This window comes from Apium graveolens, chromosome 3 (genome assembly GCF_009905375.1).
Source record: "Apium graveolens cultivar Ventura chromosome 3, ASM990537v1, whole genome shotgun sequence".
In the NCBI taxonomy this organism is placed as follows: domain Eukaryota; kingdom Viridiplantae; phylum Streptophyta; class Magnoliopsida; order Apiales; family Apiaceae; genus Apium; species Apium graveolens.
The window spans coordinates 286,639,067-286,711,155 of record NC_133649.1 but is presented as its reverse complement, the minus strand read 5'-3'; the positions used below and the strand labels follow the sequence as shown (position 1 = coordinate 286,711,155).

General features: G+C 33.7%; 1 protein-coding gene across 1 annotated transcript; it reads right to left on the bottom strand.

Annotated features, from left to right (window-relative positions):
• Positions 1 to 45,158: 45,158 nt before the first annotated feature.
• Positions 45,159 to 46,215, bottom strand: LOC141711105 (phylloplanin-like). Its single transcript, XM_074513543.1, has 2 exons — positions 45,892 to 46,215; positions 45,159 to 45,692 (listed from the first exon to the last, which is right to left on the bottom strand). Exons 1-2 carry the CDS (start codon positions 46,097 to 46,099, stop codon positions 45,421 to 45,423), a joined length of 480 nt encoding a protein of 159 aa, XP_074369644.1. The 5' UTR covers positions 46,100 to 46,215; the 3' UTR covers positions 45,159 to 45,420.
• Between the last annotated feature and the right edge of the window lie 25,874 nt (positions 46,216 to 72,089).

The window sequence follows — 72,089 nt, the reverse complement described above, 5'->3', positions numbered from 1 at the left end:
TGGTTTATCATCTAAGAGGTAACTTAGATTGTGCACGTCGTGATAATGAACTGTTAAGTTTACAGATCACAGACCTTGAGAAAGAGGTCAATGAATTAAGACTTGTGCACATTAATCAAGACAAATTAAAAGAACAGGTATCTTTTCTAGAGAATAGAGTTGACTGTTATAGAAAACTCGAAACTATTCTCAAAGATAAGATCACCGGTCTTGAGACTAAGGTTAGAGCCTACTTCAATTCTTGTTCGAAGGCTAAAGAGTTCTACAGTAAGCAAGCTGTTAATCAAACATCTGGAATAGGTTATGATTACAATGCTGCTATTGGAGAATTAGGCATAAACTCCCCTCCTCATGTATGTGCTAAAGGGAGGGAAGTACCACATGTGCTTAAGGGTGTTGATGAACCCCTCTATAAAGCATCAATTGCTGAACCATTTGATGCGACCTCTTCTGTTATTCAAGAAGAAATACGTGCTGAGGATCATGCTTATGAGAAGATTGTTTCCAAGTCAAGTGAGTCGAAAGTTCCAGTCAAAGTTGTGAAAGCAACTGAGACTAACTCAGACACACATGAGTTGGATAACAATAATGCCATGTCTACCATGCATAAATTACCTGCTGTTAATCACTCTCATAAAGCATGTAGTGTTGCTAATTGTATGTCTTGTGCTTTTAATATGATGTATGCTTATTTTAATGGTAAGCATGTGTCTAATGATAAGACTACTCCTCGTCAGCATGTGAATAACAAGAAGCATGATAGGTCTAAGACTGCCAGTCCTTCTAAGGCTAGAAAGGAGACATTTGTGCCTAAGCTTAAACAGAAATTTGTTAAGGCTGTTTACAAGGTCAAATGTTCAGTCATTGAGAAAGTTGAGACAATTAAAATTAAAAATGTTGTTTTGCCTGACAAAGGACAGTTCTACAAGTATGCCGGGCCCAACCAAGTTTGGGTTCCGAAGAAGGTCTAATCCATTTGTAGTGCAGGGCATTAAACAGGTGTAACCGGTAGTGTGGATTCTTGACAGTGGATCATCAAGACATATGACCGGAGATAGAGCCCTGCTATCAAATGAGGATTGAGAAAGCTGGCCCCCTGGTTACCTTTGGAGATAACATCAAAGGTTTATCTGAGGGATATGGCTGTTTGCAAGCTGGGAATGTTATCATTGTAATTTTGTATATTGTGCTAGGTTATTATCAGGAAGCAGTATCTAACATATAGCACCAGTGACGAGACTTGAGAATATTACGACATATCAGACACCTGCTGCACATTACACTTGGAATTGTACTCTAGTAAGATGTGTACAAGTGTACTCCTGGTTGGTAAGTCAAAAGAGGAAGTCAATGCACCACAGTTCATGGACTTTGCAGCTGCAGATCTATTGGACTATGCAATTTCTTCTTCACAATCTCACTTCAGGTTGGTATGAACTAGTATACTGCTCAAGCAATCGTCAAGGACATGGTATGGCATTCTAACAGAATTTATAATTTTATATGAATAAGTAGAGTCGTCATATTAATAACTATCTTATCACTAGGCACAATCATATTGTTTTATATGTGCAGTGGTATATTGCTTATGCAACATAACAATTAGTATCTAAAGTACTTGACAAGTATCAGTCAATGATATCTTGTTAACATTATGTTGCAGATATTTGTAAGCTTTTGATATGAATGAGAATTACTTAGACTTTACCCTAAGTGATCAATGTTTTATCAAAAACTCATTCATATTGAAAAACAAAATTAAACTTCTTTCTACATTAGTGATTTCTTATTTCATGTAAAATCTTTTGAAATCACTATTGTAAATCATTTTCTCTCTATTACCATATGTTCTGTGTTACAGGTTCAGTCTCCAATGACTTTCTTTCATTGACAGTCATGAGGTTGAAAACCCACAAAATCTATCCCAGACTGTAAAGACAAACACAGAAACAGAATCAACCAACACTCTCTTACCACTAAATATAGTATGAATGAGCGTGAGGGAGATAGTGCCTTAGTGCACCACATAAGGAAGGTTCTGTAGTCAACCCAGTAGCTCTGTCTCCTACATAGATGAGTAGTATTTAAACTGAGACAACTGCTAGCCCCCATACATCTTCTCAAAAAGATGTAATGGCTGAAAAGGCACAAAAACAGTTACTAGATTCATTCTCTCAACAGGGTGCGTCTATTGAATTTTGCCTGTCGGCCAAGGCATCCGATGTAGTGTCACCACTTCAAATATAAACAATTATTGATGCACTAGGAGAGGTTACACACACAAAGGATGAGTTGACGGAAATAAGAGTTTCGACCATTTTAAGGTCAGATTCGATTGTTCAAGGTTCGTTAGTGGACCAATTGCCTTTACAGGTGTTAGGAGAGGATACTGATCCAAAAGCCATATGTCAGTGTTCAGTGTCTACCTCCCCAGGCTTAAATCCCCTGGATGCATCTGCGGATAGTGGATCTGACATAGGCGCAGATCGGCAACTTGTTGACAATGATTCAGATATTACCTGATGAGTCACAAGGAAATGTCTTCACAGGCATTAGAAGGGAACTGTGATCTTTATGCTAAATTCTTTGGATCATTGTTTACCTTCCCAGAATTCAAATCTGGAACCCTAAAAGGGAAACTAGCAACTTGTAAATTATGACTCAGATTCATCTGACGAGTTTAACAAGGATGGGGATTTGTGAACTCCCATTGCACCACCTGTGACCTCCTTAAGGATGGCTAAGGTGATTTTCCTTGCAGGTACAGCTGATTTTTGGAGCTATGAGTGGAGTGATACACTTGTGAGAATGAGTGTAAACACGAGTGGAGAGAAGAGTGAAACACATGTGAGGTACACTAAAACACAATCACACACTCACAGTGAGGAAGAAAGAGAAACTACTTGTTATTTCTTTTCCAACCAAGTGAAATATGAGAACTCCTTCAGACGACGGCATACATTCCTTCTTTAAGGGGGAGATAAAAGCTTAAGTAATAGTTTGGAGGATTCCTCAACTAAGGGGGAGAAATAGCAGGGAGGAAGAAAAAGATCATATGTACACTACACCACACCATTGTTGTTTGTAACTACGGATCCTATTGTACGGGAGAGGTGGTAAACACAAGGTGATTTCCTAGTAAGGGAAGAAGCTGTTAGGGGAGTACCATTGGTTTTTATCTGCGGATCCTATTGTACGGGAGAGGTGGTAAAACGAAGGTGATCTTCTTTAATCAGTTGATTCTCATAGGGGGAGAAGCAAGAGAAATATGGGCTTCTCAATAGGAAATGTGGTTGTACAAATGAAGATGGAACTACTTGAAGATATGTTCAGTCTAGAGGAACATCTACTTGGAATCTGGAAAATGTTAAATCTCATCCAGAACTTTTCTGCTATTTACTTTGCATGTATGTTTATATCTTTTTCTTATTTGTTAGTTGAGTTATCCTCTAGGTATTTGTGTGTTATTGTCTAACAAACAAATAGGGGGAGATTGTAAGTCATATGTCATAGCCTATTTGTATATTCGAGGATTCAACTCAACTCAAATAAGAATGTAATAAGTAAATAGTGGATCTACCGTCATAGAGATCTCGCAAAGTAATATTTGTCAAAGGATTCAGAAACAAGGTTCATCTACAGACTTGAGGAGTTAATTCACTGGAAGAAGTTCAAGAAGTTGATCATGCCTCAGTGATATAAATCAAGATCGTGGATTTAATCAAGTGACAGAGATCTCGTCAGGTATCATTAATTACAAGGATTTAATCTGAAGAAAATCAAAGCGTCAAAGTCAAGACATGAAGAAACGTCACGGAAGTTAGTCACTCATGAACCAGACAGTACATCGAGTGTCAACGTTGAAGTGGTGGAATTGATTCATAATTCTCAGTGATTTTCAGAAGATATTCAGAAGAATGGATGTTGCTCAGGGTTAGTATTAATTCTCTATTAATTAATTAAGTCATATAATTTAATTAAGTAAATAAATTATATCTGCAAAGATTAATTTATTGATTAATTAAATTAATTGATTAATTAATTCAGAATTAATTTTAGGAATTTTCAGAAGTTTAATTGGATTAAATTCAATCTTAAATCAGCAAGACAATTGAAAATGAACTAGCATGACAATCTGGATTGGCATACCGATTGTCATGCCACTTCAAAAGATTGTCCTACCGATAGTCATGCCAGTTCAAAAGATTGTCCTACCGATAGTCATGCTGGTTCAAACGATTGTCTTGCTAGCTCAAAAGGATAGTCTCACCGATTGTCATACAAGCTTAAAGGATTGTCATTCCAATTCAATTAATTTGGCTGTTGATAAATAGAAGCAGAAGTCATTCAACAAAACATCTCAATCATACATAACACATTCAAGAACACAGCAGCCGCCTAAGAAATATTTCATTGTTCTCTGCTGAAATTCAAAGATCAATTTCTAGATTGCAAAGTTAAATCCAATCAACTAGAAATCATTCTCTTGTTCTTGTGTAACAATCTAGCGGATTAAAATCCCTAGAACTTAATCTCAAATCGCATTTAGCATTTGATCTTTTAATTACAAAAATAGAAAAAGTTCATGTCGAATTTATTCTAGATTTTTAATAATTGATTTGAGATTAATCCCTTGTAACCGATACCGTAGTTGTAACACCTTTCAAGTTTAATAAAAGTTTTATTTAACTTGAATTTTGTTTCACAATTTTATTCCGTATTTTATTCGATTAAACGGTATTGTTTGCATTCAACCCCCCTTCTACAAACAAATTGGGACCTAACAGTTCTCTCTATACTTTTGTTGTATTTTAATTTTGTCTTTTATCATTTATAAATATTGATCATATGAAATAACAAAGTGACAGTTTACTTAGAATTTGAGAAATTCCAAGTTAATGAAAATAAAACGAAAAATAAATATGCAGAGATATCTGAAATATTTAAAGTTCATATTTTAATTAATTTCCAATTAATCAAATGATTTTTGATTTATTAGAACTTAATCTGCTGCAAAACATTAGCTGAGTTATTGCCTTCAAGATGAAGAATTAAGCATTCCAATTTCACCTACAAGTCTAGTGAAAGTAGCTTCATTCAAAGGTTTAGTAAAAATGTCAGCTAATTTTTTTTCTGTTGGAACAAAAATGAGCTCAATGGTACCATTAGCAGCATGTTCTCTAATAAAATGATACCTTACATCAATCTGCTTTGTTCTAGAATGATTTAACTGGATTATCCATAATAGATATAGCATTATTATTGTCACACATAATTGGGATTTTGTGTAACACTAGGCCATAATCCATTAGTTGATTTCTAATCCAAAGCACTTGAGCACAGCAACTTCCAGCAGCTATGTATTCAGCCTCAGCTGCGGAAGTTGACACAGATTGTTGTTTCTTGCTATACAAGGATACAAGTCTATGTCCAAGAAACTCACAACTTCCACTTGTGCTCTTTCTTTCAACCCTGCATCCAACAAAATCTGCAGATGTGTATCCAACAGCTTCAAAATCAGTTCCCTTAGGATACCATAATCCCAAGTCTGGAGTCCCCTTCAAATATCTGAAAATTCTCTTTACAGCCATCAAATGTGATTCTTTTGAATTTCTTGAAATCTTACACACATACATGTTACAAACATGATGTCTGATCTACTTGTAGTTAAGTATAGAAAAGATCCAATCATTCCTCTATAGCTTAAAATATCTACACTTTTGCCCTTTTTATCTTCATCTAACTTTGTAGCTGTAGATGCAGATGAGCAATCAACCATACCAAACTTCTTTAACAAAACCTTGACATATTTAGTTTGATTGATGAAGATTCCATCACTTCTTTGACTAACTTAAAGTCCAAGAAAGTAACTCAATTCCCCCATCATACTCATTTCATATTCACTCTGCATAAGCTTGGAGAATCTTTGACACAAATTTTCATTAGTAGATCCAAAGATAATATCATCCACATAGATCTGAACTAGGATCATATCATCACCATGCTTCTTGTAGAAGAGATTCTTGTCAATAGTACCTCTAGTAAAATCATGTTTAATCAAAAATTCTGACAGTGTGTCATACCAAGATCTAGGTTCTTGTTTTAGTCCATAGAGAGCCTTGAGTAACTTGTATAAAAAATTTAGAAATTCTGGATCTTCAAAGCCAGGTGGTTGTTGCACATAAACTTCTTCTTCCAACCCACCATTAAGGAATGCACTCTTCACATCCATTTGATATACCTTGAAATTGGAGTGTGCAGCAAATGCAAGAAAAATCCTTATTACTTCAAGTCTTGCAACTGGAGCAAAGGTCTCATCATAATCAATTCCTTCCTCCTGTGAGTAGCCTTTTGCAACCAACCTTGCTTTGTTTCTGGTGACAATTCCATTTTCATCCATTTTGTTCCTGAACACCCACTTTGTTCCAATTATACTCATGTTCTTTGGTGCAGAAACCAATTCCAAACTTTATTTCTTTCAAACTGATTTAGCTCTTCTTGTATAGCAGATATCCAATCAGGATCATGTAGGGCTTCCTCAGTTTTCTTAGGCTCAACTTGAGACAGAAAACATACACGAAGACATTCATTTGCAGTTGCACTTCTAGTCCTCACTCCAACATTGGGATCACCAATAATTTCATCTGTATTGTGACTCCTATCCCATTTCCTTGTGTGAGTTTGCTGACTTGTGTTTTCTGCTTCTTCTTCATCATTGGTATGACTTCAAGAATTTTCTCCTCTTTCTCCCCCTGAGTTTGTGCTATCAAATTCAGGTGTTTGAGATCAGCTTCCATTCTCATAATTCACTTGATCAGTAGGCTCTTCATCAATTCTGTAAATTATGTTGACTTCAGCTTCATCCTCAGAATCACTGTCAATTTTAATATTTTTAAATTATAGGGCTTGACTTCATTTTCACTAAGGCATTCCACGCCTGGACATTTGTCATCATCAAAAGTAACATCTGTGCTTTCCATAATTTTCTTCTTTTCAATTACATAGACTTTGTATGCAGTTCTCTCCAATGTATATCCCAGAAAAATTGCTTCAAAAACTTTAGAGTCAAATTTTCCCACATATTCAGAGTTGTCCTTCAAAATATAACACTTGCTTCCAAACATGTGAAGATGCTTCATAGTAGGATTTCTTTTAGACAAGATTGAGTAGGGTGACTTTCCAAGATTCTTGTTAATGACAAATCTATTTTGAGTGTAGCATGCAGTGTTCACAGCTTCTTCCCAAAAACTTGTTGGCAACTTTGCATCTTGCAACATTGTTCTAGAAGCCTTTACTAGTGTTCTATTCTTTCTCTCAACTACCCCATTTTGCTGAGGTATTCTAGCAGATGAGAGTTCTTGAACAATGCCCTTGTCTTTGCAGAATTCAGTTAAGGTTTCATTCCTGAATTATGTTCCATTATCACTCCTCAATCTTTTCACACAATTCTGATCTTCAGCCTGTTTCTTAATCTTCTTGATGTGTTCAATTATGATGTGTGGAGTCTCATCTTTGGAATGCATAAATTCTACCCATATATATCTTGAGTAGTCATCCACCATCACAAGTGCATATCTCTTTCTTGAAATTCACAGGACATTAACTAGTCCAAATAAGTCCATGTGAATAAGTTGCAAAGGTGCACTTATAGAATTCACAGTTTTACTCTTGTGACTTGATTTTTTCATTTTTCCCTTTTGACAAGCATCACAGACTTCAGCTTGAGCAAATTCCATATTAGGCATGTCTCTCACTAACTCCTTTTTGACTAGAGTATTGATTGCCTTGAAATTCAAGTGAGATAGCTTTTTATGCCATAGCTTGATTTGCTCTATAGATGCCTTGGTTTAAAAGCAACAAATTTCATTCTCATTTGTTGAGTCTAAGTTTACAACAAATAAGTTTCCTTTCCTTGCTCCTTTTAGAGCAACTTCACCAGTCATTTTGCTGATAAAAATGCATTCTCCTTTATCAAATGGAACCTTGAATCCTTTGTCTGCAAATTGACAAACACTAAGGAGATTCACTTCAAGACCAGCTACTAGTGCTACATCTTCAATGACAACATTCCAGAAATTAATTTGCCATATCCCATTGCGAAACCTTTGTTATTGTCTCCAAATGTCACTAAGGGGCCAGCCTTCTCCTCAAACTATGATAGTTGGGCCATATCACCTGTCATATGTCTTGAGCATCCACTGTCTATGATCTATATGACTCTTTTCCCTTTTCCCTACACACAATGAGGAATAAGTGTGTTTAGCAGCCCAAGCAGTGTTGGGCACTCGTGATATTTGTTCATCACTGAGAGTAAACAGTTCCATTGTAACAGAGTTTATTATATTGAATATATTTGTTTACTGTTACTACATACAGTAAAGATCCAAACAATCATGTCTGAAGAAGCAGAAAATCCAACCAAGCCCACCAAAACTGAAGAAACTAAAAACACTCAAATCCACAGTCGATATAAGACTATTAGGGTTCCCATACTGAGACCTTCTGAGTATCCCATATGGAAAGTGAAGATGGCTATGTTTCTGGAAGCTACAGATCCAGAATACCTTGACAGAATTAATGAAGGACCGCATAAGCCAACCAAGCTCTCTGTTGTAGTTGCACATCAGCCAGCAAACACCATACCAAAGGAGAAAAATGAGTATACAGCTGAAGATATCTCATCCATTGCCAAGGATGCAAAGGTAAGGCAATTGCTGCATAGTGCCATTGATAATGTCATGTCAAACAGGGTAATTCATTGCAAGACTGCAAAGGAGATATGGGATGCTTTGGAGACAAGATGCCAGGGAACTGATGCAATCAAGAAGAACATGAGGACTATACTCACTCAAGAGTATGAGCACTTTGACTCAAAAGCTGATGAGTCATTAACTGACTTATACGACAGGTTTGTCAAACTCTTGAATGATCTGTCACTGGTGGACAAGGAATATGATCTTGAAGATTCAAATCTAGAATTCCTCTTAGATCTTCCTGAAAGTTGGGATTTGAAGTCTACTACTATAAGAGACAACTATGCTCTTGATGAAAGTACTCTTGATGAAATTTATGGTATACTCAAGACTTATGAACTTGAGATGGATCAAAGGAGCAAGAGGCATGGGAGAAAGTCAAGGACAGTTGCTCTTAAGGCTGAGGAGGAATCCCCCAAAGTAGATGTCTCAATGAAAGGCAAAGGAAAGGCTCTCATCATAAAGTCTGATTCAGAATCATCAAGTTCTGATGATGATAATTCAGAAACTGAAAGTTTACCTGAAATAGATGCTGATGAAGAGATGATGAAATTGTGTGCTCTTATGGTGAAGGGTATCACAAAGATAGCCTATAGGAAATTCAGAAGGGGAAAGAAGTTTTCCATGAAAGGTGATAGTACTGATAGGAAAGGGTTCAGAAAGTATGAAGGCAAAAGTGCAAAGTCTGACAGAGAAGACAACTCAATTGTCAAATGCTACAATTGTGGTGAAAGAGGCCACATATCTCCTGACTGCAAGAAATGAAAGAGTGAAAAAGGCAAGGCACTTGTCACAAAGAAGAAAAGCTGGACAGACTCTTCAGATTCTGAAGATGAGGTGAATTATGCTTTAATGGCAAATGCTGATGGCAACTTTGAAACTGTTGAATTAAAGGTACCTCAAACAACTAATGCATTTCATACTGATGATATTACTGAGTTGAGACTATATCTTAAAACCATGTTTATTAGCTACAGAGATCAAACTTTTACATGTGAAAGATTAACTTCTGAAAATCTTGCTTTTAAGAAAAGGAATGATTATTTAGAAAAATAGTTAGTTATGTTCCATCAAACTCAGAAAGAAAGAGATGATGCTTTTTATGTTAGAGATGAATTGCTAAAATTGAATAAATCTTTAAAAACTGAGTTAGAAAAAGAAAAAGAGATTATCAGGACTTGGACTAACTCTGGCAGAACAACTCAGAATTTATTAAGTAGTAGAAAATGAAAAGAGGGCTTAGGTTATGGAGATGATAAAAGTGAAAAAGAAACTGAATAAATTGAGCCAATTGTTGTTAAACAAACTGCTAAGCCAAAGGTAAATCCTGTTAAGTTTGTAGCTAAAACTGTAAAGTCTGATTCTGAAAAGATGAAAGAGTCTGTGACAGAAGTTAAGGAGAAGTCAACTTCTGACAAATTAGAACAGGATAAACAAGCTGAAGTCAACATAGGCTTAATGACAAAGAAGCAGCTTAAGCATAAGCTGAAAGAAATAAGGAAAGTCAACAAGGTAAAGGAAGCTAGGAAAAATAGGAATGGAAAGGAAGGTATGAATAAAAGAAATAATTATATGTCTGTTCCTAATGCTCCTAGAAAGAAATGTTATAACTGTGGACACTCTAACCATCTTGCTTCTTTTTACAGGAAGAATAAGAATATAAACTCTTTACCTCCTAAGTCAGGAGTTAAGAGTCAGTCTGTTAGGTTTAAACCACAAAATCCTTGTTTTCATTGTGGTAGTTTATGGCATTCCATTTATATTTGTAAGGAATATCATCCATTTATACTTATAAGGAATATCATAGTTTGCACTATGATTATTTTTAAATAAAACGTTCTTCGAAGAAAGTTACTTTAATTCCTTCTAGTGTAAAGTCTGATGCAAAGTCTGATATAAGTTTTGATAAACAGCATGTTAGCATAAACTCTGATATTAAATCCGCTGCAAATGCTAACAAACTTAAAAAGACCAAAGGATCCAAGCAAGTATGGGTCCTTAAAACTAACCATTAGTGGTCTTTATGATTGCAGGACAACAGGAGAAATATCCTAGTACTGGATAGTGGATGTTTAGGACATATGACTGAAAATAAAGCCCTGCTCTCAAACTTTATGGAGAAAGCTGGCCCAGGAGTTTCTTATGGAGATGGCAACATGGGAAAAACTCTGGGATATGGCAATATTAATCTTGGGAATGTCATCATTGAAACAGTAGCTCTTGTTTCGGGATTTAAACACAATCTGCTGAGTGTGAGTCAAATCTGTGACAGAGGTTATCATGTGGATTTCTTTGAAGAACACTGTAAAGTTGTAAGAAATTCTACAGGCAAAGTGGTTCTAAAAGGTTACAGGCATGGTAACATTTATGAAGCCAGACTTTCAACAAGTTCTAATGGTTCTGCAATCTGTCTGTTGAGTAGAGGATCAATTGAAGAAAGCTAGAATTGGCACAAAAGACTCTCTTATTTAAACTTCAACAACATAAATGAGCTTGTAAAGAAAGATCTTGTGAGAGGACTTCAAAAATCAGTATTTGCTCCTGATAGCCTTTGTGATTCATGTCAAAAGGCAAAACAAAGAAAATCTTCTTTTAAGAGCAAAACTGAGATATCAATTATTGAGCCTTATCACCTACTGCATGTTGATCTATTTGGTCCAGTCAATGTCATGTCTATTGTAAAGAAGAAATATGCTATGGTTATAGTGGATGAGTTCACAAGGTACACTTGGGTGTACTTCTTGCACAAGAAGAATAAACTGCATCTACTTTAACTGATCATGTCAGACAGCTGGATAAGATGGTCAAAGATTCTGTTAAAATTATAAGAAGTGATCTAAGTTCAAGAATTCAATCATGGAAGAGTTCTGCAAAGAGTATGGAATCAAACAGGTATTTTCTGCACCTGGAACTCCACAGCAAAATGGAGTTGTAGAAAGAAAGAACATGACTCTCATTGAAGATGTACGAACTATGCTTGATGATGCAAAGCTGCCAACCTACTTTTGGACTGAAGCTGTGCAGACTGCTTATTTTACACAGAATGCAACACTCATAAACAAGCATGGAAAAACACCATATGAGATGGTGAAGAAAAAGAAGCCAAATCTGAAATACTTTCATGTATTTGGATGTAAGTGTTTTGTTCTTAAGACTCATCCTGAACAACTGTCAAAATTTAATCTAAAAGCTGATGAAGGAATTTTTGTTGGATATACACTTTCCACAAAAGCCTTCAGAGTCTACAATTTAAGAATAAGAGTTGTCATGGAATCTATCAATGTATCTTTTGATGATAATAAGATTACTGGACTTGAAGATGTCAATGATCACGATCAGCTGAGATTTGAAAATGAAGACTTAAATTCTGATTCTATAAATTCTGTTGACTTATACTCTGATCCTGTAAGTACTGATATCATTGAATATGAGGTAATAACTCCAAAGGAAAATGCACCTGTCCAGGGGGAGCAAGTTGAAGATCCTACCACATCTCAAGACTCTCAAGAAACATCAGAACCTGTCAATGGCTCTTCAAGTTCTGATTTATTTAGTTCTGATGAGCCAAATTCTGATAATTCTGGAAACTTTGATACTTCAAATCCTGAAGGATCCAAGTCAAATTCTGAAGTCTCAGAGAGCATAACTTTAGGGGAAGCATCAGAAAATGCTGATGGAGACAGCATGGATCATGGGGGAGGATCCATCTCTATAAGTTAACACCAATCTGCAAGGAAGTGGACCAAATCACATACACCTGACTTAATTATTGGAGATCCTGAAGCAGGTGTCAGAACTAGAACTGCAACATCAAATGAATGTCCCTATCATTCTTTTTTATCTCAGATTGAACCAAAGAAAGTGGAAGAAGCTCTTCAAGATGCTGATTGGGTGCAAGCAATACAGGAAGAGTTAAATGAATTTGAAAGAAATAAAAGTCTGGACCCTAGTGCCAAGACCAAAGAACAGATCAGTTGTTGGCACAAAATGGGTGTTCAGAAATAAAACTGATAGTGATGGCATAATTACAAGAAACAAAGCAAGGCTGGTTGCTAAGGGTTACTCTCAATAGGAGGGTATTGATTATGATGAAACATTTGCACCAGTTGCTAGATTAGAAGCCTAAGAATCTTTTTGGCTTATGCTGCTCACAAAAAGTTTAAAGTCTTTCAAATGGATGTGAAAAGTGCTTTTCTTAATGGAGAATTGGAAGAAGATGTCTATGTTGAACAACCTCCAGGCTTTGTAGATTCAAAATTTCCAAATCATGTTTACAGGCTTGACAAAGCACTTTATGGCCTTAAGCAAACTCCTAGAGCATGGTATGAGACTTTAGCTCAATTACTACTGGAAAGTGGATTTCACAGAGGTACAATTGATAAAATGTTGTTCTACCTCAACCATGGAAAGGACTTACTTTTGGTACAGATATATGTTGATGATATCATATTTGGTTCTACAAATGCCAAACTCTGTGAGAGGTTTGCAAAGCTAATGCAGTCAAGATATCAAATGAGTATGATGGGAGAACTTAGTTATTTTCTGGGCCATCAAGTCAAGCAAAATGAAGAAGGTACTTTCATTTGTCAATCCAAATACACCAGAAATTTACTGAAGAAATTTGGAATGCAAGACAGCTCAACAACATCCACTCCCATGGCCACTGCAACCAAGTTAGACAAAGTTACTGGTTCATCAGTAGATATACTAACTACAGAGGTTTAATTGGCTCTTTACTCTATTTAACTGCAAGTAGACCTGATATCATGTATGCTACCTATCTTTGTGCAAGATTTCAGGCTGATCCCAGAGAACCTCACTTAATAGCTGTGAAAAGAATTTTCAAGTACCTCTAGGGTACAGCTGATCTAGGATTGTGGTATACTAGAGAATCAGATTTTAAGCTAATAGGTTACTCAGATGCAAATTTTGCAGGATGCAAAATAGACAGAAAAAGCACTAGTGGAAGCTGCCAATTTTTTGGAGGCAGATTGGTTTCTTGATTTAGCAAGAAACAGAAGTCAATCTCCACATCAACTGCAGAAGCAGAATATATTGATGTAGGAAGCTGTTGTGCACAGATTCTTTGGATGAAGAATCAGTTACTGGATTATGGGTTAGAATTTTCTAAAATCCCTATTTACTGTGATAATCAAAGTGTTATTGCTATGATAGGTAATCCAGTTCAACACTCAATGACAAAGCACATCAACATTAGGTACCATTTCATAAGGGAACATGTGATGGAAGGTACAGTGGAATTGCATTTTGTTCCAACAGATCAACAACTAACAGATATCTTCACAAAATCACTATGTGAAGCTATTTTTACAAGACTGGTAAATGAAAAATCATGTAATCTGTGCTTAAATTAAAAATTCATTAAATACTGATTGTTATCTGATGTGGATCTTTAAACTCTGAAAGTGTTTTGAATGTTCTGTGACTATTCAATCCAATGAGGATAACTGTGCTAGATGTTCACCTAGTAGTCTTTAACTTACTAGAAATCCCATGTTTGAATTAGTTGTTTATATGGAAACTCATTAAAACAAGCAAATTCTGATTTTGAGCTTAGTCAAGTTTACTTTGTGTATCTTATTACTAAGTCACAAACTAGATTATTGCTTCTTATCTGTCAAATTCTGATGTCAGTAAATCTTAAGGATGAACCTAAATGCTGATAAGCCTCACTTATCAAAAGAAAAGAAAATAAAATAAAAGTCAGGTACTCCTTTGAGATCTAGAATAAATAATGTGGAAGGGAAGACCCAAGTGCATTGCTGGTATTAAGTAATATGCATTAGAAAAGCAAATAATTTTTCTTGGTGACTTTTCACATTCTCTGATTACTGGAGAAATACTCTAATAATAGCAAAAATTCTGATAAGCAGTTGTGACTCACTTACACTGAGAAGCCACTCTAAGAGGAATTTCAAAAGATGCATAAAATGAGCACAAACAGTTGAGGTGGACTCTTGTATAAATTTGTTCTATAGTAGACTTCATGACTGATGATAGATTTTAAGTACTTTTCTTATTTAGGCCTTATTTCTAAGATGTACTAAAATTTAACAGACTTTAATCTTTATCTGATATTCTGCTGAATGTATGAAGAATCACAGAAAAAGATATTCACTTTTTGAGTACAAAAGCCATATTCTGATGACTGTTAAAATCTTATATAAGTTAAAGTTCTGATATTCAATCCTGATGGAATCTCTGATGCTTACGTGGCATTATTCCTTACTTGACTTATTTGTGGTAAAAACTGAAACAGTCATATTTAATCAAAATATTTAGGTGAGATAAAAATAGTCATAATCATTTAGGGTTAGTGGTAAACGTGTAAGTCCTGAAAAACTGCATATGCACGGTAATTATTGCTTATTTCCCGTGCCCATTAACTCCTGCTTTAACTTTTTGCTGACTGTTCACACGTTGCCAGGTGTAAATTGTCTGCATGCTTCAAAAATATAACTGTTGAGTGGAGAGAGTATATATATGGGAGTTAAAAGATTTTCTAATCTTTTACTTACTTTTCTATTTTTAATCTCTTTTATTCTCTCTTTCTCTCTCTAATATCCTCTGAAGCGTTTTCTTACAGGACTTTTATCAAACACCTTGCAAACCCTATCTTTCTCACTTAATTTCTTACAGAGATGGCACCAAAAGACTTGATTTTTAATGGAGCTAAGTTTGTTCCTAACAACTACTCGTCTAATCTTAGCAAGGCTGAAGCTCCATCGAAACTTCACTTTATTCAGGATTTTCTTGCTAATTCTGATATTGGGTATGCTTTGACCCAACCTGAAGTAATATCTGAAACCCAAGTGCTGGAGTTTTGGAGAAGTGGGATCTATGATGATGGTGGTGCTCAAGAGTCCGCAAGTATTATCTTTATAACAGGGGAGGATGAGCATGTCGTGACTTTGGCTATAGTTCGCCAATCATTGCAGTTGCCTGAGAACTGCGCTTATACAACTGTTACGGAGCCAGTTCTTCAACATATGATAGCCATTCTGGGGTATGAAAATACATTTGAAAAGCTGGGTCAATTGAAGAGACCTTACATAAGGAGGGAATGGAGTTTCTTCTTTGATTGCATTACAAAGGCCTTCGCCAACAAATGTTCTAATTTCGATGCAATCCCCATACTCAAACAACAAATCGGATATGCTCTCATTAATCAAACTGATTTTGATTATGCAAATGTTGTTTTAGGCTTTGTTGGGGATTGGATGACAGAAGATAGGAATACTGTCTATTTTGCTAGATTATGTCAGCTTATTTATAGTTTTTGTTGTGTTGATAAGCCCCAATTAGCTAGTGAATCAATTTCACCATTTAGACTAGCTAAAAGAGCTTTTAATGACTTATTATCTACTGATAATAAGAAGGTTTTGTTAAGACCCCTCCAAATTCCTTTATATGTCAAACAAGCCTTAATAAACTATGATCCAGTTACATACACTGCACTATATCCTGATGTCCAACCATCTGAACCTGAACCATCAGCACCTCAAACTTCTCAACCACAACCACAACCAACTATTAGAACATATTTCAAACCATCAACTCAATCATCTCAACCTGAATCATCAGCACATACCATCAGATCTTCATCTTCCAGGCCAAAGAGGACAAAGTCTGTTCCTCAACCTCCATAAAAGAGAAGGAAGATGATTCTTAGAGATGAATCTGATAGTGATGAGGACACAATTGAAGCACCGGTTCATGCATCAGAACCTGTGATAGTTGAAGCTGAGAATGTTACTTCTCAGAAAGAAACAACAGCTCAAAGTTCTGATACATTGAAAAGAAAGAAATCTGTAAGTTCTGTTGCTGATGAAGCAACTCCTTCATTGGCATGAAGATTGAAGAAAATGAAGGCTAGGAGGTATTTGGCTAAGGCTCCATCAGAGGATATTGAGAAGCTGAGGAAGGGGATCAGGAATCTCTGATCTCACAAGAACCAATTATCGTTAAAACTCAAGCCAAAGACACTGCTAATGATACAGTGGTTACCCCTCTTGTCTCTCCTATTAAAGCTACAGATGATGCTAAAGAACAAACTGAAAACTCTGAGATAGATATTCACAATTTGAATATACCAAAAGTTCTTTATTTGGAAGCTCCATCCACAGAAGCTCAGCCATCTACAGTCAACTCTCCAATTTTAAATGCTGAGATACTATCTACACCAGCTCCGGAGATAAATTCTGATGCTCATAATTTAAATGAAGTTGTTCCTGAATCTCTAGTTGCTTCACACACTGTTGTGTTGTCAGAACATAATGAGTCTTCCTCAAGTTCTGAAGACAGTGTTTCTGTTGAGACTCCAGTTCCCATACTAGGCAAGGAAGCATTGATGAAGAAATTTGTTGAAAAGGAAGCACCTATTCCTTGGAAGGATACTCACGGAGGTGTGGAGTGGACCAAGAATTGGAATGAATCAGATTTTATTCCAAGCCCTAAAATTCTGACAGGGCATATCCCTAAAGCTGATGAGTTGCTCACAAATGCTGATTTCAAGACACAACTCAAGATCCCAGCTCTATCTACCAAACATCTTCAAGGTCTACATTCTTCTACTTATGAAAAGGTTGATACACTAAAGAAACAAGCTGATAAGCTAGATCTACATATCAAGCTTGACAAGAATAGATATATCAGACCTACTCTTGAGAAAATTGAAGCCATTGAGAAGATTCAAGAGAAGCAACATGCCCAAATTGATGAGGTCCTGGCTAACCAAGCTTCTCAGAAAGCTCAATTGGATGAAATTCAATCTTCAGTTGAACTTCTTCTCTCTCTCTCTCTTACTTCCTAATGATGCCAAAAAGGGGGAGAAGGTATTTAAGTCCAAATGCTCACCTACTAAAATACTGAAGAAGAAGGATGACAAAGGTGATGACCAGGGAAACTCTGATAAGAGCAAAAGTCAAGGAAAAGTTCAAGGAAAATCTTCACAGAAAGTAATTTCTGATGTTAGCAAATCTTCTACACATAACAAGTCAAGTTATGATAAACAAAGTCTGATGTAAAGTTCTGATATTCTGATTCAGTCAGGATCTAAAGACTCTCAGAAGTTTTTACAAACTCTGAAGCTAAAAGGGAAGCAGACTACTGTTTATTACAAAGATCCTAAAATCTAGACACTTGATGAGGAGATAGCTAGAAGATTATTTCTGAAACAAAATCCAGGAATGGATTTGAAAACTCTCAAGGAGGATGAAGCTAGATTTGCAGCTGAGAAGACAAATCTTAAGTCAAAAGCTTCTGATGCAAAGAAACCTCCAAGGCCTAAGGAAAAAGTTGTGATCATGAAAAAGTCAAATTATGAGACTTCAAAGTCCAAGACTAGATCACAAACTGAGATTGATCCTAAGTCAAAAGGAAAAGAAAAGTTGGTGAACCTTGAAAGATTGAAAAAAAGATAAGTTCTTCTGTTCCAGTCTATCAAACTATATTGCATGATGATGATTTGATAGAAGATGAAACTGTTCAAATTCTGAAGAGAAGAAAGATAATTGAAGAATCTAAAACAACCTCTGACACTGCTCAAGTTGTTCAGAATGAAGAACAGCAAGTTACAGAAGAAATATCAAATTCTGATCAAGTTGATTTGAAAAAGATGACAATTGCTGATAAGAAGAAGCTGTTATGGAAGAAAGCTACTCCAGTTGAACCAAAATCAAATCTTATGATTAATCAACTCGCAACATTTGGGTTGAGAGCTAAGTAACCTAGAGATAAAGCTGGATTAGGTTCTGATGAAGAGAAGATACAAACAGGAGTAGAAGTTACTCTAAGATATCCTTTCATGTTGACAGACAAACCATATGAACAAATCAAACAAAAGCACCTTGATAAAGTGTTGTCTGCTCAAATTGTGATAGATGTTCATGATAAGGATAATCTAAAAGAGAAATTGATCTTCTTTCTCAATGATGGACTAACTTACAGACTAGCTGATACTGATGTACTAAAGAAGTCTGTCAGAGAACTTCAACATATTCACTATCTTCTGAAAGTAAAATCTGATATTACAAGAAGATGGTTAGAATACATTTTGAAGGCTATAAGAGATCATCACACAATCTCTGGTACAAAAGCTTCTCAGTATATACCAATGATTACTGAAGATGATGGAAGAGAAATTCCTATGCTGAAGAATTATGCTAAAGTGGAAGTTATTCTGAAAGGAAGATGCTTATGTTATAATGAAAACTCTTCACATTCTAAAGTTATCAGACTTGGTGATGGACTTGAAAGAACATCAATTCAAGCTCTCAGAACAGCCATTTATCAAATTGGTGATAGTAAAGATGAAGAACTGATGCAGGTCAAAGCACAGTTAGTTGAAGTTCTGACAAAAGCTGAAGATAAGCTGGTAAAAGATTTTGTTAAGAATCATTATGGATTCAGATTGATCCAGTGATGTTGGTAAAGCTACAAGGACTGTAAGTTGTAGTTAATAGTCTTATTAAACTCTTAGTGCATTTGAACTTAAATGTTTTTGACATCATCAAATCTATTAACTTGTATATTTTTGCATAATTTACAAGTTGGGGGAGATTGTTAGATATATTTAAGATGTCATGTCTAATATGTTTCATGTTTAGTTTTCAGATCTTAACAAACAGGAAATATCAGTACTTACTGGAATCAGTACTTACTGGAATCAGTACTTACTGGAAGTCAGAACTTAAGGATATCAGAACTTAGGTTATCAGAAGATAAATATCAGAAGATAGATATCAGAACTTAAGTACGGGAGGACTTACAGTTAAGGAAGGAAGCTGATTTACAGGAAAGAAGATCGAGACTAATACAAAAGAGGATATGCATGGAAAGAGTTAGAAGATAAGAAGACTTGTATAAGATATATGATTGATATATTTTAGGAGACAGAATTATATTCCATATCAATTAGAAGTTATCTTGTAACTGTGTACTATATAAACACATATATAGGTTTACACTATATGTGTTATCATTATCGAGAAGATCATACATTATAACCTAGCAGCTCTCGTGATATTTGTTCATCACTGAGAGAGAACAGTTCCATTGTAACAGAATTTATTATATTGAATATATTTATTTACTGTTACTTATGTTCGAAATCGATTTGATTGTATTAAATACTGTATTCAACCCCCTTCTACAGTGTTGTGTGACCTAACACTTCCTGTTAACAGAATGAGTAGAACTAGAATGAGTTGTTTCAGAAAGAATGGTGTTTATGGACTGTTGTGCATTCTCCTCTTTTGATGCAGACCCAACATTTACTTCTTTGAGGTCTACTCTCAGCTTATGACAACTTTTCATCACTTTCAAGTTGTAAGGGATGCAATCAAACTTATCACAGAATGAATAGGGATCATTTACATTTGCTTCATTGTACTTGCATGCTCCTTCTACTAGCTTGCTAACAACCTTTTTACAAAGGTGAGTTAGATAATTCACAGAGTCACATCTTTGATATTGTTTCCTTGGAGCATCTGCAACAAATGCAAAGTTGTTGCTTTTGTTTATCCCAATCTTCTCATTTATATTCTTCTTCTTCTTTCTTGCATCTTCAGTTTTTAGTTCCTTGACAGGTGTCTTGGAATCTTGGTTGACCATGGGTTTTTTTCTACTTTGAAAGATGGAGTTATTTCTACATTTTTCTTTTCATTGTCTTTATCAGCAATTTCTTGCTTTATGATCAACTCTTCTACTTCACTGAAGTCTACTTCACATGCCTTGAACATAGGTGAACCAACCTATCTCAGCATAGCCGGGATATCTTCATTTTCAGTTGTTTTTCCTTTACCACCTATAGCTTTCTTGTTGCTATTCAAAACATCATAATCAAGACCAATAGCTATGTTAGCACATGGCTTGTTCTTCTTATGGTACTAACCAACCAACTCAGATGCATTTCTGAAAGACTTCAACTTTACTTAATTCTTTTCCAGCTTCTCCCTCAACACAGCTTCAATTTCAGCAGCACACTTCAGCTTGTTTTTCAGATATTCATTTTCTTGCTTGACTGACTCAAGCTCCATAAGCAGTAGATCCAACTTTTTCTTCTCACTCTCAAGCTTCTCATTGGCTTGTGTTAGCCTACGAACTTCTTTAGTAGCTGCTACCAAGCTAGTGTGTATATGAAACATGTTCACTCTCATATTTTCCACAGTCTCCTTATACTGACTAGCATTTAAATCAATAATGGTTAGAGTTGGTACCTTTGATTTTGAAGTGGATGCTTCTCCATGCTCAAAGGCCATTAGTGCATAATTTTCAACTTCTTCATCCTCATCATCATTATCAGTGTCATCCCAACTCTTTCCTTCTGCAATATAGGCTTTTCCAGACTGTTTTTTCAAGAGAGCTTCATACTTTGCTTCCAATTCCAAATAAGCTTTATCCTTCTTCACCTTTTTGGGCTTTCTACATTCAGTAGCAAAGTGACCCAACTCATCACAGTTGAAGCACCTTCTCTTTGATCTGTCCACAGATCCTATTTTGTAGCCACCTTTGCTAGCTGAATTGTACTGAGCTTTTGGTTTTCAATTATTGCTGTATGAAGATTGTCCCTTGCCTTTGAAAAACCTTAGCTTCTTGACTCTTATGTTGGAAAAATTCCTAGCCATGTAAGCCATGGATTGGTCCATTTCATCTAGCTTATCAAAGGTGTAATATTCATCTTCCCCCATCTCCAATACAACTACTTCTGAGGTCCTTTGTTCTTTTGTTTCATAGGGTGAATAACTGGAACTTGATCATCTTTCTCATCTTCACTTTGTTCTTTATCATGAATAATCAAAGCACTTGAACCATCAACAACCTCTCCATGGTGTGCTTTCAATGATTTTCTTTGTAGCATTTCAAGTTCATAAGTTTTCAAGATTCCATATAGAACTTCCAAAGTCATTCTGCTTAGATCTCTTCCTTCTCTAATAGCTGATAATTTCTGTTCAAGATGGTTAGGAAGAGCTAGAAGGAACTTTAGGTTAACCTCCTCAGCTTCATAATATTCATTATGTAACTGCAAGTCATTTATCAATTTGTTGAATCTTTCAATAACTTCATTAATTCCTTATTTTGGTTTAGCCATAAACCCTTCATACTGAGAAACCATAATCCTCCTTTGGTTTGACCTAACTTCCTCTGTTCCTTCACACAGGATCTTATCTTCTCCCAGATATGTTTGGCTGTGTCATAGTTGACAATGTTATTGTACATTACATTGTCAAGTGACTCTATTAAAATCAGCTGCAAGCCACTATCCAGAGAGACTTTTTCTTTTTCAGGTTTAGTATATTCTGAAGGATCTTTAGGAGCATTATGTGCTGGAATGACCATGTCTCCATCTGTAGATTCCTCAACTCTTACCATGGGGGTGAAAGGCCCATTCTTGAGGATCTAAATATATAATGGATTGGCCATCCTTATGAACATTATCATTTTCTTTTTCCATAATATGTAGTTAGATCTGTCAAAGGTAGGGATTTTGATACTGCCGAGCTTCTGTGTATTCATTCTTCCAAGATCTTTAATCCGTTTGCTTTCAGATTTTGCTCCGATACCACTTGTTAGGTAATAAATACAACACATAGGGGGGGTGAATGTGTTTTAGATTATTTTTAAGCTTTTTGAACTGTTATGGATGTGGTAAACAAAGTAATCTAATTTGTAGAGATAAAGAGTTTTAACAGAAATAATAAAACATGCACATGAACACACTATCTTTAAAACTCACTTAGTTTTGTATTAAATTCATGTCTTTCTACAAATTTCTGGGTTCTTTGTTGATAAATAACTCACCTTCTTTCTTGATAGAGTTACAAGATTTTTAGATCTATTTGTTACTACTAAAACAAAGCATCCAGTGTTTACTTTATAGAATAGTAAACACGGGTTTTACACAGTATACAATAGAATGTACTAAACCCTACTTTAAGTTAACTAAAACTTTCTATTTCTCTCTTAGTGTATCTTTGCAAATCGAGAATATCTGTGACCTTACTTTGTCAGTTAATCTTGGCCTTTGATCTTGTACTCTTCAAGCTATTTTTTGTACACTTACACTTTTCAAATCAGTGATTGATTTATTTGTTGATTGATAATCTTGGATCTTTAATTGGTCTGCATTTTGTACTTTGATTTTTACATCGAGATCTCCAGTTTGAACTATAGAGAACTGAAATCTCGATAGGTATAATGACTTATCGAGATCTCTTAGTTCCCTACAAGTGTTTTGACTTGTCGAGGTCTCTGCGTTCTCGAATGTGAACTTGACTTGTCGAGATCTCTGAGTTCTCGAATTTGAACTTGACTTGTTGAGATCTCTGAATTCTCGAATGAGCTTGGCTTGTCGAGGTCTTCAAGTCTTTACATGTAGAATTAACTTGTCGATATCTCTAATCTTCATATATTTATTTTGGCTTATCGATATCTCTGAGTTTTCTAATGCATAAATGACTTGTCGATATTTCCAATCTTCATATCCTCATTTTGGCTTGTCGATATCTCTGAGACTTCTCTATAAGCTATTTTTGACTTGTCGATAAATCATTTTAGAGTTCTCGAATGACTTCTCTATATGACTTGATCTGTGACTTAAAGATTTCTTAACTTTGAATGTTTTTCTCAAAACAGATTTATTCAACTCCAAGCTTCTTCACACTTTCTCTGAGGCATGATCTTCATGATCTTCTACCAGAGTTTATTCTTAGGCTTGAGACTGTTTATATAAAAATACTACAGTCTAATCTATTTACAATTTTACAGACTCAAGTAATACAATATAAAATGCAAACTTAGATTATCATACAACTTACTTAGGGCTGTCAATTTGACTTAGTCTTGTTATAATACAGGCATGTCTTGCACAACAGTATTTTTTTTGTTCAAGTCTAATACAATAAGTGTTTCTTATTTAATGCAATAGTATAGATATGTTATAATATAAATACCTAGGTAGATAAAGATATAATATATGTTATTAATTGGTCCAATTCAACTTGGTCGTAATTTTGAGATCGGAGAAAACAAAGTATATCATCCTGTTACAATTTCTCTACTTCAATCGGACTTTAAATAAACTATAAGACATCTTTTCCGCTAAAATAAAAAGATATGTTAATTAGAATAAATAAATCTATGCTTTTAACAATATTTGAGATATACAAATTAAATATAAACAAATAAAATAATAAATTAGATTCATGTATATAAACCTGAGATTTAAGCAAGTAATGAGGCATGGCTTAGCTGGAGAAACATATAACTATTACTTTCCGTATTACCCTGACTAATAAAAAATGGGAAGTTCAAAATTATTAGAGGTAGACTTTGACATAATTTGACTTAACATATAATTTAACAATTTTTTATATAAGTAAGATTAGTTAAGTAATTTCAGCAAGTATCGACCAACTACCAAAGTTTTAATGTTTCGTCTATTATAATATAGTACAGATTCTTGTATTACGGGTACATCTATGTTAACTAAAGATTTTTTTATATATATTGTTATATTTAAATTTTTTATCTATATTAATATTTAGATTTCATAATTACTAACCAAAAAAATGATAGTGGATCTTCCTCTATCTATAAAAACTATCTCTTAAGAATTATTTTTGTCTTATATTAATATGTTATCTGTAAGCTTGAATATTTCTTATATATCTATAAATAATCTCGAGATACCCTAAGGTTTGTAGTTTGTATTTTAATTTAGTTTGTACAAGAGTAAGACGATATATATATAATCCATATACGAACATGTTTAAATATATAATTTAGTTCAGAAGTTACGTGTAATACCCCAGCCTCACATTTAGAAGATTTGGGACTTATGTTCAGTTTATAAGGCAAAGTACTACTACTACGTGCACTAAAAAATCATGATTTTTTGGAGGCCTGTGGTTGGTTTGTTGTTTACCTAAGTTAGCTGCAGGATTTGACTTATTTTGGACTCGTAATTGTGACTTGACCGATATTCGAAAAAGGCTCCGGAGTTGACCCAAGTTGTCACATATGGTAACGGGGCTGACTCTCAAAATCTTGATATGTCAAGTTGTCGGAGGTGGGGACACGAAGGATGGTGGTATTATCCCACAATGAATAGGGATTATGAGGTGGAGACATGAATCCAGATGGTATTATCACATTATGGCGAGAGAGGAACGATCCAGACCTATGAGTTGTCTATTCGGGCTTGAAGAGGAAGTTAAGAGTTTAAGTTAGGGAGTTGGTAACACCCTAGTCCCACATCGAGAAGATTTGAGACTTTGATTCAATTTATAAGGCAAAATTACTATTAATAGTACTGCTACTAAGTGCATCGATAAATCATTATCTTTTGGGTGTCTGTGATGGACTTGTTATTTACCAACATTTGGGCCAATATGCTTCGACTTATTTCGGACTCGAAATCAGGACTTGATCCAGTTTTCGAAAGCGGCTCAGGACTTAACCGAGGTTGTCACATGACGAACATGTTCGATTAGAATGTTTAACTTTTAATATTATCACAAGTATAATTTGTATGTGAGTATAATTTGGGATTATGCGCATCGATAAAATTCATGAACAACTTTAAGACTAATTATGTAAACATATATTAACGGTTTAAATCAACTATAGAGGGGGGCGAATACAGTTAAATAATCAAATTGAAATAAAGAACTGAACATATAAGAACAGTTTTTACATTACTGAATAAAAACTGATTACAATACTCTCTCAAATGATGAACAGGTATCCTTGAGAGCTGCTAGGTTATGTGTATGATATATCAATACACGACACATATAGTCTTAACCTAATATGTGCTTATATACTGCACGGTTACACAATCAATCTAGAAAATGTTTTAGAAGTGAATAAGGAATTCTAATACATATTCAACTATTGCTTATTACAATAAGTAAAGTCCTACACCGATATATCTCTGTAAATATATCTTCCTGTGATATCTCCTGATTTCCAGGTTGACAAACACTAATATGAACAAATGCTGGTGACGAGTACTGATTATCAGATACTGATGACAAATGCTGATGATGTCATCTTTGTCAAACTCTGATATCAAGTGTTGATGACAAACTTTAATAGTTATATACTGATATCATCAATTTCATCTAACAATCTCCCCCAACTTGTGCATTAAATGATTTATGTACAAGTTCCTAACCGATGATGTCAGAACTATCTAAATGCGGAAATATAAACATATGTACAATCTTACTATCAGTATATCAGACTTTATCTTCAGTCCTCAACTTTGGCAAAACCAGTAGCATCATCAAAGAATTTTTTAAGTAGATTTTCTTCAAGAACATTAAATATATTTCCATTCTCTGTTTGATATCTTTCAGCTCTTCAGTGGATTCATCATTTTGATAGATAGCTGCTCTGAGGTCATGAATGTTGGATCTACCAAGTGACAAGTCATCTAGCTCCAGACACCCAACTTTCTTACCATTTGGATTAAAAGTAAGAACGTTTATCCTAATAGATGTAGTTACTCTAGCTCCTCCTATAGGCATATCAATAGTTTGACCATTTTCATCAATGTATTTTGGAATGTACTTTGACTTGATGAGCATTAATTTCTGCTTCCTGGATACCAAGTCCTTTAAATAAGAAGACCATCTAGTTGTTGTAGAGTTGATTACCTTCATTAAAGTTGTGATATATTTCAACTCCTGCCATGGTTTGTCTCTCAATTATTCTTGTGAAATCTTCAACCTTTTTCCTGACTCAAGAAAATACATCATTTTTTTCTTTTGGCTTATTTGTTAACAATTAGCACTTTTCTAATATAGTGTATTTTAATATATATGTGCAGTTTTGTGTCAAGTCCCCGTGTCTAATTATATCCCAGTCCCAACTAATAATATCATCAAAAACATTTGTTGCAACAAACTTTAATTTTGTAAGATTCATCATTTTTTATTCTGATTGTAAAATAAAATTTTAAAAACAAAATACAATTTGGTATATTAAAATGTTAACTTTTAATAGGCACACACACAGTAATATTAATGTACAATTTAACATAAAAATGATGACGATGTATTCAAACAAATTTTTATTAAGGATACATGACGATAAAGCCATCTTTATATTGATAATATTTGATGAACCCTTTTTAATATTTAAAATATTAATATAAAGAAATTTATAAAAATAACAATTTTATATTAAAAATGAACAATTAAAAATAGTTTGTATTTTTTAGATAAATGTTAGTTGACAATATGTCATGATATTAACGTATTACGAATATTAAATTGTATAATTAAGATGTAGATGAGATAAAATAGAGAGTTTTTTCACCTTATTCCTTTAAAAAGTGATCATGTAACTATATAACAGCTTGATTTATAGTAGAATTTATAGAACAGAATGAAAATTAACTACATGTACAAATCTTAAACAATAAGTAATTAAATTTGTGGAATGAGAAATACAAATATAAATAAATATACTTATATAAATGACAAAGACGGAGGCATTTATGTGGCGTATTTAGATCGCCTCATTCTAACAAGTCAGGTGTTTAAAATTTAATTCAGGAAAGTCTTGACTAACAAGTTAGGTAAAGTAAAAAAGAAAATTTAATCATCATTTTTTAGAATAATAATATAAGATCCTTAAAAGGGTCTTACTTGAACATCTTGTGAAATATTGGTGGAAGAAATATTGGGGGTAGCAAAGATCGATCCTGAGTAATCTGTCAGCCTGAACTCTGATACCATGTTAAGGAAGCAGTCGCTCTAAAACCTTAAGGTGTTAGAGAACTTGATGTTGAACTGGCTTAGCTCGATCGCCCAATTAACAAGTCTCCCGGATGCATCAAGCTTGTGGAATATCTTTTTGAGAGGTTGTTCTGTGATCACTTTAATCTATCGGTCTTGGAAGTATTGCCTAAGCTTCCTACTTGCATGGACACGGGCTTAGGAAAACTTTTCCGAGTTTGAGTATCGAGTTTCTGCGCCTTTGAGGATTTGGCTCATATAGTACACTGGACTTTAGAGTTCTTTTTCCTCGTGGATGAGTGTAGCAGAGATGGCTGTTGAGCCAGCAGCTATGTAGAGAAAGAGGGGTTCTTCGGGCTCTGCTTTACAAAGAATGGGGGGATTCAGGAGGTGCTTTTTGACTTCTTCAAATGCTATATTGCACTCCGGAGTCCAGACTATTAACTTCTTATTTCGGGCTCCTTTGAGCAGATCGAAGAAGGGTAGGCATCTTTATGCGAGCTTTGGGATGAACCTACGCAGGGCTGCGAGGCATCCAGGTAGCTTTTGAATATATTTATGTGTTCTGGGAACCTTCATCTCCATAATTTCATTACTCTTCTCCAGATTTGCCTCAATTCCTCTTTCGCTGATCATGAATCCGAGAAACTTTCCAGAGGTTAGTCTGAATGCACATTTCTCTGGGTTAAGCTTCATGTTGTACTTCCTCAAGTTGTCGAAGTATTCTTTAAGATCTCTAATGTGATCCGTGATAGTCACGGATTTGGAGATCATGTCATCAACGTATGATTCTATATTCCTTCTTAGTTAATCTTTGAATATCGTGTTCATCATTTTTTAGTGAGTTACCCCAGTGTTGTTGAGTCTGAACGACATAATGAGAAAAGTATATGCAGCCTGGTGAGTAACGAAGGTTGTTTTTGTGATGTCTTACAGGTCCTTCTTGACCTGACTATACCCAAAAAATATCCATGAAACTTAGCATTACATGCCCCGAAGTCGCGTTGATCAGCTGGTCAATGTTGGTAAAAGGGTAGGAGTAGCTTGTGTAATCAACACAATTCCTCCACTTGTTATTTGGTTTTTTAACCAGCACCACATTTGCTAGCTGATCCGGATACTTGATCTCAGAAATGACATCATCTATCAGTATTTTCTCTATTTCCTCATCAATTGCTTGCTGGCGCTCCAGAGCAAAGTTTTTTCTTTTCTGTTGGATCGGCTTCTGTTTGGGGTCAACGTCCAAGTTGTGCATTTCCACAGATTCATCGATCCCGGGCATGTCCTCTAGGCTCCACGCGAACACGTTCGCGTATTCTTTCAATAGGTCAATTAGTTCTTGTTTAAGGGTCGTTTCTAGCCCTTTTCCGGTCTTCAACCTCCGGGTGGGGTTCCCGGGGTCGAACTTGATATCCATTGTCTGTGCTGCTGGTTCAACGTTGGTCTTTTCCTTGATTTCAACAAAATTTTGAATCCAGGCATCCTTGTTGGTTATGTTGTATCCCGAATCCTCTATGACGTTGATGTCCATTCTGGGTCTCTTGCCGAGGTGTTCCCGGTGATTTTTTCGGCTTTGTCCCTTTGGTAGGGACATGGCCTTCTTTATGTTCTTAGGCTCCATTTCTGCCATGAATAGTGCATGTCTGTAGCACCTATTTTCCATATCTCTGTCTCCTTTGAGCTCGCCAAATCCGCTCGAGGTTGGAAACTTGAGCTTTAGATTAATAGTTGAGGGTATGGCCCGGAGTTTAGTGATGGTGTGTCTCCCCAAGATTATGTTGTAAGAATAAGCTGTGCATATGACATAGAATTTCATGATGTGAGAAACCTGCTGAGGGGCAGTTCCAAATATGACAGGAAGATAAATCACTCCTCGGATTGGTATCATAAAATTGTCGAAGCCATAGAAAGGGTCTTCAAGGTAGGGGTCCATACGCAAATGGCACAATTTCATTCTTTTAAGCATGTGCTCAAAGATTATATTTGCAGATGATCTGTTGTCAACTAAAATTCTCATTACTTTGTTGTCTACCATATATAAGGTCACTACCAGTGCTTGATTGTGTCCGGGGTCCATTCCCTCATAATCGGCATAAGGGAAGTATATTGGCTCGTCTTTCGAGGGATGGATCATCATGAAATCACTGTCCATGTATGGGCTCCGGGGCGGGGAAGCAGTACCTCCAATTACGACGCTGACCACGTTCTTACCACTTTCTAGGGCTTTATCTTTGTCGTTCGGCTTGCTCTGCACGTACTGGTTCATGTTTCCCTTCTTGATTTGATCTTTGATAAACATCTTGAAGGAGAAGCAGTTCTCAGTTGTATGCCTGTGGTCCTCATGGTACCCGTAGTGTTTGTCCCTTGCTTTGTTCTTCGGAGGTGGAAGAAGGGGTTTCGGGGGGTAGTAAAAGGATTTTCCTTTAACTCTCTCAAGATATCAGCCCGAGACCTGTTACGGGGGGTCCACTCGGGCTCTGGATTGGGTTCTCTCTTGTCTCTTAGCTTTCTGTCACTCTTTTCTGGTCCAGAATAACCACTCTGGGGTGGGGTTCTCTGGGAGTGTTGGATGTAGTTATATTGTCTGTCCACCTTAAATCTTTTATCTCTTCTGTATGATGAGCGTCTCTCCGGGGACTCATCAGCATCATGGATCCTTCTATTCATCTTCATTAATTTAGAAAGTCATTCTCCTTTATGAATTTGGAGGCTAAGGCGTAAGCAGACGCAATGCTTTGGGGTACTCTATGGATCAAGTCTTTGACATAGCCCTCACAAGACACTGGGTGTAATTTCCTTCGAAAGATGTTCACAACCTCTTTCTCCTTTAGGTTGGAGAGTTGGTTAACAGGTTCTTGGAATCTCTTGATGAACTCAGGGAGTGATTCTTTACTCCTCTGTTTGATGGTCTCCAGGTGGCACATTTATAGCTCATTCATGCGGTTAGCCCGGAATCTCTTCAGGAATATCTCTTGGAAATCTTTCCACGAGTCTACGCTCTGGGACGAAATCTGACTAAACCATTTCTGAGCTCTCCCCGTTAGTTTTGAAGTAAAGAAACAGTACCTTGTGAGATCGTTGTCGTCGTAGATGTTTGAAATTTGACTGAAGTAATTAAGGTGCCCTTCAGGGTCGGCTAGCCCGTCGAAAGAGTCAGAGTTAAAGTGTTTAAGCCCGAATTTCCGGGGGGTAGACTCCAGCTTTCTATTGAAAGGGGTGGCTGCTGCACCTACTTCCATTTCGCCTTCAACTTTTCTTTTGAGGTCACGCAGGGCTCAGGCCATATGCTCTTGCTTTGATTCTTTCTTGGGTTTGGAGTCTGAAGTGACATGAACTATGTGGGCTTTCTTCTTCAGTTTCGCCTCTTCTTCTTGGATTCTTTTCTCTATGGTTTCCTTGGCCTTATCCTTTTCTTCTTCCCAAATTCTTTCCCGGAGTATTGCCCTTCTAATTTCATCTCGGGTATCATCAGTTGGCCTTTTCATGTTCTTGGCAATCCGGTCCAGGACCGAGCCACGGGTTTCTTCGGAGTGTTCTTCTTGATTCCCTCGACGGGTTTTAGGTTCAAGCTGGTTTTTCTCTTTCCACAGGTTCATTGCTGCTTGAGCTACTCCGGGGTCATGTTCCCCCAAGGGTTCATAGAGGTTTGGTTGTACTTGTGAGCCGATTTCTCAATATTAAGCCTTTGGTCTTCTAGTTGGAGTGCCTGAGATGAATTATGGGTTATGGGGAGCCCCTCTTTTATCTCTTCAAGGTCACCGTATCTGGGCGGGATCATGGTCAACGGAACTGGTCCAAAAATGGCGGTATTGCTCTTTCTTGTAGTCATTATTCTCAGTACAAAATAATCAAAATACCCCAAATACAATACTACAGATCCTTTTAAAGTACAGATGGTAAAAAAATAGTTTAGAGAAAGTATAAGCGTTAACCTTACTGGGGTGTAAAGTTTGGTCTCTTGGGCGGACTAACACGGCTAGAATCGACGACACCCCTGAATCCCAGGTTCGACCCCTCCTTCTAGCGCCAATGATAACTTCTTTTTTTCCCCGGGCTCTTATCCCTTTCCCTTACAGACAAGGATTCCTGTAAAACAGAACTGGAGGGGGTGGCAGCCCCGAGGCACCTCCGGTGTGAGGATAAGAAAAGGGTTTCTTGAAGAAGAAGGAGAATGAAAGAGAAGCTATTTGAATATATATCTGTGATGTGTGTATGTGTATAGAGATTCAAGAAGTAACCCCTAAAAACCCTTTTATTGGGCTTTTTATAGGCTCCCAATTTAGGTTTTAGTTGGCTTGTACCTTTTCATCTTGACAGTTGGTGATTCTTGGTTGGTGGATAATTGAATGGTTCAAATGGGTAACAGGGCCCGACTGTCTCCTTGTTGTTGAGATAGCCTGAGGTCTTAATACATGGACGACTGGGATGCTGCCATGCTACTTTGGGTAATATAGGACCGTTGCTATCATGTGTGAGTGCCACGTGTCCGGGGACCATCCCTAGTTGGGCTCAGAGTTCTTTTTCCATTGGATTTTTGTAGTATTTCTTTGGTCTAATTGTATTATGGCCTACCATCTAGTTTCCATTCGAAGCTGTCTAAGGGATAACTAGTGCCACTATAGCTTTCTATCTTTTTAGGGGAAAACTTGGTCAGCTTGAGATCTGTTTGTCTTGTGTACAGGGGTGGACCCCGGATTATAAATCTACTAGGGCTCTAGTGAATTTTTTTTTCGTGCGATTTAACAAAAATTTATTTGAGTAAGCTAGCATATACATGTAAAATGAAAATCACATAGTTCAACTATACTATTAATTTGAAATCCAACATATGCAAAAAATAAGTAATAAAGATACTAGTTCACAATGACAAATAAAAGAAGATATACTCACATCATTTGAGTTGTACTAGACGATTCTTTTGAGCATAAAATTCATCTATCACTTCATCTAGATCAATTTCTTCAGCATACTCTCTCTCAATGTTGATAAGCATAGTGTCTCTAAAATACTCTTCCCCCATTTTATTTCGAAGATCAGTCTTAACTAATTTCATGGTTGAAAAAAAAATTATGTAGTTGTTGTAGAAACAGGAAGTGTCAAAACAAGACAAATCAACTTATAAATCAAATTGTACTGTAATGCATTTCCCGTATCAACTAGTTGTACACATAAATCAGAAAGAGTAGAAAAATCCTGAAATTTAGCATGACTAACCATATTAGTCTTGTAATGATCAAGTTAAAGTTTAACATGGTACATCTCTTGTTATCCAAAATCAGCATGATAAAAGGTAGTAGTAAGTGCACAAATATGCTCAATGTCAAACAAGCTGAAATTGTTCTTCGGTTCCAAATATGTGCTTAATCTCAAAAGTTGCACAACATCATCATTGAACCTATAATGTAGCTCTTCTAACTGAAAATCTATTGCAGAATTAAATACATCATAATGATAATGATGCTCAATTGATTTATGATCTATTTGTCACACAAAACGGATAACATCCATATAACGAGCATTCATATATGGTACATTAATTTTATGATTTACACACATCGACGTGATATAATCCAAATGAACGTCAAAACCCTCATCTCTCAGAGATTGTAGAAATTCTTTTGTTGTTATAACTAAATCCATGACATTTAAGATATCATTTATTTACTTTGTAAGGCTCGACAAATCAAATCTGTAAGGCCCATGATCTTATGCATCAAATATATATAGCATAAATAAAAAGTCAAATGATTTCAGTGCCTTTAAAGAACCTCTAACTTCTCCACGCACAGAGTTCGAAGAGCTGCTACAATTATTAATATTTTCCAACAAAGAAATTATTGAACCAAACTTATCAATCAAGCCGAAAATATATTTAAAGTGAGAACTCCACCTTGTAGATCCAGATCACTGTAATTCCCAATCTGATTAAGTCCCCTTCAAGTCTCACATTCTCCACTTGCCACAGAATTGTCAACCTATATTCCATGTGCATTTTGTAACTCCAACAGGCGTTTATAAGAACCAATAACAATATTTATAATATTAGACAACATAGAAAAGAATTCCCAAATAGAATCTTCTTTTTCAGCAGCCCCAACCAATGCTAGTTGTAAACGGTTAGCAAAATAATGTACATAATAAGCATATGGGAAATCTTTAAGAAATAGAGCCTGTAACCATTAAATGCACCACGCATATTACTACCACCATCATATCCCTGACCTCTCATATTATGAATGCTTAAGTTATTCCGTGTCAGAACATCATATATTTCTTTCTTAAGAGTTAATGATGTTGTATCAGCCACATTAAAAATATCAAAAAAGCGCTCACGAATAATACCATGAACATCAACAAATCGAAGCATAATAGCCATATGTTCTTTATGTGATGCATCTATTGTAACGCCCCCAAATCCGGGGTCAGAGGATTTGGTCGTCACTATGAAACCTCAATCCAAATCAACCTGTTTAATAAATAAACAAATGCCAGCGGAAGATATTTAACATAAATGACCCCAACTAATCCAAGATCTTTTAAGGTTACAGTTCTAGAAACAAGATATCCAAATTCCACAATAATTTTTTTCACTTTCTTTTAAAACTCTTTTCAATAATTCTCAATATCCAAACTTAACCCGCTAGTATAACTTCGAAATGAAGTATACTAGGCCTAAATAAAATACACAACTATAATATAATATAATATAAACAACTTTACATAATAAAACTTACACTAGTCCGCAAACCCTGGACCAACCACCTTCGAAAAGCTTCTTCTTTGCTTCCTCGAATTACGCGGCTAAACAGCAAGCTAATCCTCACTGGAGGTTAAATGTAAAAACAGGCAAGTATGAGCGGAAGAAATGCTCAGCAAGATCATTATAGTAAATATATGGTCGTTTGATATAAAACCGATATCTGCATCAGAGCAACACATTTAAAATCATAATTGCTGAATCATAAAACCTTAGTTGAGGAATCCCAGATTTAATTCCTTAATTATATTCAAAACCATTTTGATATTTTTGAGCGAAATGCTTCAGCAATACTTTGAATCTTGACGAGAGCAAAGCTCATAAAATAGTGTTTACGGAAATATCGTAAACAACAATAACATGAAACAATGATTATGGATTGAATCATAAACTTTATTCAAAACCGAACTCTGGAAATTAATACTTATTTTGCTGTCATATCAAATTAGATATCAATACGAACTTTGATGCTCACAACATTCCATACTGAAGTCAACATCATTCATCTATACTAATACCACCTTTGATATTTAACAACAACGTAAGTATCAGCATAAATCACAATCTGAATCAAAACCGCACTTTACCATTATTCCAAAACAGAAACAGTTGATAAATCATTTATTCTATGAATATCAAAAATGATATGATAATTTAGATTAGGATCATTTTCCGACGGACGTACTATCACATGCTGATCAGCCCGTGTGATAGCACAAGGTCATGATTCATAGAAACGTGACCCCAAAATCACTAGTACTCAAATAAAAGGCATAACTAGCCTGTGGCAAAATGGTGTCATAATATTTCATATGGCACTTAGAAATAGCCCTCCGCTGGACCGTCCGTCCCGGTCACTTACGCAATTATAATCCAATCTTAAAACCTTTTATTGAAATGGGGTCATAATAACCGACACCCGAAATAATTTTATTCCCCCAATTCTTGGGTAGGAATATTCGCAACCAAATCACTTTTATCAAAATCCAAAATATTTATAAATCCGATAATTGGATAAGTAAAATCACTTGACTATTCTGAACATAGAATAACAGATGAGTATTTGCATAAACATAATTATTTAATTCAGCGATATGTAAAACATCTATCTATCTTGAACTGAGAATAGGGAAAGCAATACTTGCATGATAAGATTTAAAATAAATATCACTTGAACAATAAGTGATGATAGGGATACTTGCCTTTGGGTTTTAGCAGTTAGTCACACTCGCAATGACACATCTATTCTGACATTCTGTCTTAAAATATCACCGTCTTTCTTTTCAACACTTTACTGATATGCTGCTCCTGCGATTGCTAGAAGCCAGCTACCCAATATCATTCCATCTGGTCCTGATCATCTTGAAAGACTCGCATCTATAATTAGAAAATAACCTTTTAATCGTCTAATCGATAATCACTCAACGAATTGCGCGTTAAAACCCTATCGTCTACCCATACGATAGCCCACACATAAATATAACAGACAATCACAGGACTTTTGATCCACATACACACATAATTCATATAACACGTAATCACATAACTCACGTATCACATAATTCATATAACACAGGACTGGGTATGTTTAAAACTGAAATTGGGTCAAAATACGATTTATCGATCAATAATCGACTTAGAATGACTTTTAAAACAAGTAATCTTTCGAAAAAAAATGATTTGGGTCTCAAAAGTATTTTTATTGAAAGCAGAATATTTTTCTGAGTCTGTACGCGTTCGTTTCGTATTAAACAGACGCACGGTTGATTTTCTACGAATAAAATACGAATAATTCAATTAATAATAGTATTAATTGAATATTTAATACTCTATAGATATTTTTAAAAGCCCAAAATAATTATTAGGAATTATTTGGCTTAATTATAAATAATTATATTTTCTTTAACCATTTATAAATAAAATTAATTGATTAAATGAATTAATCAATCAATCAAATCCATAAATAATTAACTAAAATAAATTATAAATAATTAAATCAAATTTAATTTTTTTTTGAAAATAATAAAAGAAAATAATTTTTGGAATTAAATTAATTCAGTTAACTATTTAAAATAATTAACTAAATTAATTTTTGAATTTAAAAACAATTTTTGGAATTTCAAATGAATTTTGAATTATTTTCTAAAAATAATTCCCAGAAACATGTTTTGGAAAGGGGTCATCTTCTTAGATGGATCAAATATCAGCAAAGCACAAGAACACAGCCGGGAAGCTTGAAGAACTCGCCGGAATTTTCGGGAATCCGGCAAGCTTCAACACCTCCGACGAACCCCCGAATCCCACCAAAACATCACGAAAACTTCTGTTTTTCACACCAAACTCGACCAAAATCATTCCAGAAATTGAATGGAAGCAACTACAACATCAAACAATCAAACCCACACAAAAATTGATCAAAACCATCAAGAACAACAAACTTTCCGTCCAAAAATCGATTTACTTCGTTTCTCAACCATAATCGACGTACTATATATCAAAACGATGCTAGAAACACGTACAATCTAATCATATCATCACAATCAACAACCAATTAACGTATAACCTAAAATATTGAAAAATACAAACTAACAAAACCAAAAACTCGACTATAGCCCTCCGGCAATAGAACGAACACAAAAATGGTATGAATCGACTCTAAATAACATGTTAAAGCTAATCCTAACATCAAAAAAACCAAAAACTCCTGAAAATCAAGAACCCAATTCGTACTAAAATGATGAACTACGTTTTTTGAGCATTACTCCACCTCAGTTGATGATTCTGGTATCAAAATAACGGGCTCGAAGAGAGCTTCGATTCGACTACTAGATCGTCAAAAACGGAGCAACGGATCTCCAGATATCGCAAGATTAAGATCAAGAATGGATTGAAACCTCCAAGAACAAGTTCTTGATTTTTTTTTTTAATAAAAATAAAAATGAAATAAAAGAATAAATGGGCTATTTATATTTTCTGAAAAATAAATACCCCAAAATCAATTTAGGGTGTTTTTATTCCCTAATTAAAATAATTAAGTCCCAAAATTATAATTACGGGTAATAATTTTAAAAACAGTAAAATGTAAAATTCGTATCAAAATTTCCCAAAAATTGCGAATATTTCAAAATTGTAGAAATACTGGGTATTTGAAATACGATTGATTTTATAAAAATAAAAACACAAATTTTGTAGGGTTTGACGTCCCGGTGGGGTCCTGGTTCATAAATTTTTGAAAAATAAAAACGATACTTAATTTAACCGAAAAACTCGAACACGTATAAAATACATTCACACACATAAAATGAGATAAAACGAGTAACGCTAATAAACACGTATCCAAATTACGGATTGATTCATATAAATGCATCTTAACCACGTAACGAGTATCTCATTGGATCATATCGGATCCAAAAATAGGTTACTTAGCCGCTAAGTAAATATAAAACGATACAATATAATACCAGAATTGAATAATTATCAACACCGAGCTTTTTATAAAACACCATATACGAAAATAATGTAACAATATCTCGTCTCTCGAGAATACGGGTATTGTTGATGTATCGAAATGCGTATCGTATCGAAAATATTGCGCCGGGCCGCGCACGGGTCAAACCGTAATCCGGATCGAAAAAGTTAAAACACGAAAAAGGTCCGGAATTACCAGATTAGGTTAGGAAGGAGTTTTCGGAAGAGTTTCGGGTTGTAAAAACGTAAAAACGGTTGAAGTCAGATGATTCCCGGCTTTATAAAATAATTTTGGTAATTATTCAGAAAATAATTAATAATTCATAAATTAATATAAAATCATCTAACAGTCCAAAAATTACCAGAAAAATATCACAATTATCTATATTTTATTCTAGACATATAATAATTCAAATACTCAAATAATATCACATATAAACACCCAAACATCAATTCCAATTACCAGATAATTCACCAAAATTCACATAAAATTCACATAAATAATTCCAAATAGTTATAATAATAATATTTGAAAATATGGGATATTACATCTATTGATTCGTCAACTAAAATGCAAAACTTAGAATCTCCTACTTCATCACGGATTTTAGTTCTTACTTTAGAAGAAAGAATGTGCAAAATACCTTTTTGTACCTTTGAAGAAGTTTAAATGGCATTTTTTGGTGCATTTTCCAAAACAACATTTGAAATATCAACACATAGTCTATCAAAAACTTTTATCATCTAAATAAGATTACCCCTGTTACGAGAAGTTGATGATTCATCATGATCCCGTAATGCACATGCTTGCAAACTCAAGTATCGAACAACCTCTATAGTAGCTCTCAAGTGCAGTCTATTCTTCTTTACCTCTTCCAATGATTGACAATTTATGACCTTGTTAATATATCTTGTAACATTGGTCAACCCGTCAAGACATCGTATTGCTTTTTTATGAGGTGAATTACCTTTTCCAATATGCATCAAGAAAGGACATCTCTCATTGTCATTAACTATTTTTCCAATTCATGAATCCATCAATAGTAAATGCATGTTGTGAAGATGAATCATTTTCAAATAGAAAACACGAAAAATAGAATGCAGCATCTTTCAAAACTGAATACTCTAGCCAAGAACATGAGTTGAACCAAGATGCTTAAAATCGACGATGTTGATTTCCAAACTCAGTAGGTGGATATTGATCTTTGTGTAGTTTAGGTTGACATGCTCCAAGTCTTATATATTCACGCCTAATGTCATCACGTACATTAGGTGGATATTTCCAAATTGGATGTCGAAGACCTGGATCACATTCAAGATATGCAAGATTAATAGGACTAGTTATATATGTAGGAGGATCACTAGGAGTAACTGTAGTTGTGGCTGTAGCAATAGGAAGATCATGACTAGTAATAGGTGTAACACAAACAGTATCTGCATGATCAATGGTAATAGTAGGAGTAGCTGAGCAGTAGTTGTGGGAGTAACAGTATGAGCAACACTAAAAGTAGTTGTAGCACTAGAAGTAGTTGCAGGAGTAGTATTGGTAGTAAGAAAATAAGAAAACAGTATCTTTCTTTTTCGACCTTGATTCTTGTAACAAAAATAAAATTATTTAATAGAATAAATTCACAATGTCTTTAATTTTAAAGAGCACGTAAAGACTAAAATATATAATTCCTTTTAATATATAATTCTCGGATGTTAGCATCCTAGCAAATTTAGATTTCAAAGGACCATAATAACTAAAAAGTATTATGCGACGATTATCACTCATTCTAAGTACGGATACTTAATCTAAATTATTAAAAAATATTAATATTAAAAGATTAACCTAATTAATTTTATTACGTATAACGTATTTATAATCAGTATCACAATTAATTACTTACGTTAAATTTATACTTTGTATGATTATAAATTAAAAGAGAACATATTATAAATTAAAAGAGAACATATATATATATAATATAAATAAACTAATCAACCAAATTAAACAAATATATAAAACTTACATTGATATAAAAAGCGAACCAGGTAGTCAAGAACGAGAGCCGAGGCAAATTGCTTTATAAATGATGAAAGCAGGCAACCTAATTTTTAGTGTAGGGATTAGCAACACATCACATCACCACATGTCCGCCTCAAATACGTGTTTTTTTTTAATTTTATTTTGTTGTTGGATCTAGGCTGTGTTGAATGTATAAAATGCTGGAATAATACTAAAAATTAAATTGGGCCGTAAAAATTTAACCTGGCCCGGGGTTTAAAATATATATCATGTATTCTGTACTATATATATATATCTATACTATACTATAATAGCCGGAATAGAGATAATTTGGTTCAACGGTTTGGTTCAACGATAATTTCCTAATTTTGATTATTACAAAAATAGATAAATAGTGTTATATATCTAATAAACTACTAAATTATTAAACTACTACTAAATATAGTATACTTATCCTACTAAAATACGAATACAATTTATCCTATTATTAAAAGATATAAATAATAGTATTATATATCTGCTAAACTACTAAATTGTTAAACTACTAAAAATATTCTATTTATTCCACTAAATTACGACCACATGTTATTCTATTATTTTTATTATAAATTTATAATCATTATATATTTATATAAATATTTTAAAAATATAATATAACTGGATAAATAAAAATTTAAAATATTAATGGGAACTTGTGCATTGCACAGGATTTATGCTAGTATACTATAATAGTCGGAATGGGTATAATTTGTATTTTGGTTAACCCTCATTTTGGTTATCCCTTTTCATCTTAACCGTTAGATCTTCTTCATCAAATAATCAAAGCCGTTACATCCAAATACTAAAAAATACATTACACAAGTTCTCAGGTTCGAATCCCGTCAACAACAAACATTTATATTATTATTTATAAAAATACATATAAGTTCTCAGGTTCAAATCCCATTAACAACAAATATTTATATTATTAATTATAAAGATACATATAAGCTTTCAGGTTCGAATCTCACTAACAACAAACATTAACATAGATCACATGAATCATATAATATTTATACTATTTGAACTTAAATTTAAATTGTACATAATAAAAATATAATTATATAATCATTATTTAGTATTTAATTATTTATATATAATTTTAATAAATTTACATAAAATATAAATGAAAATATATAAATATTAAACAAGACGCGTGCATCGCACGGGGCGTAAGCTAGTATTGATAATTGATGTGAACAAGATTAGTTTCCCAAAAATGTAATATGAGATCAGATTTGATTTTTTTTAATCACTTATCCATTTGTTTGGTCATAACAACCGAGCATGATAGTGGATTTTATTTTATCGGATACAAAAAAACAATCAAATGACCCCCAACACCCGAAAGAACTTATATTGTATAATATAATGCCGTAGATGTATATGAACTTCACAAAAGTATTTTACTTTCGGAAACAAGCCTGTGAAGGAAGCACCTCTCTTGATTGAGGTCACAATCTAGTTTTCGAGTAGGAGATATTGCGTATATTTTTTAAGTGAGAGTGATCGAAGGTATTTATTCACGTCCTTGGTGGCAAATACAAAGAATGCGTAGTTTGGGAATGTAAGGTGATTCTTGATTATGAATCTCCCATCCACATATCCTAGACATGGATATAGACCCTATTGCAGGAATAACATACATTTTGTTAATTCTGACTATACGAAGAAAGTGTTCGGATTGCCCTCTAAATCCATCGTGTCTCGAGTCAATTGACTGTTTTGGACGTCAACCCTTTCGTGTAGTGCAGGTAATTTCAGTGTGTGTGGGTCTAGTCTAGTATGTACATATTTGGGAACGGATATAGCAACGGCCAATAGCAACGGCCAACTAGTACACTGTTTCCACTATAAAAATACTAGCTTTGTACGGGTGTAATGCACGGATGCACGGATGAACTTTTTGTACTTATATATATAGTTATTGTTATATGTTTATATTTGACATTAATAGCTTAAATATAATATATGTGTTATAATTTATTTATTTCTTCCATTTCTGAGTTTTTCACATTATAAATTTGTAAGAAGAATATTTTAATTATATGACATAATATATTTACGTAATTATTTTTCTTTTATTTATATATTTTCTTTTCTGATCAAAAATTAAAAAATTATTTGGAATTTCATCTTGCCGTATTTGTAACAATTATTTTATAAAATAAAAATTATCTATTAAAAAATATTTTAAATAAAACTTACCCATTTCAATTTTTTAAGAAAATGATACTACTTTTACCCGATTAACAAATAATTTGTTGATTGTTACTTATATTTATTTTTATTAAGATAATTGTTACATGATTATATATATAACACTTTTAATTGTAAATATTATAATAGAATAATAGGATAATTGTAATAAATATAATTTATACTTTATTTTATTAGATCTTTATTTCAATTTTAAATTGTAATAGATTTATTATTATTATTATTATTATTATATGTATTCCTTATTTTTATGTTCAAGAGGATTCATGTGCTTTAACTAAAAGACAACGCCTAATTTTCTCTTTTTACTAAATGAAATAAAACAATATAATATTTATAGCTTAATATAATTTAAATATTTTCGTTAGTTTATAAGAAATAAATGAAAATTATCTATTCAAAAATATTTTAAATCAACGTAGGCACTCCAATGTTTAAAAAAATGATAAAACTGTAACCCGATTATAAATAATTTGTTAATTGTTACTTATATTTATTTTTATTAAGATAATTGTTGCTTGTATTATATATATATATAATAATATAATACTTTTAATATTATTTTATATCATTTAAGAATACATAATTATAATTCAATTTCTTAATTATTTGCCTATTGTGTTTGTCATACAAATTATTAGATATTATAGTAGAATAATAAAATAATTAAAATAAATATAGTATATATTATAGCTATACTTTATACATGGAACCCAAGTGACGATCAAACCTAACTATCAAAACTCTCTTACTCTAATTATATATATAATATAATATAATTAATGTTCCCTTATTATTAAATTTTCTTAAAGTGCTCTAGCAATAATTAAAAAAATACGAGGTATCTCTCCGTAATATATTCTCTAATTACATTTAGACTTAGAAATGTATGTGGAAATGTATGTGTATATGCTTTGCAAATATACAATTCAGACGCGTGAATGAGCAAGTAAAGAAGAAAAGAGCCCTTGTAAAACTATCCCACGTACACACTATAAAACAAACTTAAAATTCAGCTATCAAAACGCAGCTAGTTATTTTATAGATATATTCGCTCCATAATATCAGAAAAATATCAATGATTAATTCACGTATATTTAGATTTTATTAATCGATTAGAGTAGGTGTCAAACTTTTGCGATCACAGACCGAGGCGGGTACCCCGGTATAATCAGGAAATTGGTATCAAAATTTAAACAAAAAAAATCATGCATCTTTATATCTAGTATTAAATTATTGCTATTTTTTAATTTTCATCCCCATTAAAATGTATATATATATATATGTATATATTATGAATGTAGTACTAAAATTAACAATATTTATGATAATTATGAATTTAAATACGTGAATTCAATTATATTATATATTGAAAATGTTAAAAATGACTTTTATAAATTTATTTTAATATGTAATAAATTATAAATAAATAGTAGTTGAAAAAAATTCGTCCCCCCAAAATCCCGTGTCTAGCTCGGCCCCCCTGTTAGCGATTTTTGTTGTAATTGAAAGTGATGTTGATTTCTTAAGAACTTTTTAGTAGTTCTAAAATTTATTTTATCTTATTGTTAATCAAATACATTCACATAACGGGTATAAATCATTTGAGTCACGCAAAATCAATAATGTATCGTATGCTGGTATATTTTTTTTCCTATGTGGATTATTTGCTGGCATGGACCTGGGTGCATGTGTGAATCCTATGCACCTTTTCAAGTACATGTAATTGTTTAGAGAAATGCCAAGTCCACATAAAGGAATACATGAATTTGTACAAAATGACTTGGCGGTATGATGTGTAATGTGTATTCAAGAACTTGTCGGCCAACTTACCTGTTATTACTTTTTCTTTCATTTTCTTTTCAATTTACTTTTATTTACTTTTATTTATACTATATTCTAACATAAATTATTATTTTTTAATATATTGAGATTCATTAAATTAATATACATTTCAAATTTTTATATTGTACAATTTTACATATATTGATGTACTCAAATAAAATAATTTATAAAAATAAAGAGTCTCAAGTAAAATATTTTGTAACCAATTTTTTAGTGTAAATTTGAATCAGTTCAAAAAATTTTAATCCATATGTTTTGTTAATTTTTTAGTTTTAGTTCATTATATTTTCAATATGTTTCACCTTTTAATTCTTTTTACCTTTTTCAATATATTTATGTCATTTATTTTATTTGTAATTTTTTTAATATATATTTATAAAATAAATTTTAAAAAATGAAGAGTCTAATATAATAAAAGAAATTAAAAATAAAGTAAATTTGATAGTAAAAAAATTTATTTTATTATCTTTGTAGGTAGATTTAAATAATATAACTACACAAGTTTCAAATAAAAAAAATTCAAATTAAAGGTTAATTAAGCAGAATCTTGTTCAAAAAATGAGATTACTTTTCTTTGTGGATTGAGTTTCTAGTGCAGTGTTCATCTTCCATCTCCATGATGCTATCTCAGACTCAGATTTTCATCCGACAAGTTAGTTTATACATTCCAAATGAGTACCAGGAACTTACAACATTGCAATGATACATGTACGACATCTATACACCACCATCAGTACTTATGGTTTTCTCCATTAATTTTATTTCTTTAATATGAATCATATATATGTTAGGTATAATATGCATTGTTATGTTTTAGTGTTTTGATTTTATTTGAATGATGTGTAAACTTGTTGTTATTTTTATATGTATCTTTATTTTTACAAATTATCTTATTTGAGTAGATGTATATATATAAAATTGTACAATATAAAAATTTAAAATGTACATTAATTGTATGAATCTCAATATATCAATATATAATAATTTATGTTAGAATATAGTACAAATAAAAGTAAATAAAAGCACATTGAAAAAAAAATGAAAGAAAAAGTTTAACAAGTTAAAGTAAGATGATAACAGTGAACTGACAAGTTCTTAAATATTCACTACACTCATCCCGCCAAGTCATTCTATACAAATTTCTGTATTCTTTTATGTGGACGGAGCATTTCTGGTTTGTTTAACGTGCACTTCCATTTACAACTATAAATTGGAATGCTTACCATTAATAAGTTTAATCTTGGCAAATAGCTAGTGTTCTGCAGAGGAAGTTTTTATATATTAAGGTAAAAAAATTAAGCAAAGCATAACCATATATATAATTAGAGAAACCTTATTCATTACAGAGGAGTATATATATATCTCTAAATATATCTCCTACATGACAGAATGTTACACACACTTCAATCTGTGGTGATCTCTCTATAACGAAGCTTAACAAACTTTATAGACAAACACACTGATAACTGCGTTATGATCAATTCAGATGGCTTTTATTAAGGTTTATTTATTTAATTAGCAATGCATGTGTGTGTGTATATACACACTTTTTATAGGCTAATTAAATACCAAGCGGAAAAGAGAAGGGATGAACATGCGGAGAAGACCGTTGCTACCGGTGGTGCTTGGAATTAGGCCCGCTACAAGTTTTGCATTTCCGGGGAGGGTGGCGTTGCATTCAGCCAGCGGCGTGTCAACAACTATATTACAACGCGGAAGGTTTTGGAGAAGGATTTGAAGAGGGTTCAAAAGAAAGTTAAAAACCCCTAATTCATTTGTTGTTGTATTTGCAACAACACTAATTCCGCACTGCAACAGTACTGTAGCATCTGCACATTTCATATACAGTTTTGTATTAGTCAACAATACTAATCATAGATAATCAGTTTTGAAGGTGGTTCTCTATATATAAAGATGGTCTCCCAACATGATTATAGTTTATATAAGAAAAGTAGGGTTTGTGCTTTTTAGCTTATATAATTATGCATGCATTATATAGTACTTACAAATTAACATGTATATACTCACTGGGGAATCTTGGGGTGTTGTCAGGGACAGTGCCATTGGGTGAAAGAGTAACATTGATCTGACAATACACGATTCCCCTAATTATGATCTCATCAGTCACACTTGGAACAGGCGAAAGTCCAATGTCTATGGCAGTGGAGGGAGGCACCATTAGTGCAGAAATGGCAACCCAGACGATAAGGAAGAGGGTGCTGGTGTAGGAAGCCATGGAACGTACCCTATATAGCTAGCTAACTTTTAAGTGATTACACAGAGTATAGATGAACAGATCCCTGATTGTTGACGAGAAAGAAGAATATTGTTTTGATGCGAATCGGAGGATCGCGGAAGAGCTTATTTATAGTGTTGTGAGATCAAAGCATGCATACGGAAAAGGTTGTTTTTGTGGGTTTAGATATCCCCATTGCTGCACTAAAGAAATACAGCTGTGTTGGGACCCGGGGAGCAAGTAGTAAGGGTTGAATTTTCATTTTAATATAGATTTTTGTCAAATCATAATGAGTTTTATTATTTAAAGAAATAAACGGTACTGTCCTGTGTCAACTATGTATTCCGCTTTCATAAGCTTAAACCAGATTTGATTTTAATATAGGGTTATGAAGCGAATAACACCATACAATTTAAGTGGAGGGGCAAATAAACTATTATGGTTAAAATGGGGTCAATTAAGCCCAATTATTGACAATAAAGGTTCTAAAAATCCCTTCCATCAAGATTGAATTAACGGAGTCAATTGCATTTAACATGATAATGATCGAACGCATATCTTTCCTGAAATTTAGGCTAATAAAAAAAGTGGGAGTTTATTAACGGGTGATATCATATGTAAACAAAACAACTTTTAATTTGTTCTCCCACAATCTTTACAGCCAAGAGACTTACAGGTATTATATTTTTAGTTCCTTCATGGTAATTTAAAAACATTATAAGTTCTCTTATTTCTGTAAATAATATCTAAGGTACATATATAGGACTGAGTGTTATAATCAAGGCATACATTCAGGCCTATAATATGCTAATCAATCTAATAAAAAGAATCTCTCAATATCAATGCCAAAATTTAAAAATCAATTATAATTTAATCTATTCCTTATACTATCTCCCGGATTAAATTATGCTCAGGGAATTCCACGCTCCTCCTCAGCGCGGGACGTTCGCGGAGTCCGTGCCTATCAAGGTGGGTGATAGATATTGTGCATACACAACTTGCCACTTAATTCTTCGAAAATAGTACGTGGAAGAGATTTAGTCAGAATGTCTACAACTTGGGACCTGCTAGGAGTGTATATGAGTTGCATAATGGTGTTATCAACTTTCTCAAATATGAAATGTCGATCTATCTCAATGTGTTTTTTTCGATCATGTTGTACATGATCTTTTGCAATGCTCATAGCTGCTTGATTGTCATAAAACATCTTGATAGGCTTCTTTATAGGAATCCCTAGTTCACATAACAATCTCCGTAACCATATGCCCTCAAAAATACCGAGTGCCAAGGATCTAAATTCTGCCTTTGCGGTGCTTCTTGCAACCACTGGTTGTTTCTTACTCCTCCAGGTTACCAGATTTCCCCATACATAAGAGCAATACCCTGATGTTGAAACATCTCTTTCAAATGTTTAACATGATCCACGGCTTTTTTTGATTTTACAAGCATATCGTTCACGTAGACCTCCAAGGTCTTACCAATCTACTATTTGAACATCATGTTAACCAACCTCTAATATGTAGCTCTGGCGTTGATCAATCCAAACGATATTATGATGTTGCAATATAACCCTATATCAGTAATGAAATAAGTACTCTCTTGGTCTAGACAGTGCATAGAGATTTGATTATACCCGGAATATGAAAGAGATGTGTCCTAAGTCCAATCATGTATGATGATTTAGGAATAACTTTTATGTAATCTGTTTTGATTTCATTGATATTAATAAAAGACTTGTTTTGGTTTTATTGCGGGCTTTATCTATTTAAGTGTTTAAATAAGATATACCATAGTTTAGAGTAAAGCTTTTTATGAATTATGATGAGATCATAATAATAAGACCTAAAAGATGATAACTCTGAACTTAAATATTTCCTGGTCGTAGGTTTACTAACTGGTAAATAGTAATCCGCAAAGATCGGTACATACTATGCTTGCTTCATTATGAAGGATGTCTGTTCTCATAGACATTTGTGTGGTGACACTATAGCTAGTATGTAGGTGCTTATTATAGAATAAGTTCACTGAACATGACTCACACAGCTGAACAACTGATGGAGTTCACTCACGTGTCAGCAGATGTTCACATAGTGATAGTTGTACAAGTATCCTTAGACTTGAGGTCATCATAGTCATCTTGTGTACACTGAACTATACTTTGGTTTAGTTCTTAGTCTCCAGGGACAATAATAACACTACAACAAATCTGTCCATTTACGACGGTTTTTTTTGAACTGAAACCGTCGTAATTGAGCCATTTACGACGGAAAAAAATCGTCATTTTTGCTCGAGTAGTAAGTTCAGATTTGCGTCACAAAATAAAATTGCGTCGGAAGTTAGGAAGCAGGGGCCCACATTCTCAATAAAATAATAAATATACTTACGACGAAATATATTGTCGTAAGTTGTAACTTATGACAGAATATACTGTCGTATGTTAGGTACTTATGACGGAGTAATCGTCGGATATTTTCTTAGGGGACCCACCTTTGATAAAATAATATATAAATTTACGACGCAACTATACGTCGTAAATTAGTAATTTCCGACAGAAAAAAATCGTCATAAGTTTGTATTTCAGGGTTTAAAAAAAATCTAGCCGGATTTCGGTCACTTTCCGGCAACCTCAATTCGACCCAGGACACAATTTTCAGTCTGATTTTAAGTTGTTCACCTATCCTCAATTAATCGGTAAACACATGTAAACGCTAAAATCGCTGAACAAATAAATAATCCTATCACCTACGACGTAGGTGCCTTTCTTGCAAATTGTTGCATCTTCATATGTGACATTCAAAAAATACCCAGTCTCTTGTCTCAAAAACCAATATCAAAACAAAAAAATATTATTTCGAGTTTTCATCATTTCCATCTCTCTCTTCTCTCTCATCGTTTTCTCTCTCTATCATTCCTCTTCTCATCACTCCCTCTCACTTCATTCCCCACTGTATGCCAAAAGTACTTTTTGGTTTCTCCTTCACTGTATGCCACAAGTACTTGACCCGACTCTCTAATAACTCGAACAACAGAGCAACCAACAAAATCGTGCATATCAGAAAGCATCTCAACACCGCGAAAATAACAGCCTTCCATTATCCTCAATTCCAACACAACAACTATTCAATCCATCTAATGCAGTTCCTAATTTCCGGATATGGATCCAAAAAGCCTACCAAAAAAATCACCGCCTAACAAAAAGCCTAACAAAACCACCGCATATAGTAACAACCACCGCCTCACACTAACACAACTACCAAAACAAACTGACAAAAACACACTCTCACTTACCTCCTTAACTAACTCAACCAGCTCCGAGTCTTGTTCCGCAATCGATACGAGTATTGATTTCGAGAACGGAGCGAGGGGAGTTGTGAGTGAGAAGAGAGAAAGAACGGAGAGAAGAGAAGATGAGGCGGCCTGGCTGATACTTTCGATCTCTAGCCTAATGCTCATTACGCTGATGACTTTATTATTGGAGTTCTCGATAATAACTAAAGGGGATCATTGGAAAGATCTTTTCGCAAGTGGCTTGTCTAATTTAGATCGAAAACTAAATGGGTCGCATTAAATTTTGGTTTTTGTTGATGTATTGGGGATTAAGATTGTAGATCTAGGAAGTGAGGAGAGAGAGAGAGGAGTGAAAATATTGGGATGTGATAGAGATATGTGAGAAATCTGTGTTTATGTTTCTCTTGTGTTTGTGTTTCTATTGTGTTTTTCAGTATTATCTAAGGGTTGTAAGTTATTTTCATGCTGGCAATCCGTGTGATACAGGTTCATGAAATAAGTAACTAACACGTAGCATTTTATATACCTCAGATTTCCATATCCACCAAAGGGTAATAAACTTATTAAAAGGTAAATAGTAAATCAATTAATATGTACATTATAATCGCTTTAAAAAAAATTATGATTCAAAATTCGTGTTCTAAAAATCCCCGCTTTAACTTATTAGTCCATATTAATGTGCCTGATCAATTTAATTTTTAGAATCCGATTAATCCTTATTTGATTTTCTTTATAAAAGTATATATAAAAAGTTAACAAAATTAAAATACTATATTCATATAAGAAGACCAATTAATATTTAAATTCAATTTAAAAATTTCTAATAAAGTTTTAACAACCACCTAGTTAAAAAAATATTATCTTAAACCAGACTCTTTCACGATTAACAAATTTTTGAATGATTTTTTAATGATCTAACTATAAGGATGTCAATATCTAAGTATTACAAACTAATTTAGAAGTAAACTTTTACCGATTAATTTATATTTTAAACAAAAGATACTTTTAATCGATCACATATAATTTTAAATACAAAAAATTTCAAAATAGTTTTACTTGATTTGTCATTTTAACAGTCAAACATCAGTTTGACTAGTGCATCTAAGTAGTGTTTAATCCTTAATTAGTTTACCGATTATTTTAAATATATTTTTCAACGGTCCAACCGTATGGATATCAACAGATATATATATATATATATTAGTGATACTACCAAAATTTAATATTAAAATAATTTATTTGGTATGCCATTTTAACAGTCAAACATTAGTTTGACTAGTACACCTAACTAGTGTTTAATCCTGAATTGGTGTTCCGATTATTTTAAAAATATTTTTCAACGATCCAACCGTATGGATGTCAACATATATATATTAGTGATATAACCAAAATTTTATATCAAAATAATTTTACCCGGTTTGCCATTTTTACAGTCAAACATCAGTTTGACTAGTACATTTAAGTAGTGTTTAATCATGAATTAGTATTTATATTATTTTAAAAATATTTTTCAACGATCCAACCATATGGATGTCAACAGATATATATATTAGTGATATAACAAAAATTTCATTTTAAAATAATTTTATTTGGTTTGTCATTTTAAGAGTCAAACATCAGTTTGACTATTACATCTAACTAGTGTTCAATCATGAATTGGTGTTTTGATTATTTTAAAAATATTTTTTAACGATCCAACCGTATGGATGTCAACAGATATATATTAGTGATACAACCAAAATTTCATATCAAAATAATTTTACTTGGTTTGCCATTTTAACAGTCAAACATCAGTTTGACTAGTACATCTAAGTAGTATTTAATCCTGAATTAGTATTTCGATAATTTTAAAAATATTTTTCAAGGATCCAACCGTGTGGATGTCACCAGATATATATATTAATGATATAGCCAAAATTTCATATCAAAATAATTTTATTTTGTTTGACATTTTAACAGTCAAACTGATGTTTGACTAGTATAATCTAACTAGCATTCAATCATGAATTGGTGTTTCGATTATTTTAAAAATATTTTTCAACAATCCAACCATATGGATGTCAATAGATATATATATTAGTGATATCACCAAAGTTTCATATCAAAATAATTTTATTTGATTTCCATTATAACAGTTAAGCTTCAGTTTGACTTGTACAACTAACTAATGTTAAATACTGAATTAGTGTTTCGATTATTTTAAAAATATGTTTCAACGGTCCAACCATATAGATGTCAATAGATATATATATATATATATTAGTGATATAACCAAAATTTCATATCAAAATAGTTTTATTTGGTTTGCATTTTAACAGTCAAACATCAGTTTGACCAGTTCAACTAACTAGTGTTTAATCCTGAATTTGTGTTTTGATTATTTTAAAATATATTCCATCGATCCAACCGTATGGATAACTATATATATATATATATATATATATATATTAGTGATATATTCAATATTTCATATTAAATTATTTTATCAAAGTATTTAATTTTTTCTGAAATTCTTGAAATGTCACCCAAACAAATAAATGTTGACATTAATAAGGTCGGATCATGAAATAATATTTTTAAAAATTGAAATCATCAAAAATCATGTAATAATTTACGACGAATCCGTCATAAATTATTATCTGCAAAAAAATTGAGAAAAGTCAAATTTACCACCAAAATTTTGTGAAAAAATTTAAATTTCCCTCTTTGATAACTTACGACGAATTTTACTTTTCGTCGTAAATTGGATGTTCCAATATTTCCGTCACAAATATTTCATCGTAAATTTAGATGAAATATTTTTTATATTTAATTTCAAGTTAAAATTTTAATAAAAATATATAACTTACGACGAAATGTTCAAATCGTCGCAACTTCAAATAATTTTTATTTTCCCTCCAAAATTTTGGGAAAAAAGTTAAATTTCCCTCTTTGATAACTTACGACGAATTTTAATTTCCGTCGTAAATTTGACGATCCAATTTTTTCCGTCGCAAATATTTTATTGTAAATTTAGTTAAAATATTTAATAAATCAATTTCAAATTAAAATTTTAATAAAAATAATTAACTTACGACGAAATATTTAAATCGTCGTAAATTCAAATAATTTTCATTTTTGTTTAATCGTGTCATGCATAATTTTATTAATAAAATACTAAACTTACGACGGTTTTGGGTTTCATCAGAAATAATTACGACGTTTTACTTTTTTCCGTCGTAAGTTGGGCGCCCATTTTTTTCCGTCGTAAGTTGGCCGTCGTAATTGGCCTATTTTGTTGTAGTGTAGGGCTCTACTAGGTGTAGGAATTTGTACACGAAGATAGTGTATGATCAATAAAGGATCTACCCCTTCCAGTGAAAGGAAGAGAATGTTTAATGCTGATCCACTTATGACTAGTTTAGGAATCTCTGGCCAGAGTGAATGAAATTAGAAAGGAGTTTCTAATTCACATTAATTAGAACTAAGCATAGTGAATGGGAAAGCATATGATTAAATAAGATAAGCTTGACACGAGTTTCATGCCTTGTATTTAATCATGACATTGCAGGGTAGAAAGAATTAATTGTACGGTAAATATTCACTGAATAGGTTCTTGGTATTCTAAGCAGTGAATTCGTATTATCCGGATAGTCGCGATATGCTTAGAAGTATCCCTCACGATGTAGAATAAACATGATTAATTTATTAATTAATCATATTTAATAAATTAGAGAATTTATATAAATAATGATAAAATAGTTTTATTATTATTTATTTCTACTACCGGCTTAATATTGAACCTACAGGGTCACACCATTAAGAGAATGATTTAATGGTGGAGGAATTAATTAATAATGGCTAGTAATTATTTATTTGTGAAATAAGTAATTAATTAGCAAAATTTAATAATTGATTAAATGAGATTTAATTAATTATAAATTAATTAAGAAAAGTTCTTAATATTATTAATTAAGAATTTAATTTTTGGAAATTAAATCAAGTGAGAGAATTATTTTTCTAAAGTGTTTAGAAAAGGGATTAATGATTAAAAGGTGTTTTAATTATTAATTAATTGGTTAATAAGAATAATCAATTAAAGGGTTAATAATAATAATATTTTATGGGAAAATTTTCAGCTGAAAATTTTGCCTATAAATATACTATTATAAACCCTATTTGCCTCAACCCAAAATAAAAACCCTAATGCTAAAGTAGAAAAGAAAGGGAGGCAACTAATTCTCTCAACCTCTTCCTCCCTCCATTATTTTGATCTCTTGGTGGATACCGGTGGAGTGCTTCACACTTGAGGAGCAGCTGCTAAGGATCTTCGTTCATCGTTCTTGGATCGCTATTAAAGGTTAGTAATTGATCCCTCGATTTATTCACGATTTGTATGCGATTATATGGATTTTATATCAAGAAAAAATGTTTTACCATGTTTCTGTGATGTATAAAATCCTACAATGGTATCAGAGCATAGGTTGTATGCATATAGATCTGTGATAAAAATTTCAGAATTTTATGATCTTGTACGAATTTATTATGATTTTTGCAAGTTATATCATGGATTAATTATGATTGATTAGAAATTATTTCTCAAAATTGTTTTGACTGTAGATCTGGGTTCTACAAGTGTTATAGATCGTCTGAGTATTTTTTTCATAATTTTCTGATGTGTGGATTAATTATTATGATTTTTTGAAGTTGTTTTAAATAAAATCCGTAATTAAATATGTATATATAAATGTAATCTGTTATGTATATATATATATGTTGTTTCCTGCTAATAAAGAGAAGGGGGTACTGATATTGGTGGGTGGCACGGCGTTCGGTGTAAGATAGGGCGGTGGCAATTGATTAATAAAAAAAACGGCAGAAGCTGACAGGCGCAGGAGAAAAAAAAAAGGAGTCGGCTGCTGCAGGCGCGTGCAGCGCACGCGGGGAAAGGGGTGTCGCGCATTCCGGGAATGCGTTACACCCTATGGCGCATTCACGGAATGCGTTACACCTTTTAATGGCTTAAAAGGGTTGTAACGCATTACCGGAATGCGTTACAGGGCTTGTAACGCGTTCCTGTAATGCATTACAGCCCATCTGTTTTTTTTAAAATTTGATTTCTGGGAGTTTCGTAACTCCGTTTTGGGCGTGCAATATATCGTTGGATTCGTTTTTCCGAGAAGGATCTAATGGAGTGATCAAATTTTTTTTATATATATAAAAGTTTTGAACTATTTATATTCTCGAAAGTGTTTTAAAGCATGTTTTAATTATTTTAATTGCTTTTAAATGCTATAATAAATTCATACATCATTATATTAATGTGTGACATGATATTGCTTGCATGCTTACTTGTTTATTTATTTTTACCATGCGATGATAGATTTAGGTGAACTTAAATCAATATTAATATACATTTATATATACATTCTATATATACATTTAAATCAATATTAATATACATTTATATAATTATGAATTTTCAATATTGAGAGAAAGGATGATTCTGTCAAAAACAGATTTCTATCTGTAAGAAAGGGGTATTAAGTGACGCCTCTTGACAATGCTCCCCCCGATCTGGGAATCATCTGATTATCGATTATTGATTTGAAATATTTAATTTAAAAGGAAGAATCTCTTTATAATATGATTATGATTGTAACATAATATAATCCCTCTAAAATTAAATAATATCAAGTAGTAATTGGCCAATGACACAACGGGCTTGTGTCGGTCAAAGCCTTCCAACATGGTAGAAAGTAGTTCTTATTTTTAAATCATTGTCATTTCGTGCTACAACCGAGGGCATTGATTTCAAAATAAGAAATACTTGTCTATTACATAGAGATGTGTACATTGAATTAGAATCTAAAGGTCGTTACGTGCTGCAGCCGTGGGCTGTTGGAGACTGATTCAATTGTACGAAATGTTGGGTTAGACTTGACTTAGAATATTGAGTCTGTCGTGCTACAACCGTAACTCAATTATTCAAGAGGCTAAAGTTTTATTAGGGAATAACATAAGATGTAATTGACAAGAGTTGTCTGCCTATTGAACATCACATGACGTTTCGTGCTACAGCCGAGGTTGTGTGATGGAATGTAGGATCCCTATTCCCACTAGCATTATGAATGTTTAATTTTTCACTTAAGGGGGTTATATAAATTAGATAAACTAGTAGAAGCCACTTATGAATAAAGAACCGATTCATATAGTGTTTTGAAATGAAATTGAATATTTGCTAAGTGTTGTTATGTGTTCATCATTTACAGATTTACTATATACATTATGTCTTCCGCACTATCACTCCGGAGTATACTAGATGCTCACAAGTTGACTGGTCCTAATTTTGCTGACTGGCTTCGAAACTTGAGAATTGTTCTCAGGGTTGAGAAGCTGGAATATGTGCTTGACTCACCTAAGCCTACTAAACCTGCTAGCGATGCACATAATGATGAACATGTTGTGTATCGTAAGTGGATAGATGATGCAAATGTTGCTCAATGCATCATGCTAGCTTCCATGAACATTGAGCTACAGAAGCAGCATGAGCATATGGATGCTCACACTATTATTATGCATCTACAAGAGTTTTATGATGTGGCAGGGAGGACAGCTCGATATGAGATATCGAAGGAGCTGTTCGGTTGTAGGATATCTGAGGGATCATCTGTGAATGACCATGTACTTTAGATGATCAATTTGATTGAACGTCTTGGACAACTTGGTTTTGCCATGGATGGGGAGATGAGCCAAGACTTGGTCTTGCAATCACTTCTGGGTTCGTTCTCGCAGTTTGTTGTGAACTTTCACATGAATAAGCTGGATGTCAGCCTGCCTGAACTCCACAACATGTTCAAGACTGCAGAATCGAATTTCCCCCCTAAGAAGAGTTCTGTTCTTCTAATTGGTGAATGTTCCAATCCTAAGAAAAGGAAGAAGAACCCTTCCAAGAAGAATAAAGTAGGTAAGAAAAAGCCGGTTCCACCAAAAGCTGAAGACCCCAAGAGCAAAGCTGTTTGCTTTCACTGTAAAAAAGTCGGGCACTTGAAGAGGAACTGCAAGGTTTACCTTGCTGAATTGAAGAAGAAGAAGGGTAGTGAGACTACCGCTTCTGTTTCAGGTATGTTCATGATTGAATTGAATATATCATTAAATCAAATTTCTACTTGGGTATTAGATACCTCCTGTGGTTCTCATATTTACAATTCGTTGTAGGGACTAAGGAGAAGTAGGACTCTTGAAGAAGATGAGGTGATTCTACGGATGGGAAATGGAGCAAGAGTTGCTACTGAAGCTGTAGGATCATTTCATTTACATATGCCTAAGGGCAAGACTATTGTTTTAAATAATTGTTATTTTGTTCCCTCGATTGTGAGGAATATTATTTCTATTCCCATGTTAGACTTGGCTGGATTTTTGTTTGTTATTCAGAATAATAAATGTTCAATTCTTAGAGATAACGTTCTTTATGGAAGTGGTATTTTAAATAATGGTATGTATGTATGTGACATAGAGCATAATTTACTATAAATTGAACATACTAATAAAAGAAAAAGGGATGATGAAAATCTCACTTTCTTGTGGCACTACAAATTTGGTCATATTAGTGAAAATAGACTGCGGACATTGCATAAGGAAGGGTTACTTGACCCCTTTGATTTTGAATCATATCCTACATTTGAGTCTTGTCTATTGGGTAAAATGACCAAATCTCCATTTAGTGGACATGGAGAGAGGGCTGCAGATTTGCTAGGATTGGTACACATAGATGTATGTGGACCAATGTCTACGCAAGCCATGGGTGGATTTTCATACTTCATTACTTTCATAGATGATCTATCTAGATTCGGATATGTGTATTTAATGAAACACATGTCTGAAGCCTTGGAAAAGTTCAAAGAATATAAGTATGAAGTGGAGAAACAAACCAAACATAGTATTATAACTCTTTGCTCAGATCGAGATGGTGAATACTTGAATGGAGAGTTTATAGCTTATCTCAAAGAAAATGGTATAGTCTCCCAGTGGACTCCTCCATATACTCCACAGTTGAATGGGGTATCTGAAAGGAGAAATCGAACTTTGTTAGACATGGTTCGGTCCATGATGAGCTATGCGAATCTTCCAGTATTCCTGTGGGGTTATGCATTGGAAACCTCAGCATATTTACTGAATAAGGTGCCTTCCAAATCTGTTCCTCAAACTCCATATGAGATATGGAAAGAAAGGAAACCGAGTCTTAAACAAGTTAAGATTTGGGGATGTCCAGCTTATGTCAAGAAAGTTGACCCAGATAAGCTGGAATCTCGATCCGTAAAATATAATTTTGTGGGATATCCTAAAGAGACTTTAGGGTATTACTTTTACACCGATCATAGGGTGTTTGTCTCCAGACATGCTACCTTCTTGGAAAAGCAGTTTATCCTTGAAGGAAACAGTGGGAGCAATATTGAACTTGATGAAGTTCAAGAAGCACAAACTACTACGGTTCAAGTGGAAACACCTATTCAGACTGAACAACCTTCTGTGGAACAGCCCATTCGTAGGACAGGGAGAGTGTCTCGCCAACCTGAGAGGTATTATGGCCTTGTCATTAAGAATGACAATGAGTTGTCAATCATTGATAATGACGACCCTATGACCTATAATGAGGCTATGAGTAGTGTTGACTCAGAGAAATGGCAAAGTACCATGAAATCCGAAATGGAATCTATGTATACTAACCAAGTATGGACTTTGGTTGAAGCACCTGAGGGTGTGAAGCCTATTGAGTGCAAATGGGTATACAAAAGAAAGATTGGAGCAGATGGCCAGGTGGAGATCTATAAGGCCAGGCTCGTGGCAAAATAATTCAAACAAAGGCAAGGGATTGACTTTGATGAAACTTTTTCACCTGTAGCCCTGTTAAAATCAATTCGGATTTTGCTTGCGATTGCTGCTTACTACGACTATGAGATCTAGCAAATGGACGTGAAAACGGCCTTCATGAATGGGAAACTTGAAGAGGAAGTGTATATGACACAGCCAGAGGGTTTTCTTTCCAAGGGAAATGAACACCTAGTGTGTAAGCTGCTGTGAACCATATATGAATTAAAGCAAGTTTCTCGTAGATGTAACATCCGTTTTGATGAGACAATCAAAGAGTTTGGTTTTATCAAAAACATAGATGAACCATGTGTCTACAAGAAGGTTAGTGGGAGCGCGGTAACATTTCTTGTATTGTATGTGGATGACATACTTCTTATAGGAAATGATATACCGATGTTGTAATCAGTCAAAGTGTGGCTATCGAAGAACTTCACTATGAAGGACTTGGGAGAAGCATCTTACATTCTCGGTATGAAGATCTATAGAGATAGATCTAGAAGAATGATAGGTCTTATCCAGGGTACATACATCCAGAAAGTGCTTAAAAGGTTTAGCATGGAAAACTCCAAAAGAGGTCTCATACCGATGAGCCATGAAGTGTCCCTTTCCGAAAAGATGTCTCCTAAGACACCTGAGGAAAGAGAGCGTATGAGTAAGATTCCTTATGCTTTAGCAATAGGATCTATCATGTACGCGATGTTATGTACTAGGCCAGATGTTGCTTATTCAATAAGTGTGACGAGCAGATATCAGTCCGATCCAGGTGAAGACCACTGGAAAGCAGTGAAGAACATCCTTAAGTACTTGCGAAGGACTAAGAATATTTTTCTTGTTTTTTGTGGTGAATCTGAGTTGAAAATAGAGGGTCAGTATCTAGCACATTTATCCTCATTGGATTGAATAGTCACAGAACATCCAAAACACTATTAGAGTTTAAAGATCCACATCAGATAACAATCAGCATTTAATAAATTTCAATTTTAAGCACATATTATATGAAAATAAAACAATCTGTAAACACTGATCATAAAGTCTGATGTATGAGAATAAAAACTAAGCAGATTTAGAGAAAGAACCTGAAACCATTCCAAGTTCATTTACCAGTCTTGTAAAGGTAGCTTCATATAATGGTTTTGTGAAGATATCTGCTAGTTGTTGATCTGTTGGAACAAAATGCAATTCTACTGTACCTTCCATCACATGTTCCCTTATGAAATGGTACCTAATGCTGATGTGCTTTTGTCATTGAGTGTTGAACTGGATTACCTGTCATAGCAATAGCACTTTGATTATCACAGTAAATAGGTATTTTAGAAAATTTTAACCCATAATCCAGTAACTGATTCTTCATCCAAAGAATCTGTGCACAACGGCTTCCTGCAGCAATATATTATGCTTCTGCAGTTGATGTGGAAACTGACTTCTGTTTCTTGCTAAACCAAGAAACCAATCTGCCTCCAAGAAATTGGCAGCTTCCAATTCTCCATTAAGAAAAGCACTTTTCACATCCATTTGAAAGACTTTAAACTTTTTGTGAGCAGCATAAGCCAAAAAGATCATTATGGCTTCTAATCTAGCAACTGGTGCAAATGTTTCATCATAATCAATACCCTCCTGTTGAGAGTAGCCTTTAGCAACCAGCTTGCTTTATTCCTTGTAATTATGCCATAACTATCAATTTTGTTTCTGAACACCCATTTTGTGCCAACAACTGATCTGTTCTTTGGTCTTGGCACTAGGGTCCAGACTTTATTTCTTTCAAATTCATTTAACTCTTCTTGCATTGCTTGCACCCAATCAACATCTTGAAGAGCTTCTTCCACTTTCTTTGGTTTAGCCTGAGATAGAAAAGAATGATAGAGATATTCATTTGATGTTCCAGTTCTAGTTCTGACACCTGCTTCAGGATCTCCAATTATTAAGTCAGGTGTATGTGATTTGGTCCACTTCCTTGCAGATTGAAGTTGACTTCTAGAACTGGATCCTCCCCCATGATCCATGCTGTTTCCATCATCATTTTCTGATGCTCCCCCTGTAGTTATGCTCTCTGAGACTTCAGAGTTTGACTTGGATCCTTCAGAATTTGAAGTATCAGAGCTTCCAGAATTATCAGAATTTGGCTCATCAGAACTAGATAAATCAACACTTGAAGAGCCAGTGATAAGTTCTGATGCTTCTTGAGAGTCTTGAGATGTGGTAGGATCTTCATCTTGCTTCCCCTGGACAGGTGCATTTTCATTTGGAGTTGTTACCACAGGTTCAATGACATCAGTACTTACAGGTTTAGAGTTTAAGTCATCAAAATTTACAGAATAAGAATTTAAGTCTTCATTTTCAAATCGCAGTTGATCATGATCATTGAAATCTTCAAGTCCAGTAATCTTCTTATCATCAAAAGATACATTGATAGATTCCATGACAACTCTTGTTCTTAAATTGTAGACTCTGAAGGCTTTTGTGGAAAGTGGATATCCAACAAAAATTCCTTTATCAGCTTTTAGATCAAATTTTGACAGCTGTTCAGGATGAGTCTTAAGAACAAAACACTTACATCCAAATACATGAAAGTATTTCATATTTGGCTTCTTTTTCTTCACCATCTCATATGGTGTTTTTACATGCTTGTTTATGAGTGTTGCATTATGTGTACAACAAGCAATCTGCACAGTTTCAGCCTAAAAGTAGGTTGGTAGCTTTGCTTCATCAAGCATATTTCATGTAGCATCAATGAGAGTCATGTTTTTTCTTTCTACAACTCTATTTTGCTGTGGAGTTCCAGGTGCAGAAAATTCCTGTTTGATTCCATGCTCTTTCCAGAACTCTTTCATGATTGAATTCTTGAACTCAGTGTCATTATAACTTCTTATAATTTTAACAGAATTTTTGACCAACTTATCCAGCTGTCTGACATGATCAGTTAGAGTAAATGCAGTTTCATTCTTCTTGTGCAAGAAGTACACCCAGGTGTACCTTGTGAACTCATCCACTATAACCATTGCATTTTTCTTATTTGCAATAGACATGACATTGACTGGACCAAATAGATCAACATGCAGTAGGTGATAAGTCTCAAGAATTGATGACTCAGTTTTGCTCTTGAAAGAAGATTTTCTTTGTTTTGCCTTTTGACATGAATCACAAAGGCCATCAGGAGCAAATACTGATTTTGGCAATCCTCTCACAAGATCTTTCTTTAAAAGCTCATTTATGTTGTTGAAGTTTAAATGAGAGAGCCTTTTGTGCCAATTCCAGCTTTCGTCAATTGATGCTCTACTCAACAGACAGATTGCAGAACCATCAGAACTTGTTAAAAGTCTGGCTTCATAAATGTTACCATGCCTATAACCTTTCAGAACCACTTTGTTGTAGAATTGCTTACAACTTCACAATGTTCTTCAAAGAAATCCACATGATAACCTCTGTCACATATTTGACTCACACTCAGCAGATTGTGTTTAAGTCCTAAGACAAGAGCTACCGTTTCAATGATGACATTCCCAAGAATAATATTGCCATATCCCAGAGTTTTTCCCATGTTGCCATCTCCATAAGAAACTTCTGGGCCAGCTTTCTCCATAAAGTCTGAGAGCAGGGATTTATTTCCAGTCATATGTCCTGAACATCCACTATCCAGTACTAGGATGTTTCTCCTGTTGCCCTGCAATCACAAATACCACTAATGGTTAGTTTTAAGGACCCAGACTTGCTTGGATCCTTTGGCCTTTTTAAGTTTGTTAGCATTTGCAGCGGATTTAATATCAGAATTTATGCTAACATGCTGTTTATCAGAACTTATATCAGACTTTGCATCAGATTTTACACTAGAAGGAATTAAAGCAACTTTCTTCAAAGAAGGTTTTATTTGATAATAATCATAGTATAAACTATGATATTCCTTACAAGTATAAATGGAATGCTATAAACTTCCACAATAAAAACAACGATTTTATGGCTTAAACCTAACAGACTGACTCTTAACTCCTGACTTAGGAGGTAAAGAGTTTATATTCTTATTCTTCCTGCAAAAAGAAGCAAGATGGTTAGAATTTCCACAGTTATAAAATTTCTTTCTATGAGCATTAGGAACAGGCATATAATTATTGCTTTTATTCACACCTTCCTTTTCATTCCTATTTTTCCTATCTGCCTTAACCTTGTTGACATTCCTTATTTCTTTCATCTTATGCTTAAGCTTCTTCTTTGTCATTAAGCCTATGTTGACTTCAGCTGGTTTATCCTATTCTAATTTGTCAGAAGTTGACTTCTCCTTAACTTCTGTCACAGACTCTTTCATCTTTTCAGAATCAGACTTTACAGTTTTAGCTACAAACTTAACAGGATTTACCTTTGGCTTAACAGTTTGTTTTACAACAATTGGCTCAATTTGTTCAGTTCCTTTTTCACTTTTATCATCTCCATAACCTAAGCCCTCTTTCCAGTTTCCACTACTTAATAAGTTATGAGTTGTTCTGCCAGAATTAGTCCAAGTCCTGATAATGTCTTTTTCTTTTTCTAACTCAGTTTTGAGAGATTTATTCAATTTTAGCAATTCATCTCTAACATAAAAGCAGCATCTCTCTCTTTCTGAGTTTGATGGAACATAACTAACTCATTTTCTAAATAATCATTCCTTTTCTTAAAAGAAAGATTTTCAGAAGTTAATCTTTCACATGTTAAAGTTTGATCTTTGTAGCTAATAAACATGGTTTTAAGATATTATCTCAACTCAGTAATATCATCAGTATGAAAGGCATAAGTTGTTTGAGGTACCTTTAATTCAGCAGTTTCAGGGCTGCCATCAGCATTTGCCATCAAGGCATAGTTCACCTCATCTTCAGAATCTGAAGAATCTGTCCATCTTTTCGTTTTTGTGACAAGTGCCTTACCTTTGTCACTTTTTCCTTTCTTGCAGTCAGGAGATATGTGGCCTCTTTCACCACAATTGTAGCATTTGACTTTTGAGTTGTCTCCTCTGTCAGACTTTGCACCTTTGCCTTCAGATTTTCTGAAAGCTTTCTTGTCAGTACTTCAACCTTTCTTGAAAAACTTCTTTCCCCTTCTGAATTTCCTGTAGGCTATCTTTGTGATACCCTTCACCATAAGAGCACACAATTTCATCATCTCTTCATCAACATCTATTTCAGGTAAACTTTCAGTTTCTGAATCATCATCATCAGAACTTGATGATTCTGAATCAGACTTTGTGATGAGAGCTTTTCCTTTTCCTTTCTTTGAGACAACCACTTTGGGGAATTCCTCCTCAGCCTTAAGAGCAACTGTCCTTGACTTTCTCCCTTGTCTCTTGCTTCTTTGATCCATCTCAGGTTCATAAGTCTTGAGCATACCATAAATTTCATCAAGAGTAGTTTCATCAAGAGCCTAGTTGTCTCTTATAATAGTAGCCTTCAAATCCCAACTTTCAGAAAGATCTAAAAGGAATTTTAAATTTGAATCTTCAAGATCATATTCCTTGTCCACCAGTGACAGATCATTCGAGAGTTTGACAAACCTGTCATATAAGTCAGTTAATGACTCATCACTTTTTGAGTCAAAGTGCTCATACTCTTGAGTGAGTATAGTCCTTCTGTTCTTCTTGATTGCATCAGTTCCCTGACATCTTGTCTCCAAAGCATCCCATATCTCCTTTGTAGTCTTGTAGTGAATTACCCTGTTTGACATGACATTATCAATGGCACTATGCAGCAAATGCCTTACCTTTGCATCCTTGTCAATGGATGAGATATCTTCAGCTGTGTACTCACTTTTCTCCTTTGGTATGGTCTTTTCTGGCTGATCTGTAACTACAACAGAGAGCTTGGTTGGCTTTTGCGGTCCTTCATTAATTCTGTCAAGGTATTCTGGATCTGTAGCTTCCAGAAACATAGCCATCTTCACTTTCCATATGGGGTACTCAGAAGGTCTTAGTATGGGAACCCTTATAGTCTCATATCGACTGTGGATTTGAGTCTTTTGAGTTTCTTCAGTTTTGGCGGGCTTGGTTGGATTTTCAGCTTCTTCAGACATGATTGTTTTGGATCTTTACTATATGTGTGTTAACAGATAGGCTCTGATACCACTTGTTAGGTCACACAACACTGTAGAAGGGGGTTGAATACAGTGTAGAATACAATCAAATTGATTTCGAACACAAGTAACAGTAAAAAAATATATTCGATATAATAAACTCTGTTACAATGGAATTGTTCTCTCTCAGTGATGAACAAATATCACGAGAGCTGCTAGGTTATAATGTATGATCTTCTCGATAATGATAACATATATAGTGTAAACCTATGTCTGTGTTTATATAGTACACAATTACAAGATAACTTCTAATTGATATGGAATATAATTCTGTCTCCTAAAATATATAAAGCAGATATCTTATACAATTCTTTAAGTCCTCTAACTCTTTCCATGCATATCTTCTTTTTGTATTAGTCTCGATCTTTTTTCCTGTAAATAAACTTCCTTTCTTAACTGTTAGTCCTCTAGTACTTAAGTTCTGATATCCATCTTCTGATATTTATCTTTTGATAATCTAAGTCCTGATATCCTTAAGTTCTGACTTCCAGTAAGTACTGATTCCAGTAAGTACTGATATTTCCTGTTTGTTAAGATCTGAAAACTAAACATGAAACATATTAGACATGACATCTCAAATATATCTAACAAATTGTTATTAGTACAGATATATGTTGATGATATCATTTTTGGATCTACTAATGATAAACTCTGTGAGAGATTTGCAAAGCTAATGCAATCCAGGTATCAAATGAGTATAATGGGAAAATTGAGTTACTTTCGGAGGTTACAAGTTAAACAAATTGATGAAGGGATCTTCATAAATCAATCCAAATACACCAGGAATTTGCTCAAAAGATTTGGAATGCAAGACTGCTCACCTGCATCAACTCCCATGGCCACTGCAACCAAGTTAGATTTAAATACTGGTTCTCCAGTAGATATAACTAACTACAGACATATGATTGGCTCACTCCTATTTTTGATTGCAAGTAGACCTGATATCATGTATGCTACCTGTCTCTGTGCATGGTTCCAAGCTGATCCAAGAGAACCTCATCTATTAGTTGTGATTTTTTTTAAGTATCTCAAAGGCACCATGAATCTGGGATTATGGTATCCTAGAGATTTAGATTTTAAGCTAGTTGGATATTCATATGCTGATTTTGCAGGATGCAAAATAGACAGGAAAAGCACTTCTGGAAGCTGCCAATTTCTTGGTGGAAGATTAGTTTCTTGGTATAGCAAGAAATAAAAGTTAATTTCCACATTAACTACAGAAGCAGAATATATGGTTGCAGGAAGTTGTTGTACTCAGATTCTATGGATGAAGAATCAATTACTGGATTACGGGTTAGATTATTCTGCTATTCTTAAATATTATGATAATCAAAGTTCTATTGCAATGGCAGGAAATCCAGTGCAGCATTTAATGACTAAACACATCAGCATCAGGTACCATTTCATAAGGGAACTTGTGGAAGCAGGTACAATGGAATTGGTCTTTGTTCCAACAGATCAGCAAGTAGCAGATATATTCACCAAGCCTCTCTGTGAAGCTACTTTCACAAGATTGGTGAATGGATTGGGAATGATATCAGGACATTTCTCAAACTCTGAAAATTAAGACATAATTGCTGATAATTGAAACATGGTATCTTATTATGTGTCAATACTTGTTAGATACTGATTCTTGTGTTAAAATCTAATGCCATGATAACATGCAAATTAACTTCTGTGAATTTTAGCTGATAGATGCATGTTAGAACTACTGATTATGCATATATGCTCTAATATTAGTTAACTTGCTTTGACTAATAGATCCTGACAGTAGTTGTTAAATTCTGATATTGGTCAAATTAGAGTTGACTCATAAATCCTGATAGTCATAATTAAAATAATAATATTGGTCAAACCATGATTGACTATTATATTTCATTGATTATTTTGAATTTATTCAAAATAAATGCTTATTCAATATTTTTAATTAACAGTGAGTTTGTGAAATATCTTTTAATTGCTTAAATAGGTTAACTATTGTTGTAAGTATCTATCAACACTTGAGTATTTACTTTGGGAATAGTAATCTGAAGAGAGAGATTACTTTTTGTTTACCTAGATACGCGAAATCGTGTATACGTATTATGTTTAATTATTACATGGTTAATCAAAGAGTCTTCTCAGTTTTTATCTCCTCTGTTATAAATACAAACCCTCCACTCCCAAAACTTCTCACAGCCTTTTTCATTTACAAACTTCAAAAACACTCATAAAAAATGGCTCAACCTCAATTTTTCACTCGCACTGAGGGTGGAGTTTACTATCTAGCTTTCAAGTTGAAAGAGGGTCATGTCTACTATGACCCTTGGGGACTTAGAGTCAAGATCAATCACCAAATCTATAATCCTCATGACATTCCATTATCAGTCTATGAGGAACCGTCTTTTGAACAATAAACTAATCTCCAGTTCTTTCAACTATAGATCACTCTTGAAGAGGAACGCCGAGCCAAAGAGGCTGAGAGACGTAGGATTCAGGCTCTCGAGATGCATGAGAATATAATTTCTCTTGCAACAACAATCTCTAGGGTTTATCATCGCATGACGATGAGGGTAGAGCAGGATACAAATAGGCAGAAGAAGTCTAAGTAGTTAGATTAAGTTAGGTTTTTATGTCTAGAAATCTAAATCTTGTACTCGTCTTCTTAAATATTAATGAAAATATCTTTTGCCTTCTTTGACTCTTTAAGTGAATGAATGTTTACTGTCTTGTTTGTGCTTGGATGCTTGTGACTGTTAATATTCAAATTAGTAATCCATGCTTAATTTCAGATATTTTTCAATAGTGCATGTGAGAAACTAAATTCTGTTTGAGTTCATATGTTCACTACAGTACAGATTGAGCAAATTACAGGAAGTAACTGATGTAACAGAAGAAATATATGAAAGATTTAATTCTGAACTCAAGAGAATTATAATCTTTGAGTATTATGTTCTATCAAAATTATTTGAAACTTTCTTTTTCTCACAAGAAAGTTGTTCACACTCAATCTCAATATCATAAATCTTATCTTAAATTTCTTCTTACAACTGAAACACTTGAATCCATTTCTCAAATGTTGCCAAAAATCAAGTGACATAGTTCTTGAAATTATGCTTACCACTCAGAAACAACATTAAGTTGGCTAGAGACTACATGCTGAGGTATATCTTAATGATACTAAAAGAAAACGCATGGGTTTCATCAGTTTTTACTGAAGACCCTGTGAAAGCTTTCAATAAACACATTCAAGTGTTACTTTTTTGCAAGAAGAACAAGGTTTGATATCATGGTACATGAAAATAACCTGATCAAATCCTCTCCAATTCAAATGGAGTTTTCCATAATTTGTGAACAACAATTATCATAACCATAGTGTTAACTGTGAGTTTAATTGTGACTTTAAATTCACAAGGTATAAATACTGTTATTACTTTATCAGCATTTATTCTAAATACTGATTTGGTATTTTCAGCATTTATTATTTATGTTTTAAAATCCCGTTAAAAACTACCTCTAGTTGTATGACCACAAATCATCCTTCTTTCGCCACCTCTTATTTCTGTAGAACAATCTTTCTGAGATTTTTTGTGAGTTTTGTGAAAAGATTTAGAGAAAAACTAAATTAAAGAGAGGCATGATCCTTCCTGGCAAAAGGAGAGGTAGATGAGATATAGGATTTACTAATCCTTGTGAGGAAGCTCTGACTATTAAAAGTCATGAGATGTGTGGTGTGAAGAGTAGTGAGACTACTTTAAAAGAAAAGAGAGATTGAGTTTTACTTATTATATGTTTGCAGGTACACAGAGTACTAAAGAAACAGATGATGAACAACAGTCTGTTGAACTTCGAATAAACTCTGATATAGCAAGTGTTGTTTATCTCCCTGCAAGTCTAAGTACTGATACTTTCTTGCAGTGCATACAATCTACAATTCCACCACATAAAACAATCCCTACTTTTGCGGAAAAATAGTCCATTCACTCTACTATTCCACCACCTGAAGTAATCCCTGTTGTTGCTGAAGATGAAGTAGCACAATAGTCCATTCATAAAGTTTCATCCATTTCAGGGTCACCACAACACTCTACAGGAACTGAGGTTCTGGAAGAAAATTTAGAAGCACCAGTTCATTTATCTAAAATTCTTGAAGATGTGGAGTTAACTGTTGATGGTATGGAAGCTTCTGAAACTGTTGTATCACATACTGCACCAATTTCTGATTTTATCTTACATGTTGAAGCTGGTTATGAAGTTCAGCAGATAGTGCAAAACCAGTTGCAAATGAAGAATCTAATGATGGTGAAGAAGCTAATATTTCTAATGGTCTTATAGATCCTGAAGATGATCTTTTCTTCCCTGAAGATATGTCTACACATGTAAGGCAACAGAAACTGAAAAAGTTATGTCAAGAAAACGCATGATTATTTTGATGCTATCTGGAATGCTAAATGGAAATATGATACATATCCTATTTCGAGGACAAATGATGTTGAGCATCTGGAAACAGCTGAATGATTAATTCAAATTCCTGATATGCTGACTCATCTGAAAGCATATACTCTGATTGTCAGATCCTTACATACAGCTCAAGAAGTAACTACTTCCCAAATCAATCAGATCAAAGAATCATTGATTGCTTCAAAGCTAACTACTCATCAGGAAATTCAGAAACAAATTGCACCAATAGTTGTCAGAAAAACTGCAATTGAAGCCAATCAAGCTAGTTTGGAAGCTAAATAAGTTCAAATGTCTGATCAACTTACCGAGGTACAGAATTCAATGAAGTTGATTCTTTCTCTACTTCTTGGTGATGATGCCAAAAAGGGGGAGAAAATTGTTAAATCTAAATACAGACAGCTGACATTGACGAATACTGATGATGAAAATCCTGATGGAGGTAATAACGGGGAACAAAAAGATAATGAAAGGAGAAGAGGTGAAGAGCTAGTTGGAGTTAGTGGTTCATCAAAAGCAATCACTAGATCTCAATATAGACAAGGTGGAGAGAGTAAGAAAAATTAAAGAAGAGTTAGAGAATTGACTATGACAACAACAATGCAACAATCATTACAAGTCACAACTATTGATGATGACCAAGGTATTTTGGAGATAGAAGCTAGTGCTGAAGCAAGTCAATATCTTCAAACTCTGAAGTAAAAGGAAGAAAGATAACTCTATTTTACAAGGATCTGAAGATTCAAGCATTTAACTCTGAGGTGAGTAAACGAATCTTTGAAAGAGAAAATCCTAGAGTTGATCTAGAACAGCTAAGGCAAATAAAGGAAGACTTCAAGAATTCAATGAGGACAACAAATGCTGATATTATTGTTATCTCTCAAGAACTTTATGAAGATGATCCTTCTAACAGACCAATCAAAGGTGTAGTTATAAAGGAGGTACGTCAGGAAGAGGATGAAAGATCTTTCAGATCTCAAGCTATTTTAACTGCTGACAGGAAGCATAAAGCAAAAGAGAAGATAAGAGAGAAGTCAAAGATTTCAAAGCCTAAAGCCAAAGCTGTTGTAAAGAAGAAATCAGTATCTAAAGCAACTAAATCACAAATATTGATAGATCCAATCTATACAGTTGCTAAATCTTTTGATACTGATGAAATTACTGAAGAAGAAGAAATCAGCCAAGCTCACCAAAGAAGGAAGATCTATGGAGCTAACCGGGCTGATAAATTAAAATTGACCTCTGACATTGCTCAAGTTAAAGAAGAAGTTTTATTCAACCAACCATAACCTCTGATTCTGCTCAAGTTGTTAATTTCTCTAATCAAATTCAAGCAAATTTATCAAATCCTGATTTTGAAGACATAGTCTCTAATAAGCCATAACTTACTTTTGAAGAAAAGAAGAAGCTACTATGGGGAAGCAAGAAACCAGCACCTAGAAGAGACTCTTCTGAAACATTAAAGAAGATTTATAGTGTAAGTTCTTGTTAGTGTTTGTGCACTAGAGACAACACTATGATGTTTTAGTTTAAGACATTTGGATTATTAATATTTATGTTATATCGATTATTCTTTTTATAATTTATTAATTCTTAATTTACTGTGATATAAATGTTAGATTAATAAATGTCCTTGGAATATGATATAAATTCTATACCTCTAAGTACGTGACTTAGAAATGAGATTATGAGAATAGTATCAATATTCCTAAAGATCCCTAGTCAAGAATTATTATTAAGGGACAATAATAATGTATTAAGACTGGTGTGTTTGTTGACTGATGATCACATCTCATTGATCATAGGTATAGTGATACTAAAGTAAAAAACAAAGGCATATGTATATGTACATGGTGCTGGACAGACCCAATGTGAGATTCTACATGTATGTTATGTCATAAGTAATTCTCACTGTGATAATGATGTAATGGTCCTTAGACTTGAAATTATTATATTTTTATACGAGAATTAATGTACTTTGATTACATTAAAAGTTACCTTTGACCGGGTAATGATAAAAGTATATTTCGGGTATATTATGAATCATATGAGAAATATGAATGATCTAGAAATGATTTAACCCTCCTAATTTTAAGAGTGATATTATTGGCCCCTTGTGTGAGCTAGACTATGAAATGTGTGGCCACGCTCAAATGTTGATTTGATATGATAGTCTACTCATTGATCAAGGAATCATGGATTAAACATTGATGAGGATGACACATTACATGCCTCTAGTTTAATCTATAATATGTGATTAAAGGGATTATATTACATTATACATTATTTACGAAAGGTTAAATCGATCACCGACTGAATTATTATTACATGGGTAGCAATGATGTATTACTATATGCCGCTCATCGTTTACGATTTTAAATTAGATTTAAAATTCGTTGCCGACGTAATAATAACCTATAAGATCACACACAAAGAATGCTTGAAGGATTATTTAATTTAAATTGGATTTAAATTATATTAAAGTAATTTAAATTATATATAATAATAATTAAGTATGACTTAATTAATTAGATAAATAATGATATTCGAATTTACTAATATTAATTATGAAATTCAGTTTTTAAATAATTAAGTGTGACTTAATTATAATAAAAATAAGAATTTTGAATAAATAATAACTCCTAATTAGTTAAGAGTTATAATTCGTTTTTCTACTCTCTATATAATATCTCTTGTGGCTGATTTTTAAGATAAGACTTTTACTAAAACCCTAGCCACCAAGAGAGAAGATAGAGAGATCAAGAAGAAACGAGTTTGTGCTAGTACACATCCAATCCTTGAGTTCAAGCATTCGTGTGGCAACCGATAGAGCGTAGATCGCGAGAGCGGGATGCGTGGTGATTGAACAATCTTTGGATCTCCATTATTCAACCAATTTATAAAGCTTCTTAAGGTAAGCAATCTGATCTACGAGTTAAATTTCTATTTTTCGCATGAATCCTGCAGTAGATTTCGAAAATTCTGGTTTTTCACATTTTTAATTATTGTTTCTGTTGCGTTTATGTGCTCGAGACCCTTAAATGACATCAGAGCTACTTGTGAAAAGTGTTTAATTCATTTATGTGCTTACTGGTTTTATGATGATAACATGTATACAATATTTCATGATTGTTATGTATGCGATTTTGTATATTTTACATGTTGTTATGTTTATATATACGTATGTATGTATAGTTTTGAATATATGATATTCATGATAGTTGTATAATCATATGATGATTATATAATCTGTATATATTCTGATATATACTTGAATAATGTTTGTTCTTATAATATGAATCATATTTGATACGATTCTGAATCGGATGCA

Coding starts and splice junctions, on each gene's coding strand:
- LOC141711105 (XM_074513543.1), bottom strand. CDS start 46,099: ATGGCTTCCTACACCAGCACCCTCTTCCTTATCGTCTGGGTTGCCATT. Junction 45,693..45,891: donor CAACACCCCAAGATTCCCCA/GTGAGTATATAC, acceptor TGAAATGTGCAG/ATGCTACAGTACTGTTGCAG.